This window comes from Lycium ferocissimum, chromosome 6 (genome assembly GCF_029784015.1).
Source record: "Lycium ferocissimum isolate CSIRO_LF1 chromosome 6, AGI_CSIRO_Lferr_CH_V1, whole genome shotgun sequence".
NCBI lineage: Eukaryota > Viridiplantae > Streptophyta > Magnoliopsida > Solanales > Solanaceae > Lycium > Lycium ferocissimum.
Window position 1 is genome coordinate 70,923,543 of NC_081347.1, and position 72,089 is coordinate 70,995,631.

At 33.8% G+C, this 72,089-nt stretch overlaps 3 protein-coding genes across 3 annotated transcripts; 2 read left to right on the forward strand and 1 right to left on the reverse strand.

The window, feature by feature from the left end:
- The first annotated feature begins 15,184 nt into the window (after window positions 1-15,184).
- On the forward strand, window positions 15,185-28,774 carry LOC132060287 (protein CHROMATIN REMODELING 24). The gene is made up of 28 exons (XM_059453248.1): window positions 15,185-15,325; window positions 15,401-15,505; window positions 15,598-15,693; window positions 15,786-15,896; window positions 16,375-16,467; window positions 17,170-17,292; window positions 17,432-17,518; window positions 17,621-17,707; window positions 17,831-18,705; window positions 18,808-18,938; window positions 19,036-19,090; window positions 19,537-19,656; window positions 20,350-20,457; window positions 20,581-20,636; window positions 20,717-20,807; window positions 22,278-22,412; window positions 22,547-22,624; window positions 24,102-24,308; window positions 24,392-24,463; window positions 24,590-24,670; window positions 24,746-24,864; window positions 26,118-26,229; window positions 27,072-27,140; window positions 27,235-27,332; window positions 27,491-27,619; window positions 27,849-27,917; window positions 28,001-28,127; window positions 28,367-28,774. The coding sequence occupies exons 1-28, from the start codon at window positions 15,247-15,249 to the stop codon at window positions 28,526-28,528; spliced, it is 3,675 nt and encodes a 1,224-aa protein (XP_059309231.1). The 5' UTR covers window positions 15,185-15,246; the 3' UTR covers window positions 28,529-28,774.
- Window positions 28,775-37,346: 8,572 nt separating this feature from the next.
- LOC132060289 (protein kinase STUNTED-like) lies at window positions 37,347-41,894 on the reverse strand. The gene is made up of 9 exons (XM_059453249.1): window positions 41,558-41,894; window positions 40,662-40,741; window positions 39,356-40,115; window positions 39,027-39,275; window positions 38,776-38,939; window positions 38,623-38,702; window positions 38,366-38,513; window positions 38,119-38,268; window positions 37,347-38,014 (listed from the first exon to the last, which is right to left on the reverse strand). Exons 1-9 carry the CDS (start codon window positions 41,763-41,765, stop codon window positions 37,772-37,774), a joined length of 2,082 nt encoding a protein of 693 aa, XP_059309232.1. The 5' UTR covers window positions 41,766-41,894; the 3' UTR covers window positions 37,347-37,771.
- Window positions 41,895-70,869: 28,975 nt separating this feature from the next.
- Window positions 70,870-71,361, forward strand: LOC132061613 (uncharacterized). The gene has a single exon (XM_059454386.1). The coding sequence runs from the start codon at window positions 70,870-70,872 to the stop codon at window positions 71,359-71,361; it is 492 nt and encodes a 163-aa protein (XP_059310369.1).
- Window positions 71,362-72,089: the final 728 nt, after the last annotated feature.

The window sequence follows — 72,089 nt, forward strand, 5'->3', positions numbered from 1 at the left end:
GTTTTCTTTTGAGCTACTTGGTTACGTGTTTCTGAGATCAATAGTCCCTTAGCCTTTATTAGGCCCCCCCCCCCCCGCTTTTTTTTTTTTTTTTTTTTTTTTTTTTTTTTTTGCGATACTTGCTACTGGGCTTGGGCCAATGTTATTCGTAATTCATTTTTTGCTATGAAAATAATTATAATTCAATTTAATTCTTATGTTTAGTTTACTTTATGAATGTGTACTAATGTTGAGTATACCCTTCTATGTCTTTGTCCACCTAAAACCCATTGGCGTTGTCTAGATCGAGTCAATTCAATTTGGAGCAATAAATGGAGCATATGTTTGGACGCGAGGATTTCCCAAATGCATGATATATTCTTATTGGGCTTGGTCGGCCCAATGCCTTTATCTCTTTATTTATGCATTTAAATTCGGTGCTTGTGTATTTATTTATAAATTGGAACTCTTAAGGTTATCCCCACATTTAAAGTCGCATAAACTTGATTTTAAAACCACATAACTAATTTTGGAAAACTTTGATAGAGCTTGTAACTTCAAATGATACGATTTAGTATAATTGGGATCAAAATTGATCAATTTAGTAAATAATGGGACTGATTTGAATAATTTTTAGACTCATGGACTGGTATGAATTTATGGACTATGCGGGTTGCTTATGGACTTATGGGCAGATTTGGACCAACGTTCAAACTTGGGGGACTAATTTTAATTGGATTAGAGTTAGGTTAAAGGAAAATATAATAAAATTTGGCTCAAACTTATAGAAGGTAAAAAATAAAAATAAAAAACTGAACTACATATATATATACAATACTATATAAATCATATATTCAACCTATTTTCTTAAAACTATTTTACTATACTTTAACGATTTTTTTTTTTTCAAAAAACGTTTTTGGGTGGACTTAAGTAGGGTCCTACTTAAGCTAAGAGCTTCGGGTATTAGCCTAAGTGTTCTAGTCCGACACCCTAAATGCCCAATTTTGGTAGAATTTTACCCCTTTTGATTCCTGAAATCGTACTATTTTGCATAAATGACTAATATTTGCGGAAATATTAAACTATTTTTTATCAAAAACCAATTTATATATATATATATATATATATATGAACATACTATTAGAACCCGTAGGTAAACCGCAATTGAGCGGATCCTTAATACCGGGGTGCCTAACACCTTCCCCGGGGGATCACCAGAACCTTTACCCATGCTTTGGTTAGATTAGGATTCTTTTAAAACTTAACTTCTTTAAATGCACCATTTTCTAACTGGTTTTCATAATTTCTTAAAAATTAGGTGGCGACTCTAAAATAAATCCATTTAGAGCACCATCCACGTAGAAGTGTATTTTTTTCCTTTTTCCGGTACGATTGACGACTGTACTTCCCCGGCACACTTTTCTTTTAAATGAGGCAAGTGCAAATGCGAATCGGAAAAAATACGACACGCTATAGATGGCGACTCTGTTGGAGACTTTCTAAGGTTCTAACCATAAGGGTTCCAATTATTTGTGTGTTTGTATGATATAAATTGTTTAAGTGATATAAATTATTTATATGTTTAAATTTCTTCAAAATATAACTGTCATTCATGCATGCATACTCCGCCACTCCTGGCATTTATTTTATAATTTTTTTCAAAGGATGACGATGCGGGATGAGCTACGGTCATACCTTCATTAAAAAAACCTTTAATATATTCTTTGGAGGTCTTTAAGTTTGAGTGGGTATGCGGTCATCCCACAGCCTTAGAGTGCTCACCCCCCAGCTTGTCTACTTGGGTAACCTATGTCATTCGTTCGAAAACCACTCTAGAATATTTAGCGTAGAGCGAAGCCAAACCTTTACTGATATAGCGCATACTGATCATAGACCGGTTTGGGTATCTCAGACCTACCTGAATAGGACAGGAAAGACACCCTATTGTGTTCAGATGGTGTAAAAACCTGAAGACACCACATCTCACTATTTGCTATCTAGAAGCATTATTGTGCCATGTGTGAAATAAATTGTTGTTCCTGGGGGCGGGGGACTAATAGTATTTTGTCTTGCAGATGTCTCATGATGTGCAGTTTGATATAGTTGTGGGTCCATCACCAGGTTTGGTGATATGGTGGAAAGATTTGACTAATGATCAGAAGAAAGAAATTAAGAGTTGTGTAGGGCATCTGCCTTCATTAATGAATATGACTGGGGATCCGGGTTAGCTAGAGATCATTACCGGTTATTAAGAAAACGACAAAATGGTGTTCAGATTCGGAGAAATAAAGATGACCCCACTTTAGAAGAGATTAGAGATGTTTTGGAAAGCGTAGGAAGTGCTAACAGATCCAAAAGAAATAGACCCAAAATATCCTTATCCCTCACAAGCCCACCCCAAAAGAAATCAAAGACATGTTTGCTGTCAACAAAGCCGATTGGGTGCAAGGACCCACTATAGCCTTTAGAGAGTTATATGGGAGGTGTTGACACCTAATTTTGACTCGACGTGCTTAAAATTAATGTTTCGGGGAGCCCTGATCGTTAAAAGAGCACGAAATAGCTTTTTACACATTTTTACATTTTTCGACAATTTATTGATGATTATCCTTATTTTAGGAATTTTATCAATTTATTGTCATTTTTAAGAATAATTATTTTTGCATATGTACAACAGTAATACTACCATTTTGTGCAATTAATAATTGTTTCTTTATTTTATAACGACATTTTTATATCTTATACATTAATATTTATATTTTATTCTTACATTATTATTTATACATGTATTAATTAACTATATTTTAGTACAGTCCGTCAGTGCAGAGAAAATCGGAGCAATTAATTCTTAAATGCAGAGCAAGAATTCAATCAAGTCAAGATCTTATCACTTTTTAAAAAGGTGACATTTGAAGTGATGGGTTGGGTTCTTCATCCATTGGTTAATAAATTTTTATACACGGGTTAAAAGGGGTAAAGGGGACAAAGGGGTGCACTCTTTTATTTTTTGGATAACAAATGGGGTCATTTTATATTATAAGTAAAAGGGAGGGGGCATTTCTATTTTTGGGGTACACAATTTCAGATTTTTGTTTAGGGTATTTTATTTTTCACACTACTTTCTCTCATGACCTCAAATCTCTTCTCCACTATCTTCTCCGGTGAGTTCACCGGAATCCGGCCAGCTCCGGCGAAATAGAACTCTACCACGACGAAACCTAAACCACCGCACAGCCACCAGTAACCCGTAACCACCACAGCTCCATCTCCACGAACCAAATTTTACCAAACAGCCCCTTCATCTTCTTCGCTGCTCCAAAGGAGGAGTTTCTAGCTCCGGTGGACCAGAGCAACCACCAAACCCCCACCACACGGTCGGCTGCCCCCATGAACCACCACATCACCGCCACTAGATCCCACCACGTCAACTCTCTCTATCCCAAAATGCTTCCTTCTTTCCTCTTAGCTTTTCTCCTCTATTTTTGTACCACCACGACGTCACCAACGAACATCCATTAATGGCGAAACCGCAACCTCCAAACACACACCGCCGTTGTCCCACCACTTCATTTTTCTCTCTCCATTAATGCCAACCACCACCCCACTGCCTAGCTCCGGTGAACTCACGACACCAGAGAAATTAATGACAATACCACCATTGTACAGCCTCTCCCCTTACTCTCATTTTCTCTAGGAAACGCTTAACTCCCTCTGTTTCTTGCTTCAGAACTGATCGGAAAATGCCATATATTGAGCTCTATTTTTCTTCCATGATCCCGTCATTTTAATTCTTGTTTTACGGTCAATGATTTGATTATTACTACTACGTATTATTTTCGGGACAGATCTGTTATGCTCTATTATTTATTTTGACTCTGTTGTGCTGCTTTTAAGATCACTCTTGAACTGTTGGGTTGATTCTACACCACTGTGAAAACTTTTCCATCTTGTTTGACGCCGTCCATCACTGCCTCGATATGCGTTACTGCTCGTTGGATTTTCTTGACTGTTTTCTTTGACATTTTTCTTATTGCATTTTGGACTACTTGACATCTTTTGCTAATAAAATAATGTTGGTTTTGTGCCCGCAAAGTACTTTTGGCGGCCAACGGTACTGTGACCTTTTTTTTAATCACATTTTATTTAAATTCATTTGGGCGAATACTAAACTCAAATGATCGATGAAGTAATTTCCGTTGATTTTCAAGGCCTCCCATGTACAAAAGACGGTTTTTTATTTTAAGTTTATTCATTATTTCTTTAATTCATTTGATAGTTATTTATTCTTTTACTAACATTTTTACTAAGTTTATACAGGTATCCGGAGACACATCCCGAAGACAATACTCGGAAGGAACCCGAAGACTTCATCGAATCCTTGTTTGTATTTACTTTCGCGTGCGTTATGTTATACCCCGTTTAAACGGGTTAAACTAGGTACAACATATTGGAGATTCCTATTTTTTGCTTATTTTAAGGAGTCGCCACCTAATTGATTTTAAGGTGAATTAGGGCACCTATTTATTAACTAAGGTAAAGCTAATTAAACCTCCGTTAATAGTCTGCTTAAGTTTAATTCTAGGTAAGGGTTCTAGATTATCCTAAAGGGAAGGGGTTAGGCATCCTTTAGAATCCGTAACTACGGTTATCCGGCCAAACTTAGGTTAATTAATTAAAGCTACAGATGCAAATGTAATATTTAAATTTTAAGAAAATGATTTGTAGATGTTGCTAAGTTTTTAAAGGAAAATAATATTTATAAATGTTGCTAAAGCTTTAAGTGAGAATGCAGTAATGCTATTTAAAATAAATTTGTAGAAGGTAAAATGATTTGCATAAAAGAAAATGATATTTAAAATAAAGCTTATAAATGTTGCTAAAACATTAGGTGAAAGATAATGCTATGTAAAAATAAAGCTTCCAAAATAATAATTTGCATATGAGTAATAGTTTTAAGAGAAGACTTAGCAGATTGAACTTTGAACAAAATTATGTTATATAAACATGGCTATGTAGAAGATTTAGACTTATTTTTTATAAATGGGATGCGAAAAGGAAAGTGAGTTTTCTTTCTCCTTTAATTAACTATACTCGGCTTAAAGAAAATATGTATAACTTGATAAATCTTGAAGAAATTGTTTAAGAGTGTACTTGAGCTTATATTTACGTATTAACGACATTTTAATTTTTTTTAAGGCAATAAGAATAGCATATAATTCCTTTAACTCCAAATATGTATTCATGCTATTTTGAAAATCAATTGTAAATAATAAAATATTATAGGTACTATAAATAATTTTAACATAAATAGAAGAAAACGTGACTTGCGGAATTAATTACTAGTTTCCTTAGATTAACTACCCATCCATCTAAAACCAGTCATACTAATTCCCTATAATTCAACTAAGCTAGAAAAATAAACAAAGTAAAAGGGTTAGCCAAATAATGCAAGTTAACTACACAAGAAATAAAATAGAGGCATAAAATTAAATGGCCGTTGTCATGATTCATTTCGCTATTGGGCTTCGCCCATCGTATATTATGTTGCTGCAAAGTTGTTCGTCTAATGGGCCCGGCCCGTAATTGTTTTCCATTTTTTTTTTTTTTTTGTCATGATGTGTGGGTCCGGGAAATGAATCGAGTAAAGATCCGTGTCGGGGCTTTCACCCAACTCCGAACGCGGGAGAAGAACGAGTCGCTTAGCATCAGCATACGATAGTCATGCATAAAAAGAAAGATAAGGATTAGTATCTATTCAATGAATAAGGTTAAACATGTAAACTATAAATTCAAAATGTACATCGTTAGGATTATGATACACTATGTATATTTAAGATACCTCATGTATACATATTCACGAGGATGCGTAGGCGTTATATTGGAAAGCTTTTGCCCCCGTTTTCCGATGTTGCACAAGTTCCAAGGGATTTTGCTAATCTCGTTACTACTAACACCGGGGAGGGTTCAAGCTTGATCCATAATGACCAATCTAACCTCCCTATGAATGTATTTACTAAGATATACCAGTCATATACATACACATACATAATCAAATACAACATGCTTGCAATACAAGAATCGTAAAGATCGGGCAAATAGAAACACAACAGGCTCTACAGGTCTGGTCCTATACTCCTAAAAGAACAGTACGCCACTAGTACCATTTTACACTAAGAAATCATTTTTAAAGATTAATTACCAAGCTAGAGTCACAAGTATGTAAAGAACGACGTATTAGGAATCAGAAAGAAACATACAATCCAATTTGAACATTTTCTCCAATTAATTCACTTCAATAACTAGCAACTCGGGATCCAAATAAGAACCGAGCTAATTTCCATTCTCTCACTCTCATCTCTCTGTCCCAACATTTTACAGCAAAGAGGAAGGGAACTTTACATGAACAGTAGCTAAAAATCGATTATCATATCACGTAACTACTGATTGCTAGAACAGAAACGTGAACTTGCTCTTGCCTAGTGTGAAACTCAACTTGTTGTTATAATTGAAACAAACTACTTAACAATGAAAATTGAGTGAGACTCTACTATGACAACTAATTGATTTTTGACAGGCTAAACTATAACTTGAACGTTAGAGGTATATGTGAATTTAACATGACCAGAAGAACAGAGATCTACATGATATATGCATATCCTCCTTAAGGGACAGTAAGTCATAGGACCAAGCAAAGTGAAGGGACAGTGGCTTAATATTTCTTTCCTTTCATACCGGAACAGATAAGATCCACATGTAAGCTCAGAAATTGCAATTTACCCTCTTTATGCAAATTTAAGCTTTTTACATGCTTACAAAGTTAAACATAACAAACATCACTGGCAAAGCCTACTGGTTGCTCATTTCCATTCATTTTCTTTCAATCTTTCCGTAAGATGACTGAAATCCACAAACAAATAAATTTCTTTTCTTTTAGCAGGACAATAAAGATTCTCGGACAAAGAGGTTTCTTTCTCGATTCATTAATCTCTACATTATCAACCTTATAGCACATACAAGAAAGTATATAAGCAGTAAACAGCTATGCAAACCTCTTAAACAAGCTTTTAACATATGACACAAAGACATCATATGTTGCCGACAAAACAATCAACAATTTTCATGCTACTCTCAAATTACTTTGCTGTAACCCTGATGCAACTAGTCATGTCCGACCTAATAGACCATGACACATAAGATATCAATACTAAACTAAATTATCATACTACAACATGTTTAACCATTAAACGAAATCAAGACATAGGCATTTCATCTAATCACACCGACATATAACATGCTTCATAAACCACAAACTGAATTAACATAATAATGTGCTAAATCATGAAGGCAATAAACTAATGCTAACACATAACCATTAAGAAGCTATAAATATGCACAAGATGGAAAATAAACAGAAGGGGATTAACGCACCTTCTTCGGGTGCAGCGAAGTGGGGCTCAAGCTTCCGATATACCTCGAAACGCTTCGAAATTCGAACTCGCGTATGCCCGAATTCGAACGAACACCCAAAGCAAAAGCAGAGCAAGATTTAGTATTTCGTGACTCGATACCGAACAATATTGCTACTGCTAACAGAGCTAGTGTTTCGGGGAATTCTAGGTGACTAAAAGACTTATATTTTCAGAGATTTTCGGGGTACCAAAACTTGTTATTTTTTAGGGATCTTATGGCGGCTAAAAAAGAACTCCCTTTTTTTTTTTTTTAGGGGTAATTTTGTGCGGCTAAAAAAAAAACCTCCCCTATCCTGGAACTCGAAGCCCATATTTATAGGGGGTAACCATCAATTAGGGTTTGCTTCCAGTTCTAAAATGAAGAAAAAGGGCGGGATCCTTCGAATCAATTCAAAATCAAACGTTAAGGGGGCTTTTTCTGTCTTTGACCAGGACACTGAGATGAAGAAGACAAATACCATTAATTAGCACCACGAAAAATACAAAGGTGGAACAGATTTCAAACCTGCAAGCGGACGAAACCCATTAACCATCTTGTACCCGAAAGATCGCAAGGGCTCGATAAAGTAGGATTTGAGCTTGCAAATCCGACAAAAATCATTAAGGATCTTGGATTTAAGCAGAGGGGGAGGAAGAAGAAACAAAAATTCACCTCTTTCAACGGTTGAAATCTGGATGGGGAGGCACAGGGTATTAATTTCCCTTCCCAAATCGACCATGCACGGTTTGGTAAGGTGAAAGGCCTCTGTAATCTTTCCATTTTAGTTGAAGAAGACGGAAGCAAGAGAGAGGGGGAGAAAGAGACAGGACGAGTCTGTTAGGGTTCGTCTTTTACCCGAAAAGTGAGGACAAATTTCTGGCCACACAACAGGGAGGTGTAACCTGAAATGAGGTGGAAAGAAAACAGGCGAAGGAGGAAGAGAGAAGAGGGAAGGAAAGATGAAAGCAAGGGCCGAACGAGAAAGAGAGAAAGGAACCCCAATGGTTCCTTGTTAAACGAAAGGTGGGCCGGGTCGGCCACGGTGTAGTGGGCCGGCCGGGTCGGCGAAGCCTGCCTGTAGGCTAGATTAGAATATCGGGCCGGGTATTAAAACGTGAAGCCGGGTTCGAAAATTGGGTTGGGGTGAATTAAAAAGATCGGGGATGATGAATTAAAATGTAGGCTTCTAAATTAAGTAAAAAGACCCATTTTGACTAATTATATGCTAACATGTGTCAAAATATTATCTCATATAAAAGTATGTATTTGTTAGTACTGATAAAATAAAAATGACGTCGTAATAGCCGTGCGATAATATATTTGAAATCAAATAGTAAATAAACACTATTATTTAATTGCGCGAGAATAAAATGCGATGCGTGCGCATGTTTAAAAATGTCAAAACGATAAAAACTGCGACTTATAATAATAATAATAATGATGATGATGATAATACTGGTAAAAAATGGCAATAATAATAATAACGATAATAGTAATATTAATGACAGTAATAAAATAACAATAGTGACTGCAACAGGATAATGAACGCCAGTATTAATAAAAGCTAATAATTATAGTAAAAATATAAATAATTGTTGCTTAAATTACCAAAAATAGTAGAAATGTAAATAAATATTTAGGGAAGACGGGACAAAATCGGGTGTCAACACGTTATTTAAAATTGTACAAAACATAAACTCATAGTATGGTGGAAACTTTATTTTTGGAAAACGGGTTGATATATATTTACTTAATGCCGCTTGTTTGTTTAACTTAAAATTTTCCATTCGCTCTAGGCAAGACTTAGGCCGTACTTTCATAAATAGATTAAATTGACTTGGTATAAATGCATCGTTAATTAAATTCACACTTTTGACGTTTAGGCAAAAAATACTAGTCCATCCTTTATTTTATATTCTTTATACACTTTTAATACAACTTACATTTTATATTGTTTCGTGTACACTAATACATATTTTAGTTAAGTTAAATCCACATTTTGACGCTAGGTAAATATTAAGTCGTCCATTCACAAATCTTTTATTCTTTAGAGGCATTACACATTTTCACTCATTTTTTATCCACAATTCCTTATACTTATTTTTTTACCAATAATTTTTACAATTCTTTTATTCCTTATTCTTTTGATAGAATATTCATTAAACAAACACTTTTTTTTTACAAAACGGTAGAAACAAGTCAAATCGACTTCACTTTTTTCCTGAATTCTTTTGTTATATAAGATCTCTACACTAATGAATATTCTTAAAGTCTTCTTACATTCTTTATACATTGATATATCTAGTTATACAAGTTTTTGTACATTTTTTTTTTTTTATTGATATACACTTTTTTTACTTGAAATACATTCTTTATATGTTTCACATACCTACATTCCTTTATATACATAGACCTACATTCTTTATATACTTGATATATTTATTTTACATACTCTTGCATTTTTTTATACATTCTTTACACTAACATATATACACTCTTTATACTAACAGAAACACTTTTATACTTATTTATGTACATTCTCTTTATACTCTTATATATTCTGCTTTTTAAAATATATTCTTTATGAATACTTGATATAAATACATTTTTATACACTGTATATACTTAGTATATTATCACCTAATGTAGCTTTTCATGAAGTCATAACATTTTGAAAACATGTAATAATAATGATAAACAAAAGTATATATAATCCTCCTCTAGTGTTCATTAAACTAAGTTTAAGGACCTGTTTTCAAAGCTCGAGGGATGCTTAATACCTTTCACGGTAAATAAAACCCCATCTAAATCATGTTTGTGGACTAAAAATGGAGTGGAGCATACTGTGTTTGTTAGTGTTTCTCGTTTTTTCCTTAAAAATAAGTAGACTTAACTCTTTAAACCAAGCTAGAAGAACCGGAAGTTGTAACCATTTTGGACCCGTTCAAATAAGGCGAACAAGTGATCAAGACCAACCCCAACTTATTCTCACTTTCTTCATCTTCATACTTTTCCCCACTTTATTAGGTATTTTCACTATCACTCGACGTAAGTCACTATATAATTTTGACAATCCTATCATCCATGTGTCTTTGCCTACACTGTGTTTACCACCATATATTCTCATACATAAGAAACTAGAGTATTAACTGACATCAAATAATGCCTTTTCTTTCCCCACAATGATAAAGAAGCAGACGTGCCGACAATGACCAATCGCACCGACACTTGACAGACCATCATTTTTATGAAGGATAAATACCACCCAACCGGAGAAGTTGCGACGGGTGCACCTTTAAGTAAGTTAACCTACCCGGCACTGAACATACTTTTCAATACAAATTCAGGTGAGCTACATACCTAATCCATACTTTCCATTCATCAATCATATTAATCTCATTGTAATACAATTCATTATATCATGATCAAAGAATTATAAATGCATATCAATGTATACAAGCCGACGAGGCTAGCAAAATAACATCTGGTGACAGGCCGACAAGGCCAAACACGTTCAACCACATACACATGAAGTCTACTTTGTGCCTATGCTAAACAGGTTATATTGTAAGAAAGTGATTAAGACCAGTCATGCCCATAAATATGTACACAAAGAATCAATACCAAAAGTCAGAAGCTCCGAATGAAATGGGAGTTCTCATGCAGTAGTCCCTATAGCCATAGCTATGGGATCAAGTCTATCTCCGGCCACTGGCGGCATGACGCAACGTCCACAAACAAAAGGACGCGAAGACGATGAATGTACCGAGGCTAAAGTATAATCAATAATAACAGAAAAGATAATAGACAACATATGAAACAGTGAGTGCATTGGAGGAAGGTGACGATCATTATAGCACACACTTGCTTTCTTTCATAGGATATTCCATTTATTGCGTATCCGTGTACATACATTCATACCGTAACTGAGCACGCATCTCGTATCCGTACCTACTTACCTTTCGTATCCATTTTCCCCCCTTCATACTCGTATTCATACTTATTTACATATCATATACATTGTATATACATAGCCTTTATATAGTATTTACACGTACTTAGCATATTCGTACTCATTTGATACTGCTACAGCATTTATATAGCACACCACCAATGGTTGTTCCAGAGCCTACACACCGTCCTACCAAGGCTTAAAGTCATACATACCGGCCCTACCAAGGCTCGTGTTATCCTTCGTACCCAACCGTGCGTGGTGCGCGCGCATTATATATATATATATATATATATATATATATATATATATATATATATATATACATTACTATATTTCACTCCGGCCATATAAGTTTCTGTCCCATAATAAAGCACATAGGCACATATACATATAAGCTTATACATTTTTAGCATCATTACTATCGTCGTTCATCGTATCTATCCTTAGAGGATTACTCGTCGTATATGAACTTAGTATACCGTAATATATTTGAAAGATCAGCTAGCTTAGTAGCTAGAGACAAAATCATTTAGGATATCATAGACTCATAGAAGAATAGATATTTGGCTAAAGAACCATGCCTTATGAAAGAAGGGTTAGCCTTACATACCTTTCCGTTCAACTATTCTATCACTTGCACGTTCTCCTTCACGTTCGTCGTTTTCTACCTTCATTAGAGTTATACTAACATTAGAAAATCGATAGCTAGCATACATGACTAGGTCTAGAGAAATTGGACAAGATTTTTATTTATACGACTTCTCCATATCATATATCAACTCGTATATCGAATAATAATATTTCAACATCATAACAATAGCTCTTATTTACCTACTATTCCATTTGGACCACTTCCAATCATCCATATTCATGGTCGTTATCACACTTAATATTGCCCATTCATACAATACATCTATCCCAAGTTCTCAACATCATTTACAACATGATTATAATCATAATGTATCAAGAATCATGACTCAAACCCAAACATTACTCAAAAGTGACACTATTCCCACATTCATGACCCATTTCTACATCCTTTGCAATCCAAGTGTTTCAACTTTCAAATACCTTAAACAAAATGGAAATATCATAAAACTTACCTTAGATGGTGTAAGAATGAACTTTCGCGTAAACACTCACTTTGTTAAACCCCAGTTTCTCAATTTTCTGCTGATTCTTGTCTTCGATGAACTTAGTCGGGTTTTTACACTTGATTCACTTAGTTTGATTTAATAATTAATATTTCTTTAATTCTCATGGGGAGAAATACAGAGATGTTTTAGAGAGAAGCGATGAAGAGGAAAATGAACGAAATAAGACTGTCCCTTATTAAACACAATTGCCCCGACCAACTTATCGACCAACATACTATTCAGCACTTATACTAACTGTATGTTCCGCTACAGATTTGGTCCAAAGAGAAGCAACACTGGTTGATTATACCGCCTAACATACGTCTCTGTATGTTTTATAATGGCCGCGATGTTTGGTCAGATAATGCCCAAAATGTTCAACTTGATCCGTCGACTCGTTTTGTTCTCCAACCTTCATAACCTTCGACACTTCGTTTTTACCACCTCATTAACAATTCATGGACGTTATGCAATCTTTTCCAAAGCCTTATTAACTATCATTAACTTGTTACCCGTAAATCCTTTCCGTTACACATCACATACCTCGCTTCTTCTCGGGCAACCTTTCGCTAACCTCGAGTGTCTTTGAAATCTTACTTAAGGTCATCAAACGTCATTTCCTTACTTATAGAATACCACATACTGTGGTTTTTCATATTTATTCACTATACATCAACGGAAAATTTTTCGAGGTGTAACAATAGACACTTAAAAATATAATCAACATCATTAGGTATCATAACAACACATGTCATTGCCACTACTACTACTACTACTACTACTACTACTACTACTAATAATAATAATAATAATAATATTAATAATTATCACTGCCCATCAAATTGCTGACTTAAACTTTCCAGAGGCATTTGACTCCTTTAAATGCCTTCATGTTGCTATGTCGTGATAATTGTGTTCATGAGAAGTGCCGATAACTTCAAACTCGACCCCAGATGGGGTTTCGATTTATGTCTACTTCGGGTTTCGAGAGCTATATGCCATGATTTCATGACGATTAATTCGGGGACCAGACGTACATTTTCAAGGACGTTGAAATATATCTCTATAATCGTAAGGCGCCTTCAAATAATCCGTCAAAGAATCATCATCATGAATATGCCATTGTCCATAGCTAACTGTACCTTGTAGCGTAAATGATATTGGATATCTTCCAATTATATTTAAACCAAAATCACCCCCACCACTTGTAGTCTATTATACAAGGCTTGAGTAGTTTTTTTGGGAATTCTGCTATGGAAACTTAAAATGGTATTTCGATGGTATTTATGACGCAACTATTTTCTCGAATATATTTTCCATCCCCGAATAAAGAAACCCTAATTTTTTGGAACATCTTTCATTTTTTGACCACTTAGGAGTACAAATGCAAAGTTGGGACGAAGTTTATCTCAGGTAAAATACGAAATTGATGAAATCAACCGTGTTTTCCTTCATACAAGACCAGACATATAAGGTTTGAAATGCATTTGAACTATATAACGCATGCAATTAGCGTGAACTGGCAAACACACAAGTCAAATTAAGTACTAGTGCGCCTATTTGACCATGTTATGTCGTAAATAACAAGATAGCCCGCATATTAATGCGTTATTCGACTCAAATTTCAGAAGCCAAAAGAATTTACGTCTTTTGTACCGAGGTGTTTGACCAAGATTTTGTAGCAAGTGCATTTGAGTAGTAACGTAAGTCGCTTTTTCAAAAGACGAAAATACTTTTCCCGTGGTTACTAGGAAATCTTTGGTCAAACACAAATTCCTAGTGAATAATACCTCTTGCTAAAAAAGAGTCACCACCATTGCACACCTATTAACATACAAATCCTAGGCAAAATATGTAATTTTACTAAATTACCCCTAATTAAATAGGTATTGAAATTTGGTCACTTTAACACTTAGTAAGGCAAATCGAAAATAAAGCACTTTTTTAATTTGATAAAACTAATAATTTTTTTTGAACAAAAAAATAAAGGCTGAGTGGACACTCCTTTTTAACCAAAGGGAATATTGACAAAAGTAATTTTCAAATTGATTAAACAAACACAAAGTGCAACTAAAATCATATTTTCAAAATTAAGTAGATTTTAAAAATATGACCAAAGAGGCTATTAGACAATTTAGTTGGAAAGAAACAAAGTAATTCTCTACTTTGAAAAAAGTGGTTAAAAATATCCTTCCAACTTATTTTTGGTCAAAATTTCCTCATCCTTAAAGTTTTTTAAATATTACAATGTCTTGACGAAATTATCTCTCGAATAATTTAAAATCATTTTTTAAATCGCCCATCATTTAAACCGGCTTAATTCAATAATAACCTATACATCCCTTATTCCCCCGCACACGTAGGTTTGAAGTTTGAGGGAATCGTGAACAAAAAGATCTTGCGGGTTAATATTTAGTTGAGCTCAAGCTTGAATGATTAAATGGCGTTTAAAAAACGATTAAAGGATAAGTTCCATCAAGACAGGGCATATTTGAAAACTTATGATGAGGGGTACTTTTAACTCAAAATAAGTTCTAAAGATATTTTTACCCTTTTTTCCAAAGTTATATGACATTTTCTTAATTCTTTTCCCATTTAGGTTTTTGAGCAATAGCTAATAGAGGGGCCAAGTGAAATTCAAAATAGTCCCCGAAAGCGGGAATAAGAGGCAGGGTAACTCGCATTGTGCAGAAACTCAGTGCTTCAACTACTACTCACAGCAAAATGTCGCAGCAGCAAGCTCGAAGCCTTAATCAACGCCTTCTCATTAACCTTTCTGCTTCCCATTCTAAACCCCCTCCTGGTAACTACTTCTACCTTCATCTTCTATTTTCTAGTCAATTTCTTTTAACCCATTATTACTCATTGTTTTATGTAGATGATATGACAAAATTGGAAGCTAGGCGACATTTCAGTCAAAATCACGTCGCCGTTCCCACTTTCTCTTTTACCTTAGATGATTCCCATTCTTCTCCTTCTCCCGGTATTATTCTTTTACCCTACCATACCCCCTTATTTTTCTACTAACTCTATGTTTTTTCCTGATTTTTTTTTTTTTGGTGTGTGTGGGTGTAGTTCGATTTTCTGCAAATGATATAGGAAACGACGCCGTTCCTAATTTCTCTGGGATTGCTGATTTCAGCCCCGAACCTGCTACTTCTTCTACTTCTGGTACCCTCTTTTAAACTATTTTCCTGCTGAGGCGAATTATTTTTCCTTCTTCAAAAGCTTATTTTATTCTTCAAATGGTATAGGAGACGAAGAAGAGATTGATGATCAATCAATGATTAGTAGTGATTTTGAGAACGACGTCGTTCCTAATTTCTCTGCTATAGCTGATTTCAGTCCCCATTCTGCTAAATCTTCTCCTCTTGGTATTCTTCTCCCTTAACTCTCTTTTTTTGTTTAAACCAACGATGTTCATAATTTTAAATACTTTTTATGTCAAAAACCTAAAACGCCCCTTTTTAAAAATTATCTATTTGTATTTGTTTTCTTTTAAATATTGTGTAGGGGAAAAGGAGATTGATAAATCCAAGCACGAAATTCAAGAGGAATTAAGTGAGGATTCTTTCGATTATCAGTGTTCTGGAATCGGTAAATATTCATTGCTCCTAATTATTTTTTTCATTACTTAAATGATTGCTCGTAATTACTAGTGGTAGTGTGTCTCCAATTCCTTTTACAGTTCTCAAATCCTTTTTGCAAGGATTAAAAATTAGGGAAAATTACCTCTATGTCTACTGGGAGAAAATATTTACACTACATAGCTCATATTTTGAGTTGTTTAACCAGTTTAGCTTAAAACGCCCTTTTTAAGATCTCTATTTATTCCTTTTAAATATTGTGTAGAGGAAAAGGAGATTGATGAATTCAAGCATGAAATTCAAGAGGAATTAAGTGATCAACCCGAAGATTCTTTCGATTATCAGTGCTCTGGAATCGGTAAAGATTGATTACTCATAATTACTAGTGTATCTCCAATTCTTTTTGCAGTAAATTATTTACATTGATAGGAGTAGAAATTTTTAGTACCATAGTATTTTAATTTATTATAACATGCTATTTATCATTTATGCAATTTTAAGTTATACATAATGATGGTGTAATTATTTTTTTAACACCATCAGCAAAAATTAAACCTATAATAACAAGTTATTTATTTCTTCCACTTCATACTAAGTGTACATTTAGCTTTTTCATTTTGAATCAAAATAAGTGTCCATCACTTACATAATCAAGAAGGAATTAATTTTATTCTTTTTCATATTTGCCCTTATTATAAGTGATCAAATATGTGTCAAATTAATAATAATATGTAAATTTTAATTAATAGTAGTTTAGTAAAAATACCAACTTGCCCTTATTGTAAGTGATCAAATTATGTGTCAAACTAGTAATAATATGTAAATTTTAATTAAGAGTAGTTTAGTAAAAATACCAACTCTTTTGCACAAAATTAATATTCTTAAGGGGTTAAGTGGACAACCGGAGGGAGTACCATTTAGTTAGCAATCAAATGCTTGTTAAGTAATTTTCCATTTAGTTAGCAATCAATGTTTGTTAAATAATTTTCCATTTAGTTAGCAATCAATGCTTGTTAAATAATTCCCTATGATTACCTTAATTGATATGATTATTGTGTAGGGGAAAAGGAGATTGATGAACCCAAGTATGGAATTCAAGAGGAATTAAGTAACCCACCATCCGAGGATTCTTTTGATTCTCATTGCTCTGAAATTGGTGATCTTGATAGCTCATCTTGTTCTGGTAATTACTAGTCTCTAAAATTTTTTTTTTTTTTTTGGTGCTGAAAATAGGATTATGTGCTTCCTTATGTCTCTATTACAGTCTTTCCTTGTTCTGCTGCTCAACCCTTTTTTTCTTGTGAACATCTGAATTTTTGTAGGGGAAAAAGAGATTGATCAACCCATGAGTGGAACCAAAGAAGACCCACTTTTATCTAAAGTTGATGATAACAGTTCTTCCCTGTCTGGTAGATAAACTAAAACTTATTTATATAGTCCTCTCCCTGTTTAATTTCGACTGGTTTCCAGTATGTTTCTGTCTAGATATTAATCAGTAAACAATGTTGCAGTGGATATGGAACAGTCCAAAGATGTGCATGAAAATTGTGAACTCTCTCAGAAAAGCCAGAAAGATTACGAGAAAACATCAAATGAAGGTAATGTTTGTCCCTTTGAGAAATAATATGCTTGTGTGCCAAAACTATGATATGATGTATGCTCAGAATTTTTGTGCACTTCTGATTATTTTCATTGATGCTGATGAGCCTATTGTCTGATAGGAGAGGAGAAAATAACTAAGGTGAAGATCAAAGGTCGTCGTCGCCTTTGCAAAATTTCAGAGGATAACAATGACAGTGAGGAAATGAAGCCAAAGGATAATGAAGAGTCCGGACTTGCGGAGATAGCCGATTTTGATTCACCTCCTCCCCAGGTGAAAAATGTAGTTCAGAATGAACACGGTGGTTGTGGGAATGAAATAAGGGATATACTGAATGATTTAAGTTCGAGACTTGAGATTTTGTCCATTGAGAGAAAAAGGGCGCCGAAGCCCAGTGATTTGACTAAGAAGAATGAAATTCCGGAATACCAAAGTGCTGGTTCCTCATTTTCACTTTCTTCTGAAGATTCAACCAAGGAGTCTAGGATTGGAGGAGAAATTCACAAGGAGTGTCTGACGGAGGTCGATTTGGGGGATGAATCTAAGAACGACTGTGTCGTCCGGAAGTTCAATGATTCAAGATCTTCTGTTGGAGCACCAAAGAGGAAAGAAGTTAAGCAGATGGTTGGAAAATCACAGCCCATAAAGAACTCTCTTTCTGCCTACAAATTTCTGGAAGAAGGAGACAGTAATGACAGTGATGGTGATTGTGTGGTTGTTGGTGACAAAAGTGCTGTCACTCAAGCGGGAAGACATAACAGGAAGGCTAGACATGAGCATAAAAATTCAAATGACTTTGATTCACATGATTTTGTTTCAGAGGAGGATAACACTTACACTCTCAGTGGACCAAAGTTCAATTACGGGTTACCTGGTAAAATTGCCAAAATGTTGTATCCCCACCAGCGTGATGGTTTGAAGTGGCTTTGGTCTCTTCACTGTCTAGGTAAGGGTGGTATTTTAGGAGATGATATGGGTTTGGGGAAGACCATGCAGGTAAAGTCAAGGTCTTAATTTTGTATTTCGTCCATCTTCAAAATTAATGTTTTCCAAAATATAATTTCTGAATTAACTTTTTCTACTTTTGCCATGTTTTAGATATGTGGCTACTTAGCTGGATTATTTTATTCAAAGTTGATAAAGAGGGTGTTGATCGTTGCTCCCAAAACTTTGTTGCCCCATTGGATCAAGGAATTAACTGCTGTAGGGCTTTCTCAGAATATAAGGGAGTAAGTCGTCTTTCTTTAATGTTGTCTTATTGATTTCAACTTTGCTTCAACTGGTAGTATGAAATGTGTAAGTGTTCATGGTACTTTCTTGGTGCAGATATTTTGCGACTAGTGCAAAACTACGGAATTATGAACTTCAATACGTTCTTCAGGTTCCATCTTCTATACTCAGTAAAGCTTTGCAAGTTCATCACGTTTAGTTACTTTCATGCTGGGCCTATATAATATAGGGATTCCATTCCATGCTAATGTTTCAACTGCTTGTGCAGATAGACATTTCTTAATCATAATATAATTCGTGGGACTGCATGCAAAAAAGAAATAGAAGAGTCTACTACTTGCATCTGCTTTAATTCTCTCTTCCTCTCTCCTTTTCTGTTAGATTATACCTTTTAGTATGAAGCTGAGTCTTTGACACAGTTTCATGCATTTCATATATTGTGGGTGCTTGTTTGGAGTTGTTGACTCGACATATTAACTGTTGGGTAGCTAAAGCTTCAATGGACTTTCATAATCTGGGTTATATTAATTTGTGTATTATGGTATGTCTAATCTATGGTTAATTCTTCCCTACCTTTTTTTTTTTCCATTTATGCAGGACAAAGGCATTCTCCTCACAACATACGACATTGTAAGAAATAATGTAAAGTATTTATGTGGTGATCAGTACGTTGACAGAGACGAGGAGTTGACATGGGATTATATGATCCTTGATGAGGTACTTCTTGATTACCATTTAACTGTTCTAATATCAATGCATGGCAATTGGCATTTGTATCAGTTAATTAGCAGAAATGAGATACTACTTCCATATTGGTGTGGTTGAACGAATACGCATTACGAAATCTTAGTTCAATTCCAAAGTAAAACATCTAGACACTTTTTAGGAAAAGACACATTCGAAATAGGGAAATTTAACTCTTATGCTATGTGCAAAAGGACTTTTTGTTTGGTGCATTACATATCTGATGCGGTTCAACAATCGACCCATCTGAAACTATAAGCTGATTGCCATTGGTGCATGATCATAGCTCTACGAGAACATGATTTGACCAGCTTCCTAGACCTATTAACTTGGGAAGGGTGCATCCAGTTATGACCCTAGTTGCTTGCTGCTGCAGCAAGTTCATAGGCCATATATAAATATGCCATGACCTACCTCTGAGTATTTGGAGGTTGTGTTCAACCCTAATCTTATTACTTGACTTTGAATGTGTTGTGTGTTAAATTTGATTTGAATTGTTAAGCATCTCAATCATTTGTCTTAAAGCTTTGATTTTTATTGTTAACTTCTTCTTTTGACAAGAAAGATTATATGCATGCATGGCAAATATATATCCTTGCGGATTTATTACAAGTTTCAAGGTGTGAATGTAAAAGCCTCTTAAAGTTTGAGTTTTTGAATTATCAGGGTCATCTCATAAAGAATCCCAGCACTCAGAGGGCTAAAAGTTTGCATGAGATTCCATGTGCTCATCGTATCATTATAAGTGGCACGCCTCTTCAGAACAACCTCAAGGTGTCCATACTTTTACGTTTTTTGATGTCTATCACACTTTGATGTCAGTTGAAATTATAGAAGCAAGTTAATGTTGTGTTTTGCTCTGTTTTCCTTTATTTCTAACCCTCCTTACCCAAATAGGAGTTATGGGCACTATTCAACTTCTGCTGCCCTGGGCTGCTGGGTGACAAACAATGGTATACCAATATGTTCAAATCCATTCTGCTTATATTAAGACACTGGGCTCAAATAACATGATATTACTTCTTGTCTAAAGGTTCAAAGAGAAATATGAGCATCTCATTCTTCGTGGAAATGATAAAAATGCTTATGACAGAGACAAGCGTATTGGCTCAGCAGTTGCAAAGGTAATTGCTAACCCAATCTTTTATACTCAGCATATGCTAGTTTCTTCTGTGTTCTTATGTTTCTTGATTACCATGAACGCTTATATATTTCATACTACCAGTTGAAATCAATAAGACAACATTAAAGCAAGACGACTACTCTGCATATTCATTTATTCTGAGAACTTTCCTCTCACTCTGGAATAAATATTGGTGTTGCTCTTAGAAGTAAATACACTATAAGTCTTTTTTGACAAAGCTAATTAATAGTTTCATCTTTATCATTTAACTCTCCTCTGAGCAAAATCAGAAAAATAATTAAGCTAGATAGCTGATTGGCATTCATCAGAGAAGATAGCTGATTGACATTTGCCTTCTCAAGCTTTAGAGTTGCATTCTGGAATCTGTTAAGTTGGGGTTCCTGGGTCTGGTAATACTGTGACATTGGCTGGAAAATTGTGCTTTTTGTTTTAAGACTGGTAACATGAAATTTGTGCTTTTGTTCTTTGTTAACCGTCTGGAGTTGTGAAGTTGATTGAGCGGTACAACACACAACTCAGTGATGGCGGTTTGTCTGAGATGATTTCTTGCCAGGTTTCCCAAGCTTGAATGATTTACTCTACATTTGATGAATGTACATCTGATATAGAAACTCAACCCAGCATTCTTCTCAGTCTTTGGCTTAACAGCTAAACTGGTCAGTCAAGCCTGAGTGTTGCAAATTGATATTCGTCACTTTTGGACATAAAAGCAACTTCTACTCAACACATTCTTTCTCTTTTAAATTACTCTCTATGAAAGGAGAAAAAAGAAGAGAGAAATTTACTTTTCACAAAATGGCTTCTTGTATAGGTGTTTTTGCCTTATTCTTATAAGATGAGTTATCTTTTATACAAGGATCCAATAATTTCACCTATTTAGTACTCTGCTGGATTCTGTAGAACTGATCTGAACATAGTTTGACACTGCCTCAAAAGCTGAAGCATACATGTCATAGGTTCTTAAGCTTTCCACATTTATGCTTGTTTCTCAGACGTTGAAATGCCTTGGTGAGCTTATCTGTCTTCGTTTGAACTAAAAACCTCGCTCAAGATGAGTCTAGACTGGATCGTTTTCACGACTAAAATGCCAATTAATCAAAATATATTTTGGTTCTCCAAGAAATACCAGATCTTAAAATCATAGGGTACTTGCATTTTATCCATGAAAGGAAACTCAAAAAAAGATACATGATTCTAGCTCTGTCACGATGTATGAGAATACCCATAGGAAGGATGTTTATATTAATATGTGCTATATTGTAGATTAATATTGCATTATATGGTTAATGAATCGTGTAATTACCTGGTATTGGGTCAGTATATGCCTTTGTGATATATATTTGATTTCATTTTTTTTTTTTTATATCTCTATTTCTGAAATCCATGTGGGCTTATTGGCTTGTAGCAGATGCTTAGTCCCACTAAAATTTTGTTATCGTGTGTTATACAGGAATTGAGGGAACACATTCAACCATATTTTTTGCGACGTCTCAAGAGTGAGGTATTTTCTGATGATTCCTCGACCAGCGCAAAACTTTCCAAGAAAAATGAGATTATTGTATGGCTTAAATTGACGAATTGTCAGGTATAAGTTTGTTTCCATCACTTGAACAGTTTATTATTGACTTGTCTCTCAATGTAACTTGTTCTGTTAGCCTTATGTTTCTGATAAACTATTTGGAGTTTGTTCCTAATATTGTACCTTACTGCATTGTTCAGCGGCAACTCTACACAGCTTTCTTGAAGAGTGAGATCGTCCTCTCAGCCTTTGATAGCTCCCCACTGGCCGCACTTACTGTAATGTTCCAGATGAACTTTCTTATATGCCTAGTCTCTCCGGTTATTTCACATTTTTTTACTGGATATATGCAACATGATCAGTAGTAATATTTTCATCTGGAATTTGCTTTATGTATGTCATCTCTCTCTCTATTGCTTATAAAGAATGTTAAGCACAGCAATACTTTTACCTACGACCTTGAAACACCAGATTAAGTACTCAGCCGCCAAACCAAGTTTTGTTTTCCTATTTTCTTGTTGGTAACACTGCATTCATATCTCCAATTGTTCTTTCTCTTGTAAAAGAACAGATCAAAACTTTGAAGTTACTATTTTTTTTTTTTTTTTTTTTTTAAACTGGTAATATAAAATTTGAAGTTGCTATTCTAAAAGAATTACTTTGCAAGCATAACATGGTATTTCAGTTTCTACACATTGCCGACTGTCATTCTTCACAACTTGAAGATGAGAAATTCTGTAGAAGAAGCATAAGAAACACAGCTGAGCTGTTAGGGAACAGCTCTAGTTTGAATAATTGGTTGGAGACACGTATACCTGTAATCCCCTTTTAGAAGCCAGATTTTGGGGTCAAAATTCATAGCTGCAATACAAAACCAAAATGAGAAGGCAGGTCAGACTAGTTACTCTATCCTTTATCAAGAGAAAGAGTGAGACAGAGAACCGCTGATTTTTAACATTTAGGAGACTTGAAATTGGGACTGCAAAAGGTTTGTTGACGCATCTCTTCATCCCCAACAAATGTTCTGGTTGTTTATATCCCTACTCCAGTTTCACGGTACTTCTCAATTTGTAATGCATGAATTTCAAAGATCCGAATCGCTTTACCTTTTCCATTGTTCTTTTTTCTTTCTTCTCTGGGTATATCTCTATTCCTTTCACCTGCATATATATACATATATGTATATATATATATATATATATATATGTATGTATATACATATATATATATATATATATATATATATATATATATATATATATATATATATATGTATATATATATCACATACATATATATATATATATATATATATATCATATATATATATATATATATATATATATATATATATATATATATCTATATATGTATATATATATGTATATATATTTTTCTTGGGCTCGACTAGGCTTCATTGAAGGATGCTGGGCTTGTTCTTAAACTTAGCTTAGTCTTATTATCATTGCTAGGGTCATTTGTAGTAGAATCAGACTAAATTATAAACAAGATACATTGGTGTAGCATTGATGTTTCTTGAATGTTGTTTGTGTGGCTGTAGGAAGTAAACTCGTTATTTGAAAATCTACACGTAACTTCCCTAATCTTTCAAAATTGAGGGTGGTGATCTATCTTTGTAATTTAATGTTCATTCTGTAGTCTGGCTCAAAGCAAGCTTGTAGCTTTTATTTCTTAGTTTTGCAGAAGGCATATTCATGTATTTTTGTCAAATGACACTCAATTTATATGGAACAGATCTTGAAGAAAATATGCGACCATCCGCTACTACTAACAAAGAGGGCAGCAGAAGAAGTTTTGGAAGAGATGGATTCAACATCAAACCAGGATGACCGTGCTGTGGCAGAGAGATTGGTTATGCAAATGGCAAATGTCACTGAGAAACTTGACGAGGAAGTGAACCATGATGTGTCCTGCAAGATAACATTTATACTGGCTTTATTGGTGAGATGTCAACAACGGAAGTGTTAGGTTCTACCTACCTTGATAATAGCTTGTCTTTGTAATTCAAATGCTTCTTCATACAGGACAATTTGATTCCCGGTGGGCACAATGTGCTTATCTTTTCTCAAACACGCAAGATGCTTAATCTACTCCAGGTTATTGTCATGTTCATATCTTGGTTTCCACATGACCTGCATATGTTAATACTTGCATATTTTTTTTGCATGACTTTTTAAATTTTTGTTACTCTAATCTGTATTCAATCACTTAATTTTCCCCAGGATGCTTTAATATCCAATGGTTTCCAGTTCATGAGGATAGATGGAACCACCAAAGCTACTGACAGATTGAAGATTGTTAATGTTCGTCTTCTCCTTGGTCTTGATTTTTAATCCTCCATAATATTTTACATTCTGATATTTATGTCTATTTTATAGGATTTCCAAGAGGGTCGTGGTGCTCCAATATTTCTTCTAACTTCTCAAGTTGGCGGTCTAGGTCTTACTCTCACAAAAGCAGATCGAGTGATTGTTGTTGATCCAGCATGGAATCCAAGGTACATTCTTTGAATGCCTTTTTAATATCTTCTTAGAGTTGGTTGGATAAAATGAATGTTTTAGACTATCCAGAGAAGTTTCAGTCTTCCCATTTCATGATGTCCAATAATTTTGTTTAAACGTAATATTTTTATTATGCAAGTAAGGCTGTGTCTTCAAACTTCTTCCAATTTAATGGTCCTCTTTTGTTAGATCCTCAAAACATGTCAGTACCCAAAACCATCTTTGTCAAAAAAGGCGCCATTAAGAATGCCATTTGCTATATCTAGATTGTTTATGAGGTGATGTCATAATCTATTTTAGTTGTTTTTCATATTTATTCATTGCATAGATGTTATTACGTTAATTGAAGAATTGGTCATCCCGTGCCTTCTTTTTTAGTAAGATTATAAGCCAACAATTACTATCTCTCGCTTATGCCACACACTCACTGGAATATTCTTCAATGGAAGGTTTGGATGGTCTACCAGACATTACTAAATGGCTACATGCAGATAATAAAGCTTCTTTGTGACAATGTTCTGGTTGTTTAACCGTGTGCTATCTTTATTATAGATACTATTTGTTATTATTGCTGAATTTTGATTGTGACTTGGTTGCACTTCTTTTAATATGTTTTTTTCTTAAAAAAAGTGTTCATATTTCAGTTTCATGTCCTGTGTTATTGCCTCCATGCCCTTTTAGATAAATGTGTTTGTCTGGGAATGGAATCTAAGATTTGACTTTAATATTGTGCTAATAGTAGTGGAAGAAGGAATACTCCTTTTTCGAAAAGAATGATGGGGTCCGGGGTAAAGTGTCAAACCATTTTGATCTCAATTTGGACATCGATTTGTTTACTTCGGACTGCTCATACCATGGGACAAGCAGGGGATGGAAAAGTAGTTTCTAAAAAACAAATTCCGAATAATATGGCTATAATCCCACCCCTAGACATTCAGGATTGTATTTATCTTGTAAGGTGAGGATGTAGTCACAATCAAATGCACTTACCAATAGGAGATCTCATTTGACCACATCGATCCAAATGACACTTGATATCTTTCCTCTATTTGTGTTATTATTTGTTAAATCCAGGATGCACATTGTTTGGAAGACAATGTTGCTCCATATTCTGCTACTAATTATTGTACCACGCCTGTAATAGCTATCTAAGTGCTTGCTGTAAAGTGCTTCTTGTTCTTTCTGTTTTCCCATAGTCTTAATTTTTTGTTAGGGATTAAATAATAGCCATTTACTTTCAACCTTGCAGCACGGATAACCAAAGTGTTGACCGCGCCTACAGAATTGGGCAGATGAAGGATGTTGTTGTTTATAGATTGATGACTTGTGGCACAGTTGAAGAGAAAATTTACAGGAAACAGGTACATATTTTGTATTTACGCTTGACTGAGTTGTGATAAAGATGAAATTCGTTAATGATGAATGAGTGATCTTCAATAATTGTGACCCTAATTATTTAATGCATCAACTGTTAAATGCTTATTATGGTTGGCTATCTTGAGAAGTATGGTAACCATTCTCTGATGTTACTACCTACTACACTAATGCCTATTCTGATGGGAGTGTAGGCTAACATTATAGTTGCTGTAGCTAACTGCATGGTCCTTGTGTCATTAAGAACTCTAAATCAAAGACCTGCTTTTTTATATGCGTGAAATGAGCTGCGAAGAGAAATTCTTGTTGAAATGGTTGTTCACAAAAGTGGGGCTTGAGTTTTTACAACTTCTAGTCTATGCATAACATAAGTAATTACTTTTTATGTTCAATAGTACAGGTCATTATTCTGCTAAAATTTAAGCATAGAATACCTTATGAAGTATTCTACATAATATTTTCCGACTTATCAATGGATCTCAAATATTGTGAATCTAAACTCATTTTAAACTTTTAATTCCATTTGTTCTCTTGACTTATATTCAAGTTACTTCTAAGATCAGGAGCAAAGGCAATTCGGAATAAGTGTGATAAACGTAGAAGTTCTCAATTTGAGGATCTGACCTTGCTTTTAAGAAACTTCAACAACTTTATTAATCTGTGAGGCCACATCCTTTGGCAATTGTTTTATCTACTCTGTAATGCACATTTCGAAGAAGATGAGATTTATTTCCCATCTGTGTTTTCATATATTAATACCAGACCCCACACTGTGGGATTCAACTGGGTATGTTGTTGTTGTTTTCATATATTAATACCTATGGTACAGGTATACAAGGGGGGATTGTTCAAGACAGCAACTGAGCACAAAGAACAGATCCGTTATTTTAGTCAACAGGTATATGGTTAGGTGGATAATCTAAAAGTTATATCTGGTTTGTCTAGTTGCCGAAATTAATTGCTTTGATCGGCTTGTGTGGTCAACTTTTCAGGATCTTAGGGAACTTTTCAGCCTTCCTAAAGATGGTGGTTTCGACATATCACTCACTCGAAAGCAGTTGAATGAAGAGCATGATCATGAGCACAAAATGTAATGTATTTGTATCTCATATAATTTTGAGTGATTGTTTTGTTGTTGAGGTTTGATAGGATTTCAGATTGTTTCTGGGGGCTTGTGCCTCTTAATGTATTTAAGTGGTACTTTTGCTATCAACTAGTTTTTACAATGATATACTCATTTTGCTGCAGGGAAGATGCTTTGAAGGCCCATGTGAAGTTTTTGGAGACGCTGGGTATAGCTGGAGTTAGTAGCCATAGTTTGCTTTTCTCAAAGACAGCGCCCGTGACAGCTGTCCAAGATGAGGACGAAGTAAAAATGTAAGATCATAAAACCCTGGTGCTAAGCATGCATCAGTGTGTCCGTTTCTTTAGAAGCTGTTGAGGCAACAGAAGAATGGCACGAACAACTAGTTCAATAGCTGCATTTTCTAGATTATATTAATATACATTGAAGGTTTTACAATTTATAAATGACAAACTGGACAAGACAAATCATTTTCTTGTTACCATCACCATTTAAGAGTTTTTGTTTTCTACTTGCGTGCAGTGCAAGAGAGAGGATGACATTCGTTGGGAACTCATCCTCGCACTCATCAGTTGAACGTGCTGTTGATGCGTATGACTATAAACTTCAATTAGTAACTGCAGCTCTATATATTGGCTTTTAATTTAATTCTTAGAAATCAATTCTTCTTCCAGGGGGCAGTACGCTTTCAAGCCAAAGGATGTGAAATCGCAGGTGAAGTCTGTACCTACAAGAATTGGTCCTACAGAAATTGAGATCAAGGACAAAATCAGGCGGCTTTATCAAATTTTTGCGAACAAGGTATATTGATGAAGCTCATAATGAATTCTTATATGATAGTCTAAATCGTGTGAAAGAGAAAAAGAACCATATTACAAAAATGTAGACTCAATATTAGGACAGTTTGATGTAACTTTTGTACGTATAATATCTGAGTTCTTGGAGAAAAAAATACTCCAATCTTAGGAAGTCTTTTATAAGCTGTGCTTCTATTGGAAAGTTCTTGGGGTAGTATATCTCATTTCATCTTATCTTGTCAGGAAATGATCTCCAAGTTACCTGATAAAGGGCTGAGGATACAAAGGCAAATTGCTGAACTGCACAAGGAGCTGGAGATTCTTAGAACGGAAAAAGAAAACAAGGAAGAAATTATTGACTTGGATGACATATCTGGACAATTCCACAGGGCTGTAAATGTGTAAATATTGCTCTGTCCATATGAATTATGATAATTTTTTACCCTTCAAAGTGGGACTGTGGGAGCCTTTTTCACTACAATCTTGCAACGTGGGCTCCTGTTTTCTTTTGGGTACAAACTTCAAATTGTAGTATGTAATTAGTGCATTCCATCTCTTGCACTCATCGGTATTTAGTTATAGAGATTTAATTTCAGTTGGTTAACACTTTTGTTTCATCTGGTTAATTGAAGCACAATATAGATTCTTGTCTCCCCGCCCGAGTTAACCTCGTTATTTCAGTTTGATACTTGTTTACAACTTGGGGAAATGCGACTAATTTTATATTAAAGGAAATGAATTATAAAGTTGTTTTAGGTGAGGGTAATCAAGGACTAAGTTGCAAAAAGAGAAAAAGAGTAAGAACACTTGGAGGCTGGAGCAATCTTCTTTTACGACAATCGCCCCTATCTTTGTTCTCCTTTTCTTCACATATTTTCTACTATATATGTGAGATCCGCTTGTTCAAACTCGTATAAAAGCAGATATTTTAATTCTAAAAAATATATATATATATATACCCATGTAGTCCCGAGTGGGTGAGTATATGAAAAAAAATTTTCATTCCACTTAATATTTTAACTTCCAAAAAAAATTCAAAAAATTTGGAATCGTTCGACATTATAACTTATGTATCCTAATTTTACAAGTTATTTAAAAAATAAATAATCTATACATAGTTAATGAACTTTTAAAAAAACAAATTTAACTTGTGCGGCGGATTTGCTCCTCTTTAATTATTAAAATTAAGGGGTTCGAACATGGATATGGAAAAAAATCTTTGGAGGAAGCGCTCCCCGAATAGGCGCGATGCGGTAATGGTGGATTAATTGGGCTCAAATGCGGATATCGAGCACCAATCAAAATCAAAGAACGTGAAAAATGAGGTAGGAGGTTCGATAGGCTTTTGAAAGAAGTAAACTTTAAAAACAAAAACAAAAAAATTGACATAAATAAATAAGATTAGGACCTAAAAGTAATTAATTAAAAAGTTTTAAAAAAAAATTTGAAAATTATTGTAAGGACTACAAAAAAGTCATAGAATTTCGATAGGCTGAAAAGTAGAAAATTTAAAAACAAAAAACAAAAAAATTGACTTAAATAAATAAAATTAGGACATAAAAGTAATTAATGAAAAAGTTTTTAAAAATTTGGGAAATTATTGTGAGGTTGAAGTTATTTAGTTCTAAATAAATAATCTATACATAGTTAATGAACTTTTAAGACAAATACATAATTTAACAAATTCAACATAATATAATTAGGGATATAGGGGTTACTATTGATATGGAAAAAAATCTTTGGAGGAAGCGCTCCTCGAATAGGCGCGATGCGGTGCGAATTATACGGATTAATTGAAACCGAATTTATTTGTGAAAAATGAGGTAGGAGGTTCGATAGGCTTTACTAAAAAAAAATACATAAATAAATAAGATTACGATAAAGTAATTAATTAAAAAGTTTTAAAATAAATTTGAAAATTATTGTATTTAATTACTTTTTTTAGGCTTTAAAAACAAAAAATAAAAAAATTTAAATAAATAAAATTAGGACTTACTCTAATGAAAAAGTTATAAGAGAGATGTGAGGATTTTGTAGTCATAAAAAATTTTTAAAAACTTTTTCATAATTATTTTATGTCCTAATTTTATTTATTTAAGTCAATTTTTTGTTTTTTGTTTTTTAAAGTCTACTTTTCAATAATTAATAATTTTCAAATTTTTTAAAACTTTTTAATTAATTACTTTTAGGTCCTAATCTTATTTATTTATGTCAATTTTTTTGTTTTTTTGTTTTTAAAGTTACTTTTCTTAAAAAACCATGCATTTTTCAAGACATATCCGCATTTGACAAGTAAAATGAGCTAAACCAAGAAAAGATTTTTTTTTCCATATCTCCATGCTCGAACCCCAAAAAAGAGAGCATAGTTAAATTATGTATTTTCTTAAAAGTTCATTAACTATGATAGATTTATTTAGAATTAAATAACTTTTAGGATACATAAGTTATAATGTCAAACATTAAATTTGATTTGAATTAAATAATTTGAAATGGAAGTTAAAATATTAAAGGAGTGGAATGAAAATTTTTGCTTTATATAAAACAATAATAAGTATGGTTGTTGTTGTTGTTATTGTACACTTGTATTAATACAAATTATATTTCTTTAGTTAAAATATAACTTTTATGCTTGAGTTTGGTAAGAATATTTTAATATAGAAGCATGCTTCGTCGTTAGTTACCCTAAAATATATATATATATAAAAGGTGGGTCCCATACTAAAAACACCAAATAATATTAAAAAAAAAGGAAAAAATGTGGACCCCACTATCTTCAAACTCATGAAAAAAAAAAAGTGGACTCCATATTAACAAAAAAAGAATTTAAATAAAAACGTGCTTTATTAAAAAATCAAGTCTATTAATATAATTTTAAAACAATGTTCATTAATCAACCCATTAGTAGGAGCAAATAAAATTATTGTACAGTAAAAAACATGGACCCTATATTATTGTTTTTTTTTCAAAAGGTTAAGTAGTCAAACCATACAATTTCTTTTCTTTTCTTATATTAGCCTAAGATCTAATCTAGATATTTAACTATTGTATTTACTATTCCGCCATGTCATTTATTTGTTATGTTTACTAAATAAATATACTTAAAATATTTATATTTTAAAATAAAATAGAATATTATTTTTCATTTTTATTCTTATATATATATATATATATATATATATATATAAGATAAATTAGTCAAATTATAATTCTAATTGACGTTTCCTTAAAAAATCATGCAAAAGACAATATGACAAGTAAAATGAGCTAAACCAAGAATATTTACCAAAAATTAAAAAATAGTAGTTTTTCGTTTAAATAGAAAATTAAAATTTTACTTTGTTTCGTTTTAAACATGTAAAATTAATTTAATAATTTGAATTAGAATTATCCAAATCAAAATTTGATAAAACAATAATAAGTATTGTTTAGGTCCAATCTACATACATTAACAATAGAAAATTTTACACCTTTAAATTAATAATTAAAATTCAAAGTATCAACTAATGCTTAAATATTGCTATTATTTTATTTCAAAGGAGGAAAATAGTTTCCTTTTAAACAAGTCTTCTCTTTTTAAAAAGTATTAATAAATTTTTGCCAACTTTGTACTCAAATATACAAACTACAACGTTATATTAATCATGTTTTGAACACGGTATATATATATATATATATATATATATATATATATATATATATCACTACCCAAACACAACTACATACGTATAGATACACTATAATTCAAAGTGTTGGGCACGGGCACACGCCATCTAGTTATAATAAAAAAGGCCAAATATACCCCTGTACTATCGAAAAAGGGTCAAATATACCCCTCATTATACTTTGAGTCCAAATATACCCCTATTTGACACAAATATACTCCCTCCACCGTTAAAATTGACCAAGGTTAATATTTTTAATGAAGAAAATGCCATCTGGCATGCCACCTTATTGTTCAAATCCAATTTTAACCCTCCCTCTTTCCATATCATCTTTCAGCATGTGCACCTCCCCTCCACCATTTTCACAAACTTGAAAGGGGGAAGAAATCAAAATGCTTTACAATGGGGTAAAACAATCAGAAAAACCTTATTCTGTTAAGTTTTGGAGGATGCTTTACAATAGGAAAGTTGCACGGAGTATCCATATATCTAGATTGCTAGTAAAGTCATCTTATTCACCAAAAGATTCAATCGAAGATTAATGTCACTTATTTGCGAGCTACTAATCTTCGACTTTTCGAAGTTTGAACAGTATGATTCTCAATTTTTGAGTGTCCCAAGTCTTATTCTCCCTTTCCGTTTCAATCTTCTTGTTATCCTTGTCAATTAATAATTTGGCACTTTATGTGCTTCTCATTCCCTTTTGAACTTTTTAATGGAAAATGCATATACATCATTTGCTTCGTAGAATTTTCACAGATGTGAATTTGAATTTTCATATGGAAATTGTGCCTGGTATAAAAGGAAATATTTTGACAGGTTACTTTCGGGTAATGCTATGTTCATAAGAGATTGTTCAATTTTAATTTATCTTTATTTGTAACTTCTCATTTGGTAGGCACGGCATGTAACTCGTGCTCCTACCAAGAAAAGGATAAGGGAGATAGAAGCCTTGGCTGCTCAATTAGAGGTCATTGCACGTTACAACTTTCCTATTGTAAAGCATTTTGATTTCTTCCACCTTTAGAGTTTGTGAAAATGATGGTGGTTATAGTGGTGTAGTAGTGGTAGAGGGGAGGTGCAAATGGTGAAAGATGACGTGGAAGGAGGGAGGGTTAAAATTGGATTTGGACAATAAGGTGGCATGCCACATGGCATTTTCTTCATTAAAAATATTAATCTTTGTCAACTTTAATGGTAAAGGGAAATATTTGTGGCCAAAGTATAATCAGGGGTATATTTGAACGCAAAGTATAATGAGGAGTATATTTGACCCTTTTTCGATAGTACATGGGTATATTTGGCCCTTTTCCATTTTCTAAAACTTCGAACATAGTTGGTCGCCTAAGTTTTTTGGGTTAATCACTTACCAGTTATGTATCTGGATCGCTCAAGTTGTAGTTCTTATAAAGTGAGATAAATTTGATATCATATTATAAAATGATTAAATTTATTCGCTCTTTCATCAATTTTAATTTGTTTGTCTTAGTTACAATTTAGACAATCAAAAACTATTTTTCTTGACCATAATTTTTAAATACTTTCTAAATATTTTAGACTGTTAACTATTGTGACTTAGAGGCCGTTTGGATTGGCTTATAAATCGGATTCAGCTTTTTTGAGTGTTTATTTACTTGGTTTAAAATCATTTTGTCTTAAAATAAGCTCAAAAAAAAAAAATAATTAAGCCCTTTTGACTTGAGACTTTTTTTTTTAAAACTTAAGCCAAAAAAATAAGTTAGACTACCCCAACTTACTTTTTTTTTGGCTTATAAGCTGTGCTTAAAATAAGCCCATCCAAACAGGCTCTTATAGTACTTATGTAGTTTGTAAGTATGTAAATTTCATTTTTTTTTTTTAAAATGAAGATTTTATTTTCGAATTCCTGGCTATTTTTTTAACAGAAAAGGATCAAATATATCCCTCTACTTTATTTTACTGTTGCTACCTGTCCTCCGTTATACTTTTTGGTTATATCAGCCCTTACCGATAGTCAAAGTTCTAAATATGCCCTCCGCTCTAACAGATGTGACACATTGCAGCCCCCCAATGAAAATCCAATACACCACTTTAAAACCCGGGTCCGGAACAAAAATAACCCAAAAAAAAAGGGTATGAACGAAAATAACCCAAGAAAAAAAACAGGTACAAAAGTACCTTTAACGCATGATTTTCATGCGTTAAAGGACTTAACGGAGACGACGTGAAGTCCTTTAACGCACCATTTTCATGCGTTATTGGACTGTCAAATAATTTCAATCCAATAACGCACTATTTTAATGCGTTATTGGATTGTTTTTTTTTTTTTTTTTTTTTTTTTTTTTTTTTTTTAACTTTTAGTTAAGCCATGAATTAATCATATGAACGTCAACATTTTATAATAACGATATTTTTTTTCGTACTATAATGTAGGCTCGATACATCAAGGATACGTAAAAGTTTGGATCGTCGTTTTAGGGGTTGAAAAGGTGCTAAGTTTTGTTTGAAAAAACTTGTTTTTTACCTACTTTAGTTTAGATTAATCTCGCTTTACTCCGAAACGTCAACATTTTATCAAGATTAATCTTGATAAAATATGTAAAAAACACTAAGTTTTTTCAAACAAAACTTACTTCGGACACCTTTTCAACCCCTAAAACGACGATCCGAAAGTTTACGTATCCTTGATGTATCGACCTACATTATAGTACGCAAAAAAATATCGGGTTCTATAAAATGTTGACGTTTCGGAGTCTCGAAGCATGATTAATCTATGGCTAAAGTATGTAAAAAACACTAAGTTTTTTCAAACAAAACTTACTTCGAGCACCTTTTCAACCCCTAAAACGACGATCCGAACGTTTAGTATTCTTGATGTATCGAGCCTACATTATAGTACGCGAAAAAAAATATCGGGTTCTATATAAAATGTTACGTTTTGGAGTCTCGAAGCATGATTAATCTATGGCTAAAAGTATGTAAAAAACATTAAGTTTTTTCAAACAAAACTTACTTCGGCACCTTTTCAACCCCTAAAACGACGATCCGAACGTTTACGTATCCTTAATGTATCGAGCCTACATTATAGTACGCGAAAAAAAAATATCGTGTCTATATAAAATGTTGACGTTTCGGAGTCTCGAAATTAATCTATGGCTAAAGTATGTAAAAAACACTAAGTTTTTTCAAACAAACTTACTTCGCACCTTTTCAACCCCTAAAACGACGATCCGAACGTTTACGTGTTGATGTATCGAGCCTACATTATAGTACGTAAAAAAAATATCTTATATAAAATGTTGAGAGTCTAAGCATGATTAATCTATGGCTAAAATGATTAAATTAAGTTTTTTCAAACAAAACTTACGCTCTTTTCATCCCCTAAAACGACATCCGAACGTTTAATATCCTGTTTATCGAGCCTACATTATAGTACAAAAAAATATCTATAAAATTTGACCTTGACCATAATTAATCTTAAATAAAGTAAGTAAAAAACACTAAGTTTTTTCAAACAAAACTATTTTCAACCCCTAAAACGACGATATTGAACGTTTACGTATCCTTGATGTATCGAGCCTACATTATAAGTACGCAAAAAAATATCGTTCTATATAAAATGTTGACGTTTTGAGTGCATGATTAATCTATGGCTAAAGTATAAAACACTAAGTTTTTCAAACAAAACTTACTTCGGCACCTTTTCAAAAATAAAACGACGATCCGAACGTTTACGTATCCTTGATGTATCGAGCCTACATTATAGTGCGAAAAAAATATCGGAGTTATATAAAATGTTGACGTTTCGGAGTCTCGAAGCATGATTAATCTATGGCTAAAAGTATTTTTTTTTTTCAAACAAAACTTACTTCGCACCTTTTCAACCCCTAAAAAGACGATCAAACGTTTACGCTCTTATAGCCTACATTATAGTATGTAGAAAAAAAAATAAGTATGTATATAAAATTTTTTTTTTAAAATGAAGATTTTATTTTCGATGTAAAAAAGTTCCTGAAAGGAAAAAGGAAAGAAAGAAAGAAAGAAATATATCCAATAACTATGAAAATTGTTATTGGATTTATTCACAGTCTAACGCATTTAAAATTTTTGGACTTATATCAGCCCTTACATTTAACGCAAAAAATCATAAATATGCCCTTTTTTTTCCTGCTCTTTTCAGATGTGACACGTTTTTTTTTGGGTTATTTTTGCCCCCAATAAAACCCATACCCAACCCACAACCCGCTCCACCCCATTCTTTCTCTTTGTTCGACACCCAACTCTACCAGTAGAATAACCCTCATCGTAAATCCCATAACCCATTGGTGCTAACTCCAAATAACACGGAAGAAAAATTTGACTTTCTATACAACAATTTGTTCTGTAAAATAATGGCATTTCTTAAGTTGAACTTCAAAACTTCGATCAAGTTAGTGATTCGATTTTCAAGAAATTTGAGACAAGGACCAAAGAGAATTAGGCGTGGAAAGAAAGAGAAGAACAAAGAATCGACTGATTTTCTTTTAAATTGAATTGCATATTAGAAGATGACATACAATTTAGAAGGAACAACAAATCTTTTCATCATCATCATCATCATCTGTGTTTGCAGCAACATGGCTGTAGCTGAATTTCCCAATTCCCTCTAATGCTGTTGAGTGTTACATGGATCTGGCAGCATTTCACATGGTGTTTTGGTGTAAGAACTCGGTGGTGACTATGAGCAAGAAGAAAATGATTGGGAATGAACCAGAGGGTTGGGAGTGAAAATAAACTTCTTTTTCAAAAATAAAAAAATGGGTCGGATCCGGTTATGAACGGGGTTGAATTTTATTGGATTGCGGGTGACACGTCTCCTGCCTGTTAGAATGAGGGGCATATTTACAGCTTTGCTTAACGGCGAGGGCTAATATAACTTAACGGAGCACAGGTTTCAATAATAAAACAAAATAGATGGGCATATACGACCCTTTTCCCTTTTTTAATTTTAATATACTTTCATGCGGAGAGTTGGACATCCACTTGTCTTCTCCTATTAAGTTAGTGGGACCACAAATAATCCGATTGGTTACTATTTAACCTAATCACCCTTATAGAGGACTTTCTTTTTTCGTCCCTTATAGAAGACTTGGTGTTCCCCACAAAGTGGAATCACAGACTCCTCTTTGTCTAATCAATCAAATGAGATGAACCCATACTCCATTCTTTAACGCTTTAATAACTTGTCAGAGTAACGCATGACAATTTAAATCAAAGATTTCTCTTTTGCTTTCTTTTTTATGAAAATCACTTTGTAAACACTGATCTCTCCTATAGTTTCAGATATCATAATTAGTAAAATATTTAGCTCACTTTACTGCAATTGCCCGTCCATTTGTTTGTGTTTTTTGTAGATAACTAGATAGTATAAGGGGTCTTAACTGTCACACTGAAAACCAGCCGTACAAAATAATAATTGTGGAAATTGGTGTATATGTAAATGGCCAAAAACGATCAATAATTTCTAAACTCGTAGATTATATAAAATCCATAAAAAAAACTATGACTCGCCCAAAAAAAAAAAAAAAAGGAAAGAAAACATGTAATATTAAATGGAAAAACTTTTCTGCAAACTAAAATTAAGGTTGCAATAACAGGTCAAAGAGTACAATTTTCAGTAACGGTTAAACCTCTCTATTGACAACTAAATATGAACTCAGATGGTCTAATTACACCTCAACTTTGGATTTGATTTACAATAACTCACCTGCGAGCATCTGCTAATCGTTTGCTCATTCAGATAATTTGCCAACTTTTGGCAGCATTGTTACTACACCCCGAAACAGAGCTGTGGAAAAAGGTGATGGTTGAAGCAAAAAATCAGCCCAGGCTAGGCAAGGAGGAGGTCAATAGCTGCAAACCTCTCGTACCAGGACTCAGCAATGGGACAATCAATCAATAAGGAGAGCACAGTATTTACAGAAGAAGGGTTACTAGATATAGCCATAGACACCTGTGATAGGAATGGCTAGTCGAAACTTGAAGAGCGACTAAACCTCCCTTGCAAATAATCCTCCACGGAAATGGTTGGCCCCGTGCTGTTACAGGAAAGTGAGGACTCATCCTCCAAATTCAGCAATGCAAGATTAATAAAGGATTGTATGTTTGAGGGTTGTTGTTCACCATCGACAGAATCTACTTCCTCTGAAGCTTTGCCTTCTTCCCTTGCCCACTTAATTGTTTCAGCCTCACCTTGGAGGAGTTTCACCACCTGTTTAAAATATTATTGCGGTTAAATATGATAAATACAACAAGGCGGCAACAGATTTTAGTACAAAATAACCTCAACTAGAGTGGCTGACAGAGTTCACTCACGATATCAATTTGAGGTCTGATTCCAGGAGCTTGTCTGATGCACAGCGATGCTGCCAAGACCATTATCTCAAATTGATCATGGTCATAAGCGTCAACCAAGCTCAAATCTAGCAACTCCCTCATGTTCCCACCCTTCAGAATTTGCTTCGCCTGAAAATGATTATCCACAACTTGCAAAGCTCAATCTAAAATGCACTAGAAAGAGGAAAAGATATTCTATTCACAATTTGCAAAGATGACAACTTACCCACATGACTAAGCTTTCCTGACCTTTCTCGTTTCCATTATCAATTGGCTTTTTACCAGACAAAAGCTCAAGGAGAACAACACCAAATGCATACACATCAATCTTTTCGGTTATCTTTCCATGCATAAAGTACTCAGGAGCCAAGTAGCTGCAATATAAGATCAGTTATAAACTAAACAACAGCTCCTCTTTTTTATTTTTAATGAAATGAAGTAGACAAATGTTATTTGAAATCAAAATGAAAAACGTTAGATTACCCAAATGTTCCGGCAACATCAATGCTATCTAAATGATTCGGACAACTTGAGGCCAATGTTGCAAGTCCAAAATCTGAAAGCTGAATGCAAAACAGCAGTTAATACAAGTCATTCACCGAAAGACGTAAACTTTAAGGAAGAAGAATAAACTACCTGTGGCTCAGAATCATCAGACAGGAGAATGTTTGAAGATTTCACATCCCTGTGGATTATGGGCCCGTCAGCTGCATTGTGTATGTGGTCCAATGCCTCGGCAACACCCAAAGCAACCTTGTATCTATCTTCCCAGCTAAATGAATTTTGATCCTTTTTAGAACCTAGTATTTTACATTGTTGTCAGTACAGTGAATCAAGAAAAAAAGATTAAGCCTCCAAAACAAGCAGGAAATATCTAGTTATGGTACCATGGAGATTCTCTTCTAAGCTTCCTCTGGATAACAGATCATAAACCAGTAAAAGGTTGTTCTCCTCTAAACAAAAACCAAACAGTGATATAATGTGCCTGTGATGCAGAGTTGTGAGTATCTCTATCTCCGAGCGAAATTGCTGTGCAACAGCTTCTGATGGCTTCAATATTTTTACAGCCAGTTGCTTGCCATCTGGCAGGCACCCTTTGTAAACCTTACTGCTGCCTCCTTTTCCAATCAAATTCTCTACAGATATAGTTACATATTTAGTGAAAAGTGAAGAATTTATGCTCAAACTTGCAAAATCCAGCAAGGTGGGGACTTACCGGGCAGGAAATCAGATGTTGCTGAACATAGCTCCTGGTAGCTGAACAATCTGCAAATCGGCGAGTACCTTTCAGAAAGACCCTTCAGTTCCTCAGGAAAGATAACGAAGCATTCATCTGAAATAGGATAATCATCACTTCCAACAGGAATAATTGCTCCTTTCTCTTCATCCAAGTTTGTACACGGAGGCTCATCCTTGTCAGATACACTCTGTTTATGATCAGGGTAGATAGCTGCAAAACCTTGCTGACTTGGTCGTTTCCAAACCCATTGCATCACAGATGACCTTTTCCCAGGATATTTTTCAGGTGCCATTATGTTGTGAAGAAACACTCGCTGAAGCAGTGTCCAGCGAGATTTTGACTCAGGGACTTCAATTGTCTTAACAGGCACCAAAGCCATGCGATTGTTCTCTGGTGTACAAGAGTCTTTCTTAGGTGTTAAGCTCAAAGGACTTTTGGTCAGTGTCTTCCTCCGCTTGAATCTTGAATGGGGAACATCTGAGTCACTAGAAGATTCATCTCCAACTGAAGCAGTTGCTTCCCTTTGATAGACAATCTTGCCATTGTCAACAGCAATAACAGAGATGCTCTTTGTCACTTTCCTAGCACAGTACTTTGCAAGTGACACTGATGACCGAATGGCATGATGGCTGCCTGAAGACCCAATGATCAAATTCACAGCACTTTCTAATTTAGCTTCACGAGCAAGAACTTTACGAACTGGTGATCCTCGACAAACTTTAAGCTTCAAATGCACCTGAACAATGATCATCCTAATTCAGATTTTTTTGAAAAAGGTTTTGGCTCCTCTTACTAGGCAGCAGACAAACAGAAAAAGAAAATATGCAAATCTCAAATCTACTTTACTGTAACTAAACAAGTTTGAATCTAAAGTTTAGAAATTCCACAAGGAAGAAGTGGTCCACTAAATATACCACAAAATTGCAAACTAGATATTCCAGTCCTCAACAAATTATGAACCCACCCCAAAATCCAAAAACTCACATACAGCAAAAGTGACAAAGAAATTAATCAAGGCACTAGTAAAATTCTCCTACATAATTTTGGTGCAAGGAAACCAATCTTGATGCAGAACCAAGCACTAAGGTACTTCTCTTAAAAAAGAAAAAAAGAAAAATTATTCATGCCCTCAAAGCAACGGTTTCAGATCTTCCTATGTCTGTCCTATTTCATATTTTCCTTTTTTTCTTCCTTCCTATTTCCTGTTCTGTGATGGTAGATGTAAACTCTATAAAGATATTCATATAGTGAAAGGAAGCAAAAGGGGGGTTTATGAGAAAACCTGTTTTAAATTGCAGAAGCCTTCATAAGCAGCAAGCATCGAGTCGAACGACTTCACCAATGAAAGAGGCTCTGATTTTTCTTCAACAAGATCAAAAAATGAAAAATGAGTGGATATACAAAAGAAGAAGAAAACATTAAACATGAACTAAAAACAAGAAAGGGGCACAGAAATTCCAACCAATAATACCATGAAATCCACCACTGTGAGTTAAATGAGAAAGTCATACATAATGTCTAGTACACAAATCATAGATCCAAAAAATTCGTCGACTTTGCACATGATTCATCAGTAATGAAATCCAGAAAATGTATAGATAATAAAAAAATTCAGAAGTAGAAAACAAATGAAAATGAAACAGACAGTGAAGAAATTACACACACAAAAAAAAAAAAAAAAAAGTTTGCCAACTATTACATCATCAAATGAGCCGTTGTGTGTGTGAAATGTGACAATTGCATCAATACCCACACAGCAGAAAAGACAAAAAATTGAAACAAAATCATAGAACAGAAATTCCCATAACAACTATCCATCAAATGAACGACTAAAATGAGACATTATATATTCCTAATTAACACTCATTGCACAAATAATAGTAGGATATCCGCATAATACTCTGAAAAAAAAAACCAACAATTTCCAAACTATTAAACCATCAAAACCCTCCATTGCATCTCTACATAATACCCATTACATAAACAGTAAAAAAAAATGGTAAAAATCCTCAGCTTTTCACAAAATGACAACAACAAAACAAAAAAAGACATAGTGAAGAAAACCCCCATAAATTCCTAATCAAATCAAAGAATAACAACAATGAAGAACACCCATTACATAAGCAGGAAAAAAAAAAGACTGTTGATTTTTTTTTTTTTTTGGGGGATAATGTTTACCAGAATTAGGATGAAGAACATGTAAAGCAACAACATGATCTCCAGGTTGAGCAACCTTAACCAAAGCCCACGTCAGCAACTCTTTACTCTTTGAATCTAACTTCACTCCCACTACTGCCACCACCCTTCCCCCCACTTCTCCATCACCACTAACACTATTCTCCCTTTCCACACTACAACTACACTTTCCTTCAGTACACACTTTCATTGCAGCCAAAAAGGGTAGTGCACTGTGTAATGGAGTTTTCCCCTCTCCCTCTCTCTCTCTCTCTCTAGAAATACATTGGGGTTTGAGAGAAAAAGAGAATCGCACACCCTTTATGTGTCTTTGTGTGTGTGTGATATAATTATTAGGGGAAAGGGAAATGATGGTTATTGATTACCCAATATATAACTGATTTTGTCAGAAAGGGTGCTCTCTCATTAATGTCTGTCCTCGTAATTTCAGGGATACAACTTACGCTACGCATATCTTTTTATACATACACAATATAATTTTATATAGGGCATGTTATAACATGGAATATAAATTATTATTTTTCTTAAATTAATATCTCAGATCCAAATTAAGTATTGTTTTATTATTTAAATCAGTTCAAAATAAGTGTTATGTTAGAAAATAAGAGACATCAATTTATGTATTTTCAGGTTTGCTTTCTCTTCGATAAAAGAAGATGAGAAAGAGAATAAAAGAAAATTTGATATAAAGAGTAACTTAATCAAATAACTTTTACAATTAGTGTCATTAATAATTTTGTAGTTGATGTATCAAGACCTTAAAATAGTAAATATTTATCTGCATCGAATACTCACACTGAGTCATGACTATAGTTAATTAAATTAATGGGGATTGAAAACGCATGTCAATTAATCATGGTCTGGTGTTAAAAGGTCTACGTGCAAATACATATCGTGCATTTATCGACTTAGCATAAACAACAACATATTCAGTATAATTCTACAAGTGTAGTATGGAGAGTGATATACGCATAACCTTATCCCTATCCTTATGGGATAGAGAGGTTGTTTCGGATAGACCCTCGACTAAAATACTTACAATCAAAGCATGATTGAAAGGAAAATAACGATAGCAAAATAACAAGATAAACAAAGCAAAACTTGATATAAACACCGAGTAAGAATAAATCTTTATGCTTAGACAACTCTCGCTTTGGATCAGAGTATCATAGAATTTAATTTTAAATACCAAATTATGCAAAAAAAATTGTACACTGTGAATACATTAACTCAAACTCTTTTTAATTTTTGCTTTGAACCGTCTATGTGTTGGGCTAAAATGGTTCAAAGATACTCGTAACATGATGTGATATCATTCCGCTGGGGCCAAGCCCGCACTCGTTTTCCTAAAAGCGTCTTCACATCATTAAGAGATCCAACTCCTTATAAGATTTTTTTCTTTTCCGAACTAATAATATTGTGATTTGTTCGCTCACCCAACAATCTCCCTCTCGAACCAAGTCCGCACGACTCATTATCATACCATGGATCGAGATTCAACACGTTCGTGTGTCACCCACATCGTCGCATATTTACGCGCCACCGAAGCCCAAAGGCCGTGTACGCGTCTTCAAAGCCTACGGTAAAGATAGAACCGCCCGCAGACGGCAAAGTGCACCGAGCCGGCCCCCGCCACACTCCGCCATCTTCATACTCGTCCGCCAAACCATCGGCCCGATACCAGCTTATCAAGCAAACGGTCCAAAGATATCATAACATAACGCGATATCGTCCGCGCCGCCGCACGTTTTCCCTGGTGCTCACATCATTAAGAGATTCAACTCCTTATAAAAGATTTCTTTTCTTTTCAAATATAGTACCAATATGGTACTTTGTTCGCACACCCAACACTATGAATTGGTATGGCATCAAGATTTACAGCGTCAATTGACTAGATTCTTGTTGTTTTTTAGGAGTCGGACATTCTATTTTTCTCAAGAGGGACAAAAAAGATTCAATGAACATTAAAAACTTTAAAAAATATTTTTTATCTACAAAATAAATGTTATTCTTCTTTTTTTTTCTTTTTTTTTTTTTTCTCTCAAACGTTTTCTCTAAAGATAATCCAAAACACATCAATTCCTCGAAAATTACTTTCATAAACCTTAGCAAATTTCTGAAAAATAAATTAGAAAAAGAACCGTAAAAATTAACTTGAGGAAAAAAACAAAGGCAGGAAACGTTACTGTCAAGTTTTGGAATTTACTTCTAGCATACCACGTCAAAAAGCTTGATAGAAAGTTCAATGGACTCTAATATAAACGTTTTATATTCATGTGATCCGATATTTATCCGTAGTTTTCGATGGTGGTAATTTTCAGGGAAAAACTTATAGGAACATGATATTTATATCAAATAATATATGTATGAGACGCAGTTATATACACCTTTTTGCAAAATAATTAATTAGTTAAATTAATAAATATTTTTATTTGATAAAACTACTTAATCATGATAATTTAGTATATTTTGATATAATCACCGGATGCATGTACGCTTTTACCGATTTTTGGTCTCTCTCGCGAAAAGGAAGACGTAGTTTCCTATGTGTGAAACATTTTGTTTGTATTTGTTGTTGATTATCGTTTGCTTAAGAGCAAAAAATGAAATAACCTCAAAAACGGAACAATGCTTTTTAAGTAAAGCGTGGACTTTGAAATCTAAACTAAATTTTCTCAGATTAGCATTAAAGCAAATAAAATATCGTGGATTATCCATATTTGAGCATCAAAACACTATGTATGTACATGACGAAAGATAATAAATCTTATACGAATATGAATCGTTTTTTTGTAGAAATTTCTCAGTGTTGATCAAATAATTTGGTAAAAACTTCACTATTGTTTGAGATTAATATCTTTATAATTTCCTTAATTTATGGGTGAAAATCATTTACACCCCCAACTATGCTTTAAAAATCAAACTCCTCCCTCAACTTTGAACAATAGACATTCTCCCTCCTTTATCCTAAATGATTTTTTAAATGTCTATTTTACCCTTACATTATCAATTTTTGTCTTCTTTTTTTACTTCTTTAAAATCATGATATTTTTCATTTTTTAAATTTATGTAACAAATTTCTTATAAAAAATAAATAGTATCTTCTAAGCAAAGAAAAAAGTGAGAAATACTAATTGAGTATAAAAGTTAATGATGTTCTATGGTAAAACAAATTAGCAAAATAAACAAAAAACTAATTTTATTAAAAATAATCAAAACTTTAATAGTTGTTTATACAAATGAAAATAACAGGTCATAATAACTATATAAATATATTTTTATGCAAGTAATGCAAAACAATTAAAAAATAGAGGCAATTTTTTTTAAAAAATATTTATACTGTAAATGATAATTTAAGAAATTTTTCATTAGTGACAACCAAAACTCGTTTATTTATATAAATAGAGAATAAGAGAGAAATGAAACTTAAATATACACACATACATGTACATACATATGTACATACTTAGTACATATAATACTGAAATAACAATCCTAAAATATAGCATTAAATTTTGTTACCAATTAATTAAAGTATTCTACTTATAATGTTAATGAACTTAATAAGAATCTATACATACCTAGATTGAAAAAATAAATATTATATATAATATAAAAATGTATTACATAAATAGAGGATTGAAAAAACAAGGGTGAAATAATCACTGCATAGGATATAAGGGGGCAAATGTATGTTAGTCAAAGTTGAGGGTAAGTTTGATTTTTCAAGCAAAGTTAATTTACTACTCAAATCCCAACTGCCCATAATAAAATGATAATTCTTCTATATTTGGTTGTGAACTAAAGATTTGCTATCTAATACGCCTCTAGAATCTCAAGTGAACATTTGTTTCTATCTATTAATTACTAAAGAGGACATATTCGTAATACAAGTTGAAAACATTTATTTTTTTACTTATTTCCTTTTGTCACCTTTTATTTCTTCTTTGAGGGGTGAAGTCAATCTCTTAAGGAATAAGGTTAGTGATATTAATTATTTGAAGAATTAAACTACATATCCCTACAATATGATTTAGTATCGGGTATACACCCAATATTTTAAAATCACACACTTATACCCTTATATTATACGAGTAGAATTTTTTTGTTGCTACTATGAGGAAAGTTTCTCAATTGATTAGGACTTTTTCTTAAAGTAGAGTGAGGTGATATAACTTAATTCGTTCAATGTTCGATACATTTTTGCCTTTTGAGAGCAATTAAACTAGACATGGCAGGTATAAAATAATATTTGGAATATTTAGAGAAAAAATTATATAAGTGTTTGGTTTACAATTATTTTCATTATTTCAACTTCAACTTGAAACATAAAATTTGAAGTTTGAAAAATTGATTTTAGACGTAAATTTAGTGAAATAATAAATTCCACTGGGGAGACCTTTACATTTTTCCAAGTGAATTCATGTACAAAACTGAATTGCTCTATCAAATACCCATTTTTCCAACTTTTAAATATCAATCACATATTATCCAAATACCTACTAAGTCATATATATTTACAAATAATTATTCAGGTACTTTTTAACTATAAACATTACGTAAGATATATATTGTTTTGTTTTCAAAAAAGATTCTTAATTTTAAATATTTTTCGACATATCTCGAAAGATCAGAGAATCCAAAGAAAATTAAGAAAATGCATGCTCATTTGTGGAGCCGTACACATTCATTGTGTAGACCAATTTCAACCATTATTTATGGTCACAATACTTTTTGCCAGCTAAGCCAATATTCTTTATCCAATGTCCAATGCTGCTACTCCAAGGCATCTACAGAGTTACCAACTGCACAAGTTAAATTGGATTATTAAATTGAAAAAATTATTTATACAAAAGACAACCTAAAAGTATCATAAAGTGGGAAAAAGAGGGAGGTGAGGAAAGGGGGAGGAAAGGAATAAAGGGATTATATAATGATGGACGTGTTAAAGGAAGAATGTTATTTTGATTTGTGATGACATCAAGGATGTCTTTTTGACCCTCCTTTTGGGGCATGAGAATAAGGTTCTTTGTTTCAGAATGAAGTTGAAGAAGATAATTTAAAGGTCAAGAGAGAACATTTGGTTTAGAAATAAGTTATACACGAATTAGTCTCCTTTCAGACCGTTATACTATAATTAGTAATATAGGGATTAATATTATAAAAATTATATAATATGGAGATTTCTTCTTAAATACATTATATAAATTACAGAAAAGAGCCAAAAATACCATTAAAGTATGGGAAATGACTCACAAATACCCTTCATCTACCTATTGGTCTAAAAATACCCCTAACCTATTTTTTTGGCTCAAGAATATCCCTCAAACTAGCACCTTTTAACTTGATGACTTTTTCAATTTAAAAAAGCCTCGGCTTAATATGATTGGCCACATATATTATTTAATCTATATTATATTAAAAGCAAGAAGGACCTTAGAAATGTTGTCTGAATTTTTTACCCTTCATTAAAAGGCCGTGCAATAGACAAAATAGTCATTTACTATTTCCCTACTATTTAGGAACTTAAAATCAACTAAAATTGTGATTATTAATTAGTATTTTTATTTATAAATACAAACCCTAAACACTTTCAACCACCGCCTCTAATATAAAGGGTTGTTGTGCGGCTTGTGCCCGCATTCTACGTATTAGGTTTGATAGTTTTGCATTGTCTATTTATCTCTATGTCAATTCACTTTTCATCTATAGCAAAACTCCAATTTTTTATATTATTTCTAACAATATTGATGCCTTTTGCAGAAAATAATCTTTTTTTGTTTGTTTGTTTAGGTTGAGAAAGCCGTGGAAGTACTCAAAGAAATAACACAGGACCACAGGTAATAACACAATAGATGTTGTTGTTAGTAGAATGCTTAAAGCTTTATAAAATATTTTGTACTAGATTTTTTTTTGGTTTATTGAAATATTTATATTGAAAGCACGAAGGGCCTTAGAAATGTTGTTTGAACTTTTTATCCTTCATTAAAAGGCTGTACAATAGACAAAATAGTCATTTACTATTTCCCTAATATTTAGGAACTTAAAATAAACTAAAATTATGATTATTAATTATTATTTTTATTTATAAATACTACCCCTAAACACTTTCAACCACCACCTCTAATAAAGGGTTGTTGTCCGGCTTGTGCCCGCATTCTACGTATTAGGTTTGTTTGATATTTTTGCATTGTCTATTTATCTCTATGTCAATTCACTTTTCATCTATAGTAATACTCCAATTGTTTATATTATTTCTAACAATATTGATGATTTTTGCAGAAAATAATCTTCTTTTTTTGTTTGTTTGATTAGGTTGAGAAAGCCGTGGAAGTGATCAAAGAAATAGCACAGGTAATAACACAATAGATGTTGTTGTTAGTAGAATGCTTAAAGCTTTATAAAATATTTCAGCTTTGGCAAATGCAAGTGATTTGAACAGTGACAATGAGTTTGACGAGGAGTTTAATAGTGAAAATGATAATGACGGTGAGAGTGAAGAGGAAGATGAAGGTGGCACGAGGAAGAAGAGGAGTTTCTGCGGAAAAAAAGAGTAACCCGAAGCTAAGTTTTAAAAATTAAAGAAATGGGTCGCTCAATGGGTTTGGATATAAAAGTGGGTGGATTTATTGTTAAATTAAATAATATATGCGGCCAATCTTATTAAGTCACGTGGCTTTTTTAAATTGAAAAAAGTCATCAAGTTAAAGGGTGTTAGTTCGAGGGGCTCTTGAGCCAAAAAATAGGTTAGGGGTATTTTTAGACCAATAGGTGGACATGTTAAGGGTATTTTTGGGCCTTTTTCGTATAAATTAATATATATTGTATATTTTTATAACTTATTTACTCTTTCAATAAAATAATCTTTTTTACTATTATGAGAGTTAGTCTTGTCATTATACTTTTTCTCGGCGTAAAGCACCTCCACCCACGACCGGTAGGTCCTGGGTTCGAGTCACACTGGAGGGGAAGTGTGGAAACACTATAAATCCTCCTAATTTAGAAATAAGATGTAAAAAAAAAAAAAAAAAAAAAAAAAAAAAGTCTTCAATAACCACGAACACGCACACAAGGTGTATCTGTATGTGTGCTCCTGTTATATAGTGCTTCTCTTATTATTACCTGAATTTCAATAAATTTTTCACATCTTTTAGTAATACATAATTGAAGCATCTTTTGTGAGTTTGATCACTTGAATTTTCGTGTTGGAGCTCTCTCATACGAGTTTTTCAGATGATAAAATGGAAATGACTGAATTTCTCAATTTTTTTTTTTTTTTGAGTGAGGAAGAAATGAAATTGATTGATCAAGTTCTCTCATACTAACAACAACATCTATTGTGTTATTACCTGTGCTATTTCTTTGAGTACTTCCACGGCTTTCTCAACCTAAACAAATAAAAAAAAAAAAAAAGATTATTTTCTGCAAAAATCATCAATATTGTTAGAAATAATATAAACAATTGGAGTATTACTATAGATGAAAAGTGAATTGACATAGAGATAAATAGACAATGCAAAAATATCAAACAAACCTAATACGTAGAGTGCGGGCACAAGCCGGACAACAACCCTTTATATTAGAGCTGGTGGTTGAAACTTGAAAGTGTTTAGGGGTAGTATTTATAAATAAAAATAATAATTAATAATCACAATTTTAGTTGATTTTAAGTTCCTAAATATTAGGGAAATAGTAAATGACTATTTTGTCTATTGTACAGTCTTTTAATGAAGGGTAAAAGTTCAAACAACATTTAAAGGTCCCTTCGTCTTTTAATATAATATAGATAAAATAGATTTCGCACTTGGATAAAATTATGATTCAATTGCTTTGCTAATATTTAGGACTTTAAAATAAGTTAAATTATGTTTATTAATATTACCTACATTTGAACTATGTAGGAAATATTAATATCCTAATGTTTAGGACTTTGAAATAAAATAAAATTGTGCTTATTAGATATTACTTTATTAAACTATGTCTAAAATTTTAATATATAGGATTAATTTAAAACTCAATAACATTCTTGTATAAATAAATTGCCCAACTAAAATAATGGTAATCAGAATGGGCTAGCTAAATTCATTCCTATATATTGTGTGAAAGGCAGTCAAATAAATTTATTAAAGAAGCCAAAAAAAAAATTAACTACCTAAAAAAAATGGCACATTATCTATATTAATTAAATGCTAATTTAAAATATGAATATAGCAGAATCATATTAAGTAGAATTGTAACTGCAACTAATATTTAAAACTTTAAAGAAACTAATATGTTTGGAAACTTGAAATAACTATAAATTTTTCATTTTGTTTTCTTATAATTTTAAAATAATATCCTCAACATTGTGAGCTCTTAAAATTTCAGAGCCATTCATTGACAAAGTCCATCCAGAATTGGAATAAGTTTAGGGTTGTCTTTATCTTTTTTGGTCTTGAATAAACATGGTAAAGAAAGAATAGAGACTTGGACTAATGAGAATTTCAACTAATTTTTAACATATGAAAAGGTCCGATAAACTTTCCTAAAATTTTGATGAACTTTGAATGAAAAGGTAAAAATTGTATATACTTAAATTAGAAAGGACAAATTCTACCACCATATTAGAAACAGACATTTAATATCGAAGGAAAATAATAGAGATCAACTAAAGAAAAAGAAAAAGAACAGAGCACGCTTGCTTCTAAGAAGTATACGCTCTTTCTTCCGTTGAACTTCTTTTCTATTGTTTGAACGTGAACAATATAATACTTTCTCCAAAAAAATAAAAATTTAATCTTTTATGTTCATATATTTATGTTATTAATTTGATGCATTGTGCATATGAGTACATGTGCACATTAATCTATTATCATTATTATCAAGATTCTAACTGTTAAGATATCTAGATGGTAGGATTTAATAGATCTAAATTGATTTAAAAAAAACGTTGATAATTTGAAATGAAGCAATATACACATATTTTTGTATTGATGCACTGCACACGTGCAACGCACGTACAGTTAAACTAGTTTAAAAATAAATCCACCCACTTTTATTGTGAGATATTTTCTAAATAATATAAGCAAAAGAAATAATACGAGAGACCTCTTCTTTTGTTATCCCCTTTTTTCTTGTTACCATTAGCAGCCTATTAAGAGAGAGAGAGCATATCATTGTAATCTTCCCTATTAGTATTCTTTTGTCCAAAAAAGATTGACTTTTTTTTTCTTTTTCTTATAGTACTCTATTTTCTTTCTTTGGTGTCTATCACTTAGTTTACACATGTGACATGACTATTGGTCCAGTAACCAAAATTTCATTCAAAACCCGTTGATTTTGATATTTCAGCTTTGGCAAATGCAAGTGATTTGAACAGTGACAATGAGTTTGAAGAGGAGTTTAATAGTGAAAATGATAATGACGGTGAGAGTGAAGAGGAAGATGAAGGTGGCACGAGGAAGAAGAGGAGTTTCTGCGGAAAAAAGAGTAACCCGTTAAGTTTTTCAGAAAATTAAAGAAACGGGTCGGCTCAATGGGTTTGGATATAAAAGTGGGTGGATTTATTGTTAAATTAAATAATATATGCGGCCAATCTTATTAAGTCACGTGGCTTTTTTAAATTGAAAAAGTCATCAAGTTAAAAGTGTTAGTTCGAGGGCTCTTGAAAAAAAATGAGTTAAGGGTATTTTTAGACCAATAGGTGGACATGTTAAGGGTATTTTTGGGCCTTTTTCGTATAAATTAATATATATTGTATGTTTTTATAACTTATTTACTCTTTCAATAAAATAATCTTTTTTACTATTATGAGAGTTAGTCTTGTCATTATACTTTTTCAATAAAATAATCTTTTTTACTATTATGACAATTAGTCTTGTCATTATAATATTTTTAATCCATGTATTACCAACTACCGTATTCTTATCTCGTATAAAATAATACATATATTTTTGTATAACTAATGTAAATAGAATTATTTATAAGGAAAACAAAAAAGAGAAACCAAACGTCGTATTTATTAATCTAAATCTTTTCCGGAGTTCAAATTTTCGTAAACCCTAAACAAACATCGTATAAACTAATGATAATTTTTATGCGAATATCGAATCTCCTAAGACCCCGGCCCAACCAAAAACTCCTAAAAAAGTTTAAAGAAAATTTGGGGTATTATTTTGCCTAGACTTTTACAATACATAGAAGTACTCAGTATTGTAATATTGGGACTTTAGTAATAGAAAAACTCAAGTGATGGTCCAATAGTCAGGTAGGGGCGGATTGATCTATTTGTTGATGTAATTTAAATAGAACTCGGTTCACTTAAACAAAGTGAGATCTTTATGTTTATAGTCCGAACACCTAAAAGCATAAAGACAATGGCTACCAATGTGTCTGGGTGCAAAAACGAAATAAGAGAAGTAAAGTCGTTAAATATAAAGCTAAAGTTATGAGCATAAATATTTTTGCGAAGATTTTGTCAGGGACGTAATAATTTTCATGTATCCTATCGTTCTAATATAACAATACACATGAAACTTTTTATATGTGTTTCTTTAATATTATCACAACCTATTTATATGTTTATTAGATAATAACATTTATATGAAAATCTTACAAGGATTAAAATATCTAAAACACACAAAAGTTCTAACAAAATTGTTCAATAGAGCTTCGAAAATCTTTATATGAATCAAACGGTCATGGCACATGTGATATAATTATCTTAGCGTGTGACTGTGTGTCAAAAAATTGATACAGATCCAATTTACATTGTATTTTACAATTTCTATAAGAAAGTTGGCAGGCGAAATTTTGTTATAGTGTTGTGCATGTTGATGGTTTAAATATTTTTAAAACTCTCTAAGAGGTCACACAATAGACTGTATGAAAGACGAATTTGAAATGAAATATTTTAGAAAAATAACATTTTAATCTGGTCTGCGAATTGAATATTTGACAAATGAAATATTTATATGTCACGTATCATATATTGGAACTAAAGCTATTTATATGAATAAAGTATATCTATTGAGTACTATAGTGATTGTGAGATTGCTTGGCATAAATAAATATTCATTTCTATAGCATGAAAATAATAAAGAGTTTATAAGTTTGGAATCATCTACCATATCTTTAGTATAATTAGAGCATTAATATATCTTTCTAATTTTACACGACAAATATAGACTTTTCAGTAAGTTTATTAGTATTATATAACTAGGGAACATATTCGCACTTTGCGCGATTATAAGAAATATTTCACCTTACAATATAAACAAAAACAAAAAGGAAGAAAAAGATACTTTTTATTGTTGAAAAGTAAAATAAACATATAGTCGTCAATAAAGATACTTTTTACGGTTGAAAAGTAAAATAAACGTATAGACTTCAATTCCTACATTTAGCTTAGAACATTAGTTTCCACCAAAAAAGGAGAATTGAAATTATAAATGTATAAAAAGTAGAATTAACAACTAATTACTGCCCAATTAACCAAAATGAAGGAAAAAGATAAAATCTCATTTTGAGATGCAGGATGACACCTAGGCAATAGAATTATTGCTACAAAATGAATACTCCATATAAACAATATTATTCGAATCTAGATAATCTTACAGTTTCGTACTCCTTTATCACGACCCAACTGGAGGGCCATGACGGGCACCTGACCGTACTAGTCAAGTACCATCTAACGTACATCTGTGACATCAATATGAACATAGGTGGGCCAGTAGGGCCATCATATAATACTCAATAGACTCATAAGGAAAACGTGTCTGTATTAAATAGTCTGAAAGACTCATCTATATGGATATGCTGGACATACTATATGAGCCAACAAGGCTGTCATGATCATCTGTGTGGCAATATATGAAACAACAGGACTGAACATTATCTGACTGTACATAACTGTCTACAAGCCTCTACTGGAAAACATAACATAACGTGGTCGGGATAGAGCCCCGCCATACCCATGCATATATATATATATATATATATATATATATATATATATATATATAGGTGCAAATAGAGTGCAACAATCTTAACCGTCGAGTAACATCCTACTAGATGGATCACCAACTTTGTATCTTGGGACTGCGGGCATGAAACGCGACCCTAACAATAGGGAGTCAGTATGAATAATGTACCGACTATGTAAGGCATGAAAATAGCATATATAAGAATCATGAAAGAAATCTAGGACATGAGAGTCAATCTGTATATCTGAATGTGTCTGTATAACTCTGCACATCTGAAAGTGCCTCTGAGGGCGTATGATATGCATGCTTTCTTTCAAAAATCATATACATATATCATAATACCGTACCCGGCCATATAATATAGGCTCGGTGTTATCCGTACCCGATCATGACAGGCTCGGTGTTATCTGTACCCAACTGCAGTGGTGTGCACAATAAGTGCCGTACCGGACCGACTATAGCGCGGCTCGGTGTGGTAAAATAAGTGTATACATATATATATAATGCTTGAATGACTCATAGGAGTAACTTCTGGGCCTTTCGGAGTGACGTAGGGTCGGTAACCTCCGAACATCGTTATGGAACTAACATCATCAATATGTCTTACTTCTACTGAATAAATGATCACAAGTTCAAATCAAGAATCATCAAAGGTAAGTAGTAGCATTATTGAGAATCCGAAGAACATAAGCTTTCTAATATTCTAAGAGTGGAATCATTATGGATAACACTCGTTCGTTCGTTTCGTTCTTTTCATAAGATTCATGCCAAAGAGAAAGAAGGGATAGCCTTAACATACCTTTGTTGTCAATGACTCAATATATACTGCCCATAGTGCTTCAACCTACATCATCATATTAGAACTATGCTTAATACCATGGATGAACTCAAAACACATTTCTAAGCTAGTAGCTCTCTTACGAAAAAATTGGGCAGCACTTCCCTTACATTTCCTCACTTCCCCAAATTCAAAACAACACCAAACAACAAAATCAACAACCAATCCTATCCATTCAGTCCCTTAACAATGTAAGAACAATTTCAGCAAGTTAAACAATAGTACAACAAGTGGCAAGCTCGATTTACGATTAAACAAACATATTTTTAAACCCCTCCTTCCTTCTAGAATTTAGCAACAACATTAACCATAACATATTCAATTATCTCTACTCATTTTCATCCATAATACAACCTTAAAACGACCCCATAACAGTCCCACAAGTTCAGCAACTCAAACTGATTTTTCAGGTCACTAAAACAAGTTTCCGACTTATCCTTTCTTTCAAATCAAGCAACACAACCAGAAGTACATAAGTAATACTCTTCTCATATAAACCAGCCATGAATTCAACCTAAAAATAAGTTCACAACCAGCCAGCAATGGCACAATAACAACCAAAGATGCTACTCTTTCGAAACTCGCAAGTTCTAGTCTCTACGATCGAGCTACAACTCGTAGAAGCTTAGATAAGGGAAATAAAAGCATAGACTTACCTTGGACTGAGTATAAGCCACGAAACCTAGTCCTTCTTCATCTCAAATCAGTCCCCCAACGCAGCTACAAGGAGAAAGAGAAACTAGCAAGCAGTTCGGGTTTTCTGGCACTAGAATCACTTCGTTTCACTCGAAATCACCTAGGGTTTGTGGAGCTTTTGGGGAGAGGAGTTGCAGGGGGTTTTCTCCTATGTTTTGCTCTGGAAAATATGGTGAAAATGTGAGAGGATCAGCCCATATAAAGGGCCCCTTGGCCGTCCTAAATCTGCCTCTTTTTAGGTGTGTAAATCTTGGCCTTTCCTTTTTAAGCAAGTAGGTGATGCACCTACTTGTCACCTTCTTGCTTAATTAAATAGGTGTCGCTGTGTTGGTTCGTTGAATTTAACACGTGTCTCATCCTTACTTCGTAGTTAACATATGTATTAAGTAGCTCAAGCAAGTAGTACGGGAAGTAAGTTAGTGAAGCAGGCACGTCGGGTAAGCAAGCAGCTCATTTTTATTTGTCCAAAATCTCATTTCTCACGCTCAAATGCACTCGTCAACGGTCAACCTCAACCTAGTCGTGCATCTTCCAACTCTTAGTGGTCGTTTGGTACGCAGACAAAGTCATGCTGGGATTATAGTCCTGGGATTAATCCTGGGACTAAATAACCTCTGGATTATTTAGTACTTGTTCTTTGTTTGGTTCATTGGATTAAAGGTGGGATATACCATGTAAAGTCCAAAGCATGTGCTTGGTATTAGTTATACCACCTATAAAATGGGATAATATTATCCAAGATTGTGGTATAGTTTTATACCGGGACTAATTAGTAACTCAAACCAAACATGGTACAAATTTAACCTAAAAAATTAATACCGGTACATCCTGCCTTATACCGTCTACCAAACGACTCCTTATAGCCTTTGAATAACATGTTGAACCTCAACCTAGTCGTGTATCTTCCAACTCTTATAGCCTTTGAATAACATGTTGATACTCATATACCATCTTAAGATATGCTCATAGACGGCTTATACAATGTCCCATACGGTACTCAACACAAATCTGTATTAGTCAGGTTACAACGAAGCCTCAAAGTACAAAGGAACGAAATGAAATCCCAACTTTTTTATCGACTCAAGATACTTCCTTAACTTGTCCCGCTTGTACTTGTTTACCATATGAATAGCACAAAGATTTTCCGAGGTGTAACATCCTTGTTATTTTAGGCTTCATCATGCGAATCTAAACATTCAAATTCAGCAAAACAATCATTTATTTTTCATTTCCTTGATCTCAATACTAAAATCCCTTGTTTCCATCTCTACTTTCTCGACCAAATAATATCTACACCGACAAAATGGATAAAAAAAATGTTATTCTCACAATTTAGTAATTGTTATTTTAGCTGCATCACTTAGGTCTGGAATTCTTTTAAGCAAATAATTTTCACTTTTCTATCTTCCCTTCGGTACTCCAAACCTTGAAAGATATAGAAAAGAAATATGAGTAAGAATAAGTAAGAGTACAATAGAATATCTCCCTCCGTTCCTTACATGTCGAAAAATTGCAAACAATGAGTGTAACCACTCATATTACCAAGCATACAAAAAAAAGAGGAAACAAATACTGTATAAATAGAAGAATGCTTATACGGAGTAACTTTTCATTATTAATCCATCGGCTTTATCTCATGCTTGCCTATAATCAAAACCAGAAGCTCAAAAAAATTAAGATGGAGAAGATAAAGTGCATAGCAGATAAAGCCACTACATCTTTGAGAATTTAAGGACAGAGAATTTCACGTTCATGCTTTTACCTTTTCAGATTCTCTATGCCTTGTGTGAATTAATTGATTGTTTGCATTAAGTACTTAATAATTGCTATGTTACAGAGAAGGCCGAAAGTTAGGCATTGTGAAACAGCATATTTCTATTTCCTTATTTATTGGAATTCAACCTTTAGTCTTTCCCTTTCCTTATTTTGAAATAGAGTATATTTATTAAAATTAGATAAAAAAATTTAAAAAATAAATAAATAAAAATAGAGGACATAAAGAGATATCACATCATTTTTTTTATGTTTAATTTTATTATAAAGAGAGAGATTTACAGGAGCCCAGTGTGTGGTAGTGTTTCTTTTGCTGGGCCAACTAACAAACAAAGAATTGTCGATTTGCAATTCGCATAATTGCATTTTCCATTTTGCATGTGGGGGATCATTTCTCTATGAAGAGGTGGGGCCCTTTAGTCCACTTAATGGACCCCACACACCACTTTGTACATTTGGGGTTATGGATGGTCGGTCTCTTACATTGGCCTCTTTGCTCCACGTTGCTCATTCCGCCGTCGAGACGTACTTCATCACTCACGTTTTCCTTTTCCTTTTTGTTTTTACATCCTTGCCTCATATCATGCTTCAAAAAAACAAAAAACAAAAAAATCGAGACGGATGGTGTATCGAAAACAGTTTCTCTACCTCATAAAAATAAAGGTAAGATTTATTGCGTTACATTCTATCCTCTCAAACCTCACTTGTGAAAATATATCGGGTATGTTGTTGTTGTTGTTGCTGCTATGGTTTTTTCATCCGATATTCAGTGTAGCTTAAGGATTGATTTGGTCCGTTTGGACATGATTTGAAATCACGATATGAAATAAATGATTTAAAATATAATTGATTTGAAGTTGAATTTTTGTTTGGACATGTAGTTTTGATTTTTTAAGTTGTATTTTTTCTCATAAACACAAAACCCCATAAGTTATGAAAACTATCAAAACTTCCTCAACTCTTATACAATCTTACTAAATAAGTAAATCATAACGTATAACAAAGTTAATACGCTACAAAAAGGTCTTTTTGAAACATCTATCAATGGAACTTTAGTTCAATAAAAAGGAAATTTGAATATGAGTTGTAGTGTAACAACTCTTTCATATAATCCTCCCACATGGTACGAATAATCTCTTCACATCGAGTATGCATTTCCGATCGGATGACCGAGTTTGTGCAAATTTCATGAACAAACCATGATTTGAAATTAAAATATATAAAATCATGATTCCAAATCGCATGGCCAAACGGCTACTAATTTTTATTTGCACCACAAAGCTCCACCTTAGGGTAAAACATTTTCTAATTTATATTTGCACATAGAACGCTTGCTATCCAAAACAACTCCAATCAAAAACTCACCTGAACCCCTCAAACAAGTCCCAAATAATTATTTGACTTTGTACAAATTAGATCGTAAAACGGAGCATTCAAACTCAAAATTTCTGGTTAACAATGATATTTACTACTCGATCACCACAATTAATCTCATTTTCTTTGTTCTATATAGACTCCTAATATTTTTCATCCAAGTACAAGAGGGAATGACTGGACAACATAGACGCATTCAAAATTTAAGTTTTATATGTTCATCTTTCAAGGTTCTTACTATTATTACAATTTTAACGAATTTTTACACATAAATTTATACTTCACATTGAAAGTATATATTGGGCTCGAACCAACGATAAGGACATATCTGATCTAAACTATTAACAAAAGACATATATGCTCATTTCAAACACTTTAAGTGCATATTGTCCCTTTTCCCTTTTACTAATAATACTAGGTCAAAGGTGCAAATATACCCCTCAACTTTGTGATTTAGAGCAGATATATCCCTTGTTAAAAAAGTAGTGTATATATACCATTGCCGTTACAAAATAGTGCAAATATACCCTTTTCACAAACAGAATTTTTAAAAAAAAAATCATTTAGCTAATTTTTTAATTAAAAAAATCCCATGTTGCTTTAGAAAAAAGTCTACTCACTTTTTTGAGTAGACATATTTTTCCAATGCCGCATGGTAAAATTTTTTCTGATGGGTCGGGTCTAGGGCTGGGCATAAATACAGAAAATTGAAAAACAGGACCGAACTAGACCGAACCGAACTTCAAAAAACCGAAACCGAAAGAACCGAACCGAACTAGTTTGGTTTGGTGTTCGATGTCCACCTTCAAAAAATCAAAATTGAAATAGCCAAATCAAAGTTTTATAAAACCGAATCGAAGAACCGAACGCCCATTGAAATTTAATACATTACCCAAAAAAAATTAAAATAGTCCAGGCCCATTAAGTTTAAACCCAAAAAAAACTCAATTATAACAAGCCCTCTTTTACTTTGGTATCCCTAATTTTCCACTTCAGTTGAGAAAATTAATTATCCTTAACAAAGGAAGGTAACTAGGATGTGTATTCAGGATTAATGTATGTCCTTTATGTGTTTTCCTAATTATTCTTACGGTATGTATATAACACCTAGTAATCCTATATCATAGTTATAGTTTTCTGTTCTTGTGTATCCTGTTTGTTTGATTTTAATTTCAATTTATCAGTTTTATGTTTTATTGCTTTTGAGAATATGAATTAGTGTAAATGGAATCGCTTCTAATATCATATCAAAAAAATCGAAACCGAACCGAACCGAACTTCAAAAAACCGAAACCGAAAGAACCGAACCGAACTAGCTTGATTCGGTGTTCGGTGTCCACCTTCGAAAAATCGAAACCGAAATAGCCGAACCGAAGAACCGAACACCCACCCCTAGTAAGGTCTGGTTCGTTTAAAAAAATATCTTCGTGACTTTCTATCCATTTTTTTATATGAACTAGACCCGACCCTCCAAAAAAAAATTATTATGTGACTTTAGAAAAATATGGCTACTCAAAAAAATGGGTAGACTTTTTTTAAAGTCACGTGATATTTTTTTAATTAAAAAATAAACTAAATGATTTTAAAAAAAAATTCCGCCAGCAAAAAGGGTATATTTGCACCATTTTGTAATAGTAAGTGTATATTTATACCACTTTTATAACGGAGTATATCTACTCTATATCGCAAAGTTGAGGAAAGATATTTGCACCTTTTCCCATAATACTAAGGCGGAGGGCTCTCAAACATTTTTTTCTCATTTAACAAAACTAGCTGAACTTTCTTCTTAACTGGAAAAGAAAAATTTAAGACTGTGACCCCCATACATCCTACAATCTTAAACTTTGCTTGTTATTTTTTTCCTTGCAAAAATTCGAACAACAGTGTATCTGCAGCACTACTATAACCGACAACACTATTTGACACTTATTAGTTTTAATTAATCTTTTCTTAGATTCTAAATCTCAAGAGCAAAGTCAAGAGAACCTTTTCCGTAAAATCAACGTCTGGTAGTTAAAAAGAAGATGAACAGAGTAATTTTGGAATGATGGGGTATATTTATATTGGTGAAAAAGAATTTAAAGACGACTTTGATATGGTGCAATTCCACAAAAAGAAAAGAGAGTTGAAATCCACTCCTTTGTATCAACAGTTGTTTGTTTTAATTGATGATTATCTTTATGGACAAACTTTTTTTTAATTATTTAATTATTTATTTATTTATTTAATTAATTAAATAGCTCAAGAGAATGATCAAAAATTTACCGAAAAGTTTTTCTCTTCCCCGGACCAAAAAAATTGCAAACATCACATTTATAATTTTAATGATAAAAAAACAAAATTTTCTCTCCAAAACTCTCTTGTTTTATTCTCGTGCGATCAGATGTGGTAGTTAAATTTTTGTCTCGGTAAGATAATCGTTCTATCCTCGAGGGGATATTCCATCAATCTCGAGAGGGGAATAATTTCCTTGGGCTTATAAGGTTAAAATATTTTTTATGTATATATGGTAGATGATGAACTTTATTTAAACTTATACAGATTATTTTGCGAACAATATTTAGCAAAGAGACGACTTTGATTGGTGCAATTCCATTCATCCACTCCTTTGTATCAACAGTTGTTTGTTTTAATTGATGTTACTCTTTACCTACTGCTCAGAGAGAAACAAAAATATTACTAGCTAGGACCAAAAAGTTAAGATCACATTTATAATTTTAATGATAATTTACATGTTGAAATATTGACCAACAGAAAATGTTTTTATTCGGCGTTCGGTATTGTTTTGAGTCCCAACTAATTTGTATTTGTGCTGGATAAGACTTATTAAAGAGAGAAACACTCTTGTCAGGATTTCTTTTAATCTCAACCCGAACCCAATATCTCTGATTAAGGGTGAAAGGATCATGTGCATCCTATTACAACCCTTTGTGGTACAAAAAGTGACTATTACTTGCATTAGATTAGATACCTCCTAAGTTCTATAATGTTCCTAGTCTCTTATTCTTAAATGAGATTGTTATCTGCCTTTTTATTTTTTGGTAGGAAAGATATAGCTTATATTACATTAATCAAAAGGTAGATTATTATCTACCTTAAGTTGTCTAAGTAAGTTAGATTTAGCCTTAGATTGCATTCTTCCTTTTCTTTGAACATATTACCTACAAAAAAATCATTTTAAGGTGGCTAGTTAGATTTTCAAATCAACAATCTAAAATGAAGCTACGCAAAAAGCAAATGACGGGAAACTGAGAAATGATAAACAATTATTAATTGGAAAACAGTACGATATAAAATGTCTAAAATGCATCACTTGGTGATTTATTATTTATACTTTTGAACCTTACGAACTCGGCTAATCTTTACTTAGATGCATGGACAAATTGGACTATTGTCTGTGTCTATCTCCTTATTAATTAACCTTCACATGCTATGTCTCTTGGCAAACAACATGGACAAGTCAGTTGGAGGCTAGGGAGGACGTTAATGTCAAATAGACAAGCGATTAAGTCAATTTTGCTAAGTTTGAGACTGGAAGCTAAATGTTCAAGAACAAGAGAAGTCTAATACTAGGAAAGGCGCAAGAGACCAAATTTGCACTTTTTTTTTTTAATTAAATACATACAAGTTTTTTAGTTTACTTTATGACGTGAGATGACAACAAACAAGCGATCTGTTTGGCTAAGCTTCTAAAATTTATTTATATGGAAAAGTAATATTAGAGCGACAATTTGTGTCTGACCAATATGTTCCAAAAGTGGTTCTGAATTATTATTTTTCCAGCTTATAAAAAATAGTTTATGATACTGCTCAAAACCACTTATGTTATTCCTGAAAGCTTAATCAAACATCTCAACTTTCTAAAATAAACACTTATAACAGAAAGTACTTTTGGCTTTGATAAACCTTTGGACCAAACAAGCTATAAATCGATTTGCTTAGTTTGAAACTAAAAGCTAAAATTTCAAGAATAAGAATTAAAAAACAAAGAGGGGCAAGAGAGACCAAAATTGCACCTTTTATTAAATACTACATTCATTTATCATGTGTGGTGACAAGACATTTTCCTCAAGGTAAGTGGAGAAACAAAAAGAAAAGTAAATGAAAGTAGAATAAAACATTTTCCATAAGCATGTTTGCTCAACTCTAGTGTCTAGTTAACATCAACATCAAATTGAAAACGAGGTTCATTTATGTTAAGGTGGATAAGAAAAGAAGAACAGACATGGGCATAAGACATAACTCATACGCCATTTGACTTTGACAGTATCCATGTTACCCTAAGATGGCTAAGATCTGTTAAATAAATGGAGAATCAAATCATGTGGGTTAATGTCATATTTTTGTTCCATTACTACTGGTCAAAAAAACACTGCTCCTTGCAAATGGCCCGTGCATGTTTCGTTGCCATGTGATTCTGCCGGGGTCTCGCTTGCGCACGGTGGACGGCTGTTTGAGATACTATAAATGCCCACAATGTAGGGCGGGGCACATGCATGCCTATGTGTTTTGTCTTTTGCCTGTCCTCCCTTCATGGTGCCTGGCCTTCTATGTCATGTCAAAATTAAGGGCGAAGTCCACCAAAAAATTGCGGAATAATGATACTGTTATATAATTTGTAATTGTGAAGTTGAGAAGATATTCAAGTCAATTCCTACTTAAAAGCGGAAAAAAATAAAAGGAAACTTTTTTTCTTTGTTGGTTTTCGAGTGTTATTGGGATTTAGATCCTTTTTAGGAAAGGATTAGACCTAGTAGGATAAATACATGCTAGCTAGGATTTATTAAATAGGACAGAACATAAAACCTAAGAGTATTCATGTCACGCCCCGAACCATGGCCTGGGGGTAACACGGCACTCGGGCCTTGCTTGCATGTGTCCGAGCGAACCTCATGGCTTGCTTGTCAACATGGGCATCAAAACAATATAATCTATATGATGCAATTTAAATGAATCATGAAAATGTAATTTGCGGAATAAAGTCTTGAAATTATCTCATAGCATGAAAATTCATGAAAACGTAATAGTCTGCAACATGAAAGCATAAGCCGACTTTGTGAATAATATACATCCGTGGACAACCTCTAAAACATGTCCGAATACTAACTACCAGGGACATCCGGACTACCATAAACCGAATACTAATGCATCACATGTGAACCCCGAGGAGAGCGGGGCTCACCAATAAGGCGATAATCGGGGTGATCCTACTGCACGGTGTATGTCGAAAATCGGTATCCGCACCGTAAAGTGCGACCTGGCAAAAGGGACGTTAGTACATGGTGAATAGTACTAGTATGTAAAACCCTTCCGAAATGAAGAACATAGCACAACATAGGTATGGACATGAACCGAAATCGAATGTAACTTGAACACGAGTATGAAACGTGAGTAAAATCCAAAACGAAAATCAATGGAAATACATGTATATAAAATCGCTTGTAACGTGGGGAATGTTATAGTATAACCGACAACATGATGCTGGTACTTGCGTCTACCAATAACACTCACACCTTGCCGTGATATGAGATTTAAGTAATAATAGGCATGTAAGGATCCAAAGCGCATAATGAAGGTGTTGCCTCCTCTTGACAACCCTTATCCTACGGTGGCTACATAGTTTCAGGCTTTACTGAGCCTTCTCGGTTAACTAAGCAAATTCCAAAAACATGAACATGATATAGTTGGCTAAGAAGCCCATGATTTTCGTGAAATAACTTGTAATCATGATTTCACGAAATAACTTGTAACATGGTTTCATGAAATATCTTGTAATATGATTTAATGCGATAACTTGTCGTAGTCTTGCAAACATGTTCTTGATTCAAGTGAGTAATAACAATAGTTCATAATTATATATATAATTGACTTGAAAACATGCTTGTAACTTGCTACATAAAATCATAAAATTTCATATAAACATAATGAGAACACACGAGGAAGAATTCATGATTCATGGATTAAGCTAGGGTTCCTAATAACCGTAATGGAAGATTAGGAATACAATAACGAATATAGATACAAAATTCATGTACATATATACATAAATACGGGCTACCAATACGTTGGCTTTAATGCCCTAGGATTTGAACTTCATGGATATCAAGAAACGGAGCATGGGGAAGAACGTAGAGATTCCCACATGTGGATGGAAGTTCTACATACCTTAGTCGCTCCAAAACTTGAATTAAAGACTTGAGCTTTGAAAAGGATTTCCAAAATCTTGAATTCTTGAACCTTGAGATGGGTTTTCTTGAAAACCCTAGTTTTAGGAATGATGATTTCTTGTTTAGATTACTGTTATATCCCGTATTTTTGTACATTGGGATATTGTAAGCTAATCGCGACAAGTTTAAGACAAGACTATTTTGGGATACGAGGTAGAGACTTTTAACCTCCGATTTTGTTTTAATGCACAAAGTGATTATAAATTTTATTTGGTATATATATATTATTGGAGATTAGGGATTAATTGGGATTAGATTATTAAGCAAGAAATAGTGATTAAGTAAATTAATTAAGATTAATTAACAAAGTGGGCATTAAGATTAATTAACAAAGTGGGCCCCACCCGATATATATTTTTTTTTTTAAAAAGAGAAAAGATGACACATAAGGGGGGAACGTGTAGGGCTTGGGAGGCTCACATATATATCATCAAAATGACTCATTAAATCACAATCCATACCTTAGTTGAACAAGAACAAAGAACAAGAAAGAATTGAAGAAAAAAAAAAAGGGGAAGCTCTCGGCCATGAATGCTTGGGCCGATCATTGAGAGAGTGAAGGAGAAAAATTAAGATTTTAAGGTGTTATACACCTTCAAGAATTTCAACGTGAATTGCTCCTTGGAGTCAAGTTGATTAAGGTAAAGATTTGACCTCTTTTATACACATTTTGGAGACAATTTAAGTTTGTATAAATTGGTAGTTGTGTGATGAATATAAGGAGTTATAAATGTTGATGTAAAAAAAATAAATTGAGCCGTGTAGGGGGCTGTTCTAATTAGGCAAGGAGAATTAATTTTAAGTTGCATTATAGTTGTTGTTATCACGGATTATATGGTGAAGGAATGAAAGAATTAGAAAGTTAAGGTTGAAGTTGTGTTGATATGAATATGTTGTTATTCTTATTGAATTGCAAGAGTTGAAGGTATGATTATATTCATATGTTATAGTTGGTGTTTACGTTAGAAGGAGGGTAATCGGAAATTCGGGATAAAGGCGAGTATATAGGGGAAGTCGCCGATTTTCGTTAAGTCTATAGCTAATAGGAAAACCTTAAAACGAGAATGTGTGAGCTAAAAAGATAAGTCCTATAAACAATGGGCTATGGATTGGTGAACTAGACAACAGTAACTACTAACGATAACGTTACTCTTATATTAAATAGGCTAAGAGAACGACGAGGCGAACGGATTCACGAGTAGTCGCTAGCAGGTATGTGAAGCTATCCCTTCTTTCTTTTGGCATGTCTTAGACGTAAGTGATGTACGATATGAGCTTTGGGTGTCACACCCCGACCTTACTAGGGTGTGATGGGCACCCGACCCTCCTCAGAGTCGAGCGAACCCTTAAACGTTCGCGTTACTAAAACCTGTCATTTCAAAAATTTTTAAGAAACATGAAACTTTTCAAAATAGAGATCACTGTTTTTATACAGATTATGAAAACCTGCAGTCAATCACATAACTTTTACCAACTGACAATATCATCTGAAAATACATACTCTTTCAACCTCTATGGCGATTCGCGCTCCTACACCCTATCCACGGGGCTTTATGCAAAGTCTCTAGGACATACAAATACCATGACATAAGTGCTTGACTCGGCGAACACTCCGAACCGAAATGGAGCTCGCCAATCCCGCGGGAACAACTTCTAGCAAGATATTCTCTTCATCGGGTGTACTGCGTGGCATGAAACGACCCCCGAAGAAAGGGGTACGGAGAATGTAGAATATGTAAGCGGTGACGAGATAATAACTATAGCTTAATTTAGGAGAGAAGAAATCACAATCAAATTCAATACCTGTAGCCTTCGCTGGAAGAAGCATAAATATATATATATGTATACGGGTCTCATTTAATCCTTAAATGAATAATGCAAATGAACACACACTCCTTAGGTAAAGGATACGATCTAACCCGTGTGTCGTTCAGGCATACTAATGAAATAGTCCTTTGGATGGCCGCTTCCGGCGCAATAATAATGATGGCCCCTTCGGGCATTGCCGCTTCCGGCATGATAATACTGATGGCCCCTTCGAGCATTGCCGCTTCCGGCATAATAATAATGATGGTAATGTAAACATAAGTAGTAAACGAAATGAAATAGTAAAACCTCGCACCCATTTCGGAGTGGTTTTGAAAATAGCACACTCAGACATAAGCTGAGGCCATAGCGCGCCCAGACGTAAGTCGAGGCCATAGCACACTCCTTGATCAGTCGAGGCCATAGCTCGCTCGGACACAAACCGAGGCCATAGCACATTCGGGCATAGGCGAGGCCATCGCACCCTCTGGAGTGGTTTTAGAAAGCCTAAATATTAAAATCTCACACCCCCGTCGGAGTGGTTTTTTTTAAAAAAAGAGTCAATTTTATGTTTCTTTGTACAAAAATAGTTCTTTAAAAATCATTAGTGAACCACAAACGCGTTTCCGAAGCCATTTTTGGAAAATCGAAGCAATAATTATATTAATAACGTTGTTACACAGCAAAGTATATTATAGAACATTATGAGGTAGTTAAACAACTGTCCTTTGGTAGTCGGGACAACAGCCCAAAAGTTTCATGTAATTATTGTACACAATAAGTCAAATGGAGCAATACAAAGGGTCTCGAGCATTGTGGACCCACCTCGGGTCAAGTCAAGGTGGCGTACGTAAATTTTGTACATTGAGCTTTACGGAGTCATTATGGTAGTTTTTGTGCAATTCGGTCTTAGTTGGGCAAGACGTAGATGTTTAAGCACTTATTTCATCGAAACCTTGAACTTGATTCAATTATATTGAATGAAAAAAGGGTCAAATCCAAACTCGGATTTCTAAGCATAGAATCATCCCGAGGCTTATATCCAAACCTAGTAGGTCTAAGACATGCCAAAAAGAAGGAAAGGGAAGCCTTACATACCTTTTCCGTCTCTTACGCTTCTCCAAATCCAAGTTCAAAACTCTCCAAAATCTATAAATGGTCACATTTACCAAACATTGATTAGAGCCTTTAGAAATTCAATCTTGAATTAACATTTGTCTACAAAATTTCGGCGAAGATTTCCCCGTAAATGCGCCATCCCCCGAGAATTCAACTCGGCTCCAAATATCAACAACCCAACCAACAACAATACCAAGACTACATGCAAGTCACATTAGCTCCCACAATGGCTTTTCAACAATTACAACTCCAATAGATTCATCATACTTTCATTTGCATCATAGGATACATATTAACAACAATTAAACTACGACATAAAAATTGGTTCATATTTTTCCACACCACACACACATGTACACGGCCATCTCCCACATTCCCAAATTCAACCAAAATCATCAAAATTCCATTACCAACATAAATTCCATAACAACAACAACTAGAATGCTACATAAAAATTGACTAATCTTGCCTCCACAACACACGCATACACACGGCTATACCATGCAAACCTCCCCTATTTTCATGAATTCTATCCATTCCTTCATACTACAATATAAACAAGCCTTCATAATATCATAAAAAGGATTACATCTTACCTCTCTTCAACCTCTTCACTTGACCAAAGTGCGGAAATGATGAAACGAACGGCCTATCTTCCGAAACAACTATACCACGTTGTTGAGGACCCTTGAATTAGTAGGAATACATGAAGAAAAGAATTTTTGGGACAAGATTTCATGGGGGCAAAATTGCCCCACCTTGGCCGAACCTAGGCCTTCTTGTTGCTCTTCTTCTTTTTGTTTTTCTTTCTCCAAATTTCTAGAGCTTTTTATGGAGAATATGACTAATATGTCATATATATATAACTCCTCCAAGCATGTGAGGGGCACATGCCTCCTTCCTTCATTTTTTTTTCTAGAATTTTCTTTCTTTTTCTTGAACTTTTCTTTTAATTAACAAAGATGACCACTTAGCTTGCTCCCATAAGCTTCATCCATATAAGAGTGGGACCCACATATACATGCACATGCACACACACATGGCCAAGCCTTGGCTTGGTCTAGAAATTTCAAAACAATTTTTGTAAACTTCCCATTTTACCCCCTAGCCTTCCTCAATATTCTCATACTACCAATGTTCGTAAATAATATTTATAACCAACTTGTACATTAAAATAATTCTTGAAAATGATCTTGTCCTTAACTTACCACGACTTTCTCGAATTATCCGAATGTATGAAATACGGGATATAACATTGGGGTAATTCCATTCATAAGTTCCGAATGTGATTCATGATTCTTATTCACTTCTTAATGTTAGAACTCTTAAGGAAGTTAAGCTACTGCCTCTCGAGTCTTCTATATGCTGGATAGTAGTCGATGTGTGTAAGCTCCTATTCCTAAAGATTTTACGATAACGAATGTCCTTGACTTCCATAAGCTGATTCGCATTATTTTGATACATGTCTACGATTCCTGAAACTCTATTTGATGTAATCCATAATGACGTTAAAAGGGGTACTTGACATGACTATTGCTTTTGATACTCGAGTGTCGGTTTATTCTACATATTCCATTAAGTCTCAGATGATGATTTAGTTTGCATATGGTTACTCACTACTCTGCTCGTGCATGTTGTCATGATATCTTTCACCGAGTCCCGGGCCGGGTATGTTATCGTGCACAGTTTTTTCTTTTGCATTGTTCACCGAGTCCCCTCACTGAGGGGGACACGTTATATGTATATGTATATGATGATATGATGATATGATGATACGGGGATGGCGGCCAGGATGGCATATGATGATTCTATTCACCGAGTCCCTCACTAGAGGGTTGAGACACGTTATATATGCATATGTACAGGATGATTATCTAATTATGTCACTAAGTCCCATAACGAGTTGGGTATGATATTGACACGCATGATTTATGTTTCAAAGGCAAGCCTTGTGGTTTTCTGGTTATTGTGCTAGTTTTCTATACTCCTTATTTCAGTATGATCCTGTTTACTGTATTTCATGCTTTACATGCTCGATTACATATTTCGTCCGACCCCTTTCTTCGGGGTCGCGTTTAATGCCCGCAGTACGACGCTCATTTTGGTGATCCGCTGGCTTAGGATATCTATTCGGCTATCTTGGAGTGCTCTCTTGTTCCTGGAGCCTAGCTTTTTGGTACGGATCCTTTTTGTTGTGTATATGTGTCTGTCCGGGGGATACGGCGGGGCCCCGTCCCGTCATATGATACTTGTTGTTACTCTTGGAGGTCGCGTAGACATATGTGTGTACTTGGTCGTATATAGTTCTTGTTTAGTTGTGTATATATGACTTATGTTTTGGGACGTTCCCATTCGTAGTGACGACCTTGTCGGCTTGCGTATGTATATATGTTTTGGGATACTGTATGTAGGGGCAGCCTTGTCGGCTTGCATATATATAGTTAGGACGTTCCCAAATATTATGATAGCCTCGCCGGCTTATGTACGATGTTATATGTTGAGAGTTGTAACCCTCGAGACAATTGGTTGTGATATGTATATAAATATGACAGTTTTGAGACGACGTCTTGCCTTTTTATATAAGTTCCTTATCATGCTAGTTATGGGCTGATTATAGCTAACAGGTGTGTATACGAGTGTCCAGCTCGGACACTAGTCGCGGCCTACGGGGTTGGGGCGTGACAATTACAAGGATATGTATTAGAATTGACTTGGAATAATTAGAGTAGGCTTACCTTGGTGTTCTTGATGATGGAAGAGGGTAGGAGGTCGTTCTAGGGCTTGAAGGAATGAAAAATAATGATTTGAACTGATATGGACGAATATATAGTGTTACGGAAAATTGCATTTTACGTCCGGCAAGGTACTTGGCCGTATTTTGAAAGACGGGCTGTATTTTGAAATACGGTCCGTATTCCGTATGGACCGCACTTGCGTCTCTTCGATGATCAAAAATGGCCATAACTCCTTGTACAGATGTCCGTTTGACCCCCATAATATACCGTTGGAAAGTTATTTCAAAGCTTTACAACTTTCATCAAGGAAGTTTTCCCAAATTCCAAATACGTTTTGAAATACGGGCCGTATTTTGAAATACGGTCCGTATTTAACATGTCACCTCCAAATGCCAAATTCCAGAATGCTCAGAAATCCTTGGTACCAGTTTACGACTTGAATTACGGCCCGTATACTGAAATATAGTCACTTCATGGGCGTAAACCCCCATCTTACAACCGAACGGAAATTCCAATTCTCACATCCTTTATCCGATTTTCTAAGTCTAGGATCATGGTCAAAGCTTAAGTTAAAGATACGAGGTGTTACTATTCAATCTTATAACTTACTTTCTCCCTTGATATTAATAAAAGTGCTAGCCGTTCTCCGTGGACTAGGATCACATCAATCCGAACCACGTTAATTACTGTGTTTTTATCATTTCCGTGCTAACAATTGGTATTAGAAGCCTACAGGTCGTGAGATCTAGGAGACGAGGAGACTATGGCATCTATGAAGTTTGAGGTAGAGAATTTTGATGGGCGAAGTAATAACTTCAACATCTGGAAGATCAAGATCATGGTGTTGTTATGGAGAGAAGGATCAGTCTATGCTTTGGACGACTTGTATCCCAAAAATACGAAAGAGGCCGAGAAGCAGAAGATTGAGATGGATGCATTTAGCGCAATTCAATTATCCTTATCAGACAACGTGTTATGTGAAGTCAGTACCGAGAAAACAGCTGCGAGTTTGTGGAAGAAACTTGAAGATCTCTACCAGAAGAAATCAGTAACAACTAGAATGTTGTTAAGGCAGCGTTTACACACCTTCAAGATGAAGACAGGTACAACTTTACAGGATCATCTTGATGCTTTTAAAAAAATGGCTATGGATCTTACTCATGCTGATATTAAAGTGGGAGATGAAGAACTAGCGTGCACTCTACCGTTTTCATTATCACCGGCGTACAAAGACGTAGTTAATTCAATGATGTAAAGTAAGGAGGTGGTTACGTTACAGATGGTAAGACATGCATTGAATTTGGATGAATTAAGAAACCATATCAACAATGGTGAGAAAGAGGACCATGGTGAGGGTTTGACGGTTAGAGGTTGCTCGAGCCAAAAAGAGAGAGGCAAATAGTAGCTAGGTCAAAGTCTAGGAAAAAGGTGAGCAGGAAGGATGCTGAATGTTGGGGTTGTCATCAAAAGGGTCACTTTGAGAGGGATTGCCCGAATAAGAAGATTGATAAAACAACGACGGTGCATCTACGGTTCGGGTAGCTCGGACATCGAAGAAGATTATGTGCTAAGCGCCACTACAAGAAAGTAGAGATACGACGACATTATATAAATGTCGTATTACGCTTCTTAAATGTCGCAAATTCATTTCCCGACATTTAATTTAAATTTGTGTCAAATGTCGTACATTTCAGTGTCGGAAAGTTTTCGACATTTAGGCAAATGTCGGTGAGAAATTTACGACATTTTGGAAACGTCACTTAAAATTGCCGACATTTAAACTAATGTTGATAAAACTTTTGCGACATTTATTTACAACCTTTATTAAATGTCGCATTGGTATTTTTGACATTTTTGTTAAATGTCAATAAAAAATTTACGACATTTATTTATAACCTTTATTAAATGTTGCTTTGCTGTTTTTGACATTTTTGTGAAATTGTCAACAAAAAATTTACGACATTTATTTTCAATCTTTGTTAA

Excerpts from the sequence above, each read along its gene's own strand:
- LOC132060287 (XM_059453248.1), top strand. The coding sequence starts at position 15,247 with ATGTCGCAGCAGCAAGCTCGAAGCCTTAATCAACGCCTTCTCATTAAC. Across the intron at positions 24,865-26,117 it reads GATCCAGCATGGAATCCAAG|CACGGATAACCAAAGTGTTG; the intron begins GTACATTCTTTG and ends TCAACCTTGCAG. Across the intron at positions 27,620-27,848 it reads GATGAGGACGAAGTAAAAAT|TGCAAGAGAGAGGATGACAT; the intron begins GTAAGATCATAA and ends ACTTGCGTGCAG.
- LOC132060289 (XM_059453249.1), bottom strand. The coding sequence starts at position 41,765 with ATGAAAGTGTGTACTGAAGGAAAGTGTAGTTGTAGTGTGGAAAGGGAG. Across the intron at positions 38,703-38,775 it reads CTGATGATTCTGAGCCACAG|CTTTCAGATTTTGGACTTGC; the intron begins GTAGTTTATTCT and ends TTTTGCATTCAG. Across the intron at positions 38,015-38,118 it reads TCAGACCTCAAATTGATATC|GTGGTGAAACTCCTCCAAGG; the intron begins GTGAGTGAACTC and ends TATTTTAAACAG.
- LOC132061613 (XM_059454386.1), top strand. The coding sequence starts at position 70,870 with ATGGCATCTATGAAGTTTGAGGTAGAGAATTTTGATGGGCGAAGTAAT.